This window comes from Vombatus ursinus, unplaced genomic scaffold (assembly GCF_900497805.2).
Source record: "Vombatus ursinus unplaced genomic scaffold, bare-nosed wombat genome assembly UNPS02014821.1, whole genome shotgun sequence".
Lineage (NCBI taxonomy): Eukaryota > Metazoa > Chordata > Mammalia > Diprotodontia > Vombatidae > Vombatus > Vombatus ursinus.
Genome location: NW_020954599.1, coordinates 14,712,338 through 14,784,426, shown reverse-complemented (window position 1 = coordinate 14,784,426; position 72,089 = coordinate 14,712,338). Strand labels below are relative to the sequence as shown.

The window sequence follows — 72,089 nt, the reverse complement described above, 5'->3', positions numbered from 1 at the left end:
TTCTGCTTTTTACTAGCTGTGTGATCATAAGCAAAGGCTTAACTTCTTTGGGGTTTATTTTCCTCATCTGTTAAGTGCAGATAATCCGACACGTATAGCTGTTCTAACATGCAAAGGAGATCAAGAAGCTGGAGATGGATATCCCTTGTTTTCTGGAGAAAGTCTCACATTGCTGGGACGTCACCCATCCTATATTGCTCCCCCCCCCCAGAGCGAGAAAGGTGTTTCCTGTTAATCTCCCAAGTTTCCTAGGGTACAAGACTGCTGAGCCCTGTCTTTTTGCTGGCTCAGGGTTTTTCCTGGATTGATATTTTCTGGGCTTTCAGAGGTCAATGAGGGAGGGTGAGATAACAACTTACTTCTTATTCTGCCATCTTGGCTCCTAGAAGTGACAATCAGCATACCAGGGGGAGATCCTGAGACCCAGGTTGATGGAAGAGGCAAGTGCCAACACCAAGACCCCAAGAGCCTCAATACAGGAAGGGGAACTGATAGAAACCAGCTCAAAAAACAACCACAGGCAATGGCATTCTCCAGCAGTGAAATCACAGGGTGCCTCAACACAACTCTGGGAAACACAACTTCAGAAGGAATTCTCCAGGCTGACAGACATCCACCAGCAGCAAAACATCCCTGTGCAAGGCCCAGGTGACCAGGAGCCAAACATTCAAGTGCAAGGCCCCAGCGAGCAGCAAAAGAAGCTTGGGGAAGTGCCCCCCTCACTCCAGCAGGAGAACTCAACAGTTTTCTTTGGTAAAAAGTCAGGAAATAGGCAAATACCATGAACAAAAAGCAGAAACAGAAAACGACCATAGATTCTAATTTTGGGGAAAGGGAAGATCAAAGCACAAATTCAGAAAATGACAACATTGCTAATATACTCACATCCAAAACCTCAAAGGGCATTATGAATTGGTCTCAAGCCCAAAAAGCCTTCTTGGAAGAGCTTAAGAAAAATTTTAAAAGTCAAATAAGAGAGGTAGAAGAAAAATTGGGAAAAGAAATGAGAGGTATGCAAGAGAGAGTCAATAGCTTGGAAAAGGAAGGACAAAAATTACCTGTAGAAAACAAGTCCTTAAAAAGTAGAATTGGCCAAATAGAAAAGGAGGCACAAAAACTCACTGAAGAGAAGAACTCCTTGAAAAGTAAAATGGGTCAAATGGAAAAGGAGGTACAAAATCTAATAGAAGAAAACAACTCCTCAAAAATAAGAATGGGGCAAGTGGAAGCTAATGACTCTAGGAGGGAGCAAGAATCAGTCAAAAAGAAACAAAAGAATGAAAAAAAATAGAGGAAAACATAAAATACCTCATTGCTAAAACAACTGACCTGGAAAATAGATCCAGGAGTGACAATTTAAAAATTATTGGTCTATCTGAAAACCATGATGAAAAAAAACAACAGCCTGGACAACATCTTTCAGGAAATCATCCAAGAAAACTGCCCTGAGGTCCTAGGACTAGAGGGTAAATTAGTCATCAAAAGAATCCACTGATCACCTCCTGAAAGAGATCCCAAATTGAAAACACCAGGGAATATAGCAGCTAAATACCAAAACTACCAGATCAAAGAGAAAATACTGCATGTAGCCAGAAAGAAACAATTTAAATATCATGGAACCAGTCAGGATTATGCAAGACCTTGAAACTTCTACATTAAAAGATCAAAGGGGATGGAATACAATATTCCATAAGGCAAAGGAGCTTGGATTACAACCAAGGATCAACTACCCAGCAAAACTGAGCATAATCTTTCAGGGGAAGAGATGGACATTTAACAGAATAGAGGGCTTCCAAACTTTCCTGATGAAAAGACCAGAGCTCAACAGAAAATTTGACCTTCAAATACAAGACTCAAGAGAAGCGTAAAAAGGTAAACAGGAAAGAAAAAAACCCAACATATTATTAATAAGGACAAACTGTTTACATCTTTACAAGGGAAGATGACACTTGTAACTCTTAAGAATTGGAATGTCATTATGACATTTAAAAGGGGGTATACTTTGACAGAGGGTGTGGGTTTAAGTTGACTTTGATGTGATGGCAAAAAATCTAATTAAGTGGTGAAAAGGGATCATACTGGGAGAAAAAGAAAGGAGGAGGCAGACGAGGATAAATTACATCACATGAAAAGGCACAAAAAACAAAAGCAGTAGAGGGAAAGAAGGGAAGGAGATGAGCATTGTTTGAACCTTACTCTCATCAGATTTGGTTCAAAGAGGGAATAACATAATCAGTTAGGTATAAAAATCTAACTTACTCTACAGGAAGTAGAAAGGGTAAATGAAAAAGGAAAAGGAAGGGACTAATAGAAGGGAGGGCAGACTGAGGGAGGCAGTGGTGGAAAGCAAAACTCTGCTGAGGAGGGAAAGGGAAAAAAGGAGAGAAAAAAGCATAAATGAGGGGGGAGGGGAATAAAATGGAGAGTAAGACACAGATAGTAATCATAACTGTGAATGTGAATGGGATAGATTCTCCCATTAAATGGAAATGGATAACAGAGTGGATTAAGAACTATAAACCTGCAATATACTATCTACAGGAAACACATTTGATGCAGAGGGATACACACAGAGTAAAGGTAAAAGGCTGGAGCAGAATATATTATGCTTCAGCTGAAGTGAAAAAAGCAGGGGTAGCAATACTGATCTCAGACAAAGCAAAAGCAAAAGCAAAAACAGATCTAATTAAAGAGATAAGGAAGAGAACTACATCCAGCTAAAAGGAACCATAGATAATGAAGTAATATCATTACTACTAAACATATATGCACCAACTGGTACAGTATTCAAATTCTTAGAGGAGAAGCTAAGGGAGATACAGGAAGAAACAGACAGCAAAACTGTACTCAACCTCTCCCTCTCTGAACTAGATAAATCTAACAACAAAATAAACAAGAAAAAAGTTAAGGAGATCAATAGAATCTTAGAAAAGTTAAATATGGTTGACCTCTGGAGAAAACCGAATGGGAACAGAAAGGAATATACCTCTTTCTTAGTGGTACATGGCACCTATACAAAAATTGACCATGTATTAGGTCATAAAAACCTCACAATCCAATGAAGAAAGGCAGAAATATTAAATGCATCCTTTTCAGATCATGATGCAATACAAATTACATGTAATAAAGGGCTGTGGAAAGATAGACTAAAAATTAATTGGAAACTCAATTATCTAATCCTAAAGAATGAGTGGGTCAAACAACAAATCACAGAAACAATCAATATCTTCATCCAAGAGAATGACAATAATGAGACAACATACCAAAACTTATGAGATACAGCAAAAGTGGTCCTTGGGGTAGTTTTATATCTCTAAATGTTTATGTGAATAAAATAGAGAAAGAAGAGATCAATGAATTGGTCAAGCAAAAAAAGCTACAAAAGAACAAATTGAAAGTCCCCAATTAAATATCAAATTAGAAATTCTGAAAACCAAAGAAGAGATTAATAAAATTTAGATTAAGAAAACTATTGAACTAATAAATAAAACTAAGAGCTGGTTTTATTAAAAAAAATCAATAAAATAGATAAACCTTTGGTTAATTTGATTTAAAAAAAGAATGAAGAAAACCAAATTACCAGTATCAAAAATGAAAAAGGCGAATTCACCACCAATGAAGAAGAAATCAAAACAATAATTAGGAGCTATTTTGCCCAACTGTATGCCAATAAATTTGACAATCTTAATGAAATGGATGAATATTTACAAAAATATAAATTGCCCAGATTAACGGAAGAAAAAATAAAATACTTAAACAACCCCATTTCAGAAAATTAAATTGAACAAGGCATCAATGAACTCCCTAAGAAAAAATCTCCAGGGTCAGATGTATTTACAAGTGAATTCTATCAAACATTTAAAGAACAACTAATCCCAATATTATATAAACTATTTGGAAAAATAGGTGAAGAAAGAGTCCTACCAAATTCTTTTTATGATACAAATATGGTGCTGATATCTAAACCAGGAAGAGCCAAAGCAGAGAAAGAAAATTATAAACCAATTTCCCTAATGAATATAGATGCAAAAATTTTAAATAAAATATTAGCAAAGAGATTACAACAACTTATCTTGAGGATAATATACTATGACCAGGTAGGATTTATACTGAGAATGCAGGGCTGGTTCAATATTAGGAAAACTATAAGCATAGTTGACCATATCAACAACAAAACTAACAGAAATCATATGATTATCTCAATAGATGCAGAAAAAGCATTTGACAAAATACAACACCCATTCCTATTAAAAACTCTAGAGAGCATAGGAATAAATGGAGTCTTCCTTAAAATGATAGATACCATCTATCAAAAACCATCATCAAGCATTATACGCAATGGGGACAAACTAGAAGCACTTCCAATAAGATCAGGGGTGAAACGAGGATGTGCATTATCACCACTGTTATTCAATATTGTGCTACAAATGTTAGCTGTAGCAATTAGAAAAAGAAATTGAAGGAATTAGAATAGGCAAAGAAGAAAGAAAGCTATCACTCTTTGCAGATGATATGATGGTATTCTTAGAGAATCAAGTGAAAAATTACTTGAAATAATAAACAAATTTAGCAAAGTTACAGAATATAAAATAAACTTACACAAATCATATATTACTAACAAAGCCCAACAGCAAGAGATAGAAAGAGAAATTCCATTTGAAGTTACTGTAGACATTGTTAAATATTTGAGAGTCTACCCACCAAAACAAACTCAGGGACTATATGAACACAATTGCAAAACACTTCACACAAATAAAGTCAGATCTAAATAATTGGAAAAATATCAGTTGTTCATGGGTAGGCCAAGCTAATATAATAAAAATGACAATCCTACCTAAGTTAATTTACTTATTCAGTGTCATACTAATCAAAATACCAAAACTTATTTTATAGAGCTAGAAAAAAATGATAAAATTCATCTGGAAGAACAAAAGGTCCAGAATATCAAGGGAACTAATGAAAAGAAATGCAAGGGAAGGGGGCCGAGCTGTACCAGATCTTAAATTGTATTATAAAGCAGCAATCATCAAAACTATCTGGTACTGGCTAAGAAATAGAGTGGTGGATCAGTGGAATAGGTTAGGGATGCAAGATACAACAGTCAATGACTAGGCTAATCTACTATTTGATAAATTCAAAGACTCCGGCTTCTGGGGTAAGAACTCACTATTTAACAAAAACTGCTGGGAAAACTGGCAGGGGGGGAAGAAGTAGGAGGGGGGGGAAGAAGTAGGAGGGGCAGAAAATTTAAAACTCAAAATCTTATGGAAGTGAATGTTGAAAACTAAAAATAAATAAATTAAATTTAAAAAAAAAAAGAAAGTCTCACATTGTTCTTACCCACTCCTCAGCTCCTCCAGGGAATCTGCCCAGATCTTAAGACTACAGGAGGGCCTGACTTTTTATTTTCTAATAAATTTTTTGTGTCTTTTGCTTTTATATCACCTAAATTTCACCCCTTTTTCCTGTATCCCTCCCTCCTCCTCCTCTTAGAGAATCATCTTTTATAACAATATTTTTAAAAGAAAAAGAGAGAACATCAGCAAAATTGATCAACATATTTTTTAAAGATTAAAATAAAATGTATCCTAAAAGTCTTAGTGCAGTTTAAGCAGCTTACAATTGCACTAAGGCTTTTGGGAAACCCTCTATCAGTAATGCTATACACCTGTGGACCTCCCACCTCTGCAAAGGAATGGGGGAAGGTGTCTTCTCACATCTCTTCTTGGAAATTTTGGCTTTTGACAGGCTTGACTCACCCCATCTTAGGACTTTGGGGAAAAAACCAGAAGAACAAAAATAGAGAGGGCAGCAAAAGACGCAGCAGAAAGTGGGGTGGGAGTCAAGGAAAAAACCTTGGAGGGAGGTGCGCACAAGCAGTGGGATCAAATCATATCTAAGACACAATACAGGTATTAATTAGCTGAAACCAATGGGGACTCCTGAGACCGTAGCCATTAAAACTTTATTCTATTTCCTTTTTCCCTTTCTCTTCAGAGAGGGTAAGATCCTGATGCTTTCCATTTCTGGATTAAAAGTTGACTCATCTTTTTAAAATTTGTTAACCTAAATGCTATTTACCTCCAGAGAGAGAACTGATGAACTCTGAGTGTAGACTGAAGCATACTTTTTTCACTTTCTTTATTTTTCTTATTTGTGTGTGTGTGTTTTTCTTTTCCAATATGGATAATATGGAAATATGTTTTGCATGGCTTCACATGTATAATTAATATTATATTGTTTGCCTTAATGGGTGAGGAGAGGTAGGAAGGAGAGAATTTGGAACTCAATTTTTTTTTTAAATGAATGTTAAAAATAAATTTTAAAAATTTAAAAATCAATCACAATCTATTAGCTTTTCTCTTCTCATACATTTATTTTGTTTCTGAAGCCTGAAATTGGAGGGGGGGGAAGGATTGTGACCAATGCATTGCTAATGTGAGTTACTTAGTAGAAATATAGTTTAGAGGAGGAGATTGAGAGAACTTGTGATCCAAGAGAAAGAAATATTTTGAGTCTACTGTATTTTTGTAAGAAATTTGTTGTCTAGGAGCTCAGAGATGATAAATGGAATTATTAGTTAGTTTTTACAACTTTCCAGGGAATAAAAAGAGAAAACTTATATCAGAATCCCTCGAGGCCAGGGCTTCTCAACCAGGGGTCAAACAACTGCCAAGGGTGGCCTATGGATTTGGATGGGGGTTATTTTCACTAACTTCTAACTAAAATTTAGCATTTCTTTTAATTATTAATATAAAAAAATTATTCTGAGAAGAGATTCATAGGTTTCGTCAGACTGCCAAGGGGGTCCAAGATACAACAAAAGGTTAAGATCCTCTTCCCTAGGCAAAGAAGGAGTCAACGGTGAACTAGAAGCAGCTCCCTGTCCTCTTTCCCCTGGTCTTGATTTGGAAGAAAAGTTCTACCCAGAAGAGAGGGGCTGAAGGAATGGCTGGTGAGACAGTAGTATTCCTAAGCAGAGAAGTAACCTGATCCACAAAAAAAAAGTATAGGGTTAGCCGTTAAGAGACAACTTTGTTGCCCAACACAACACTATACATCACGCCGGAAGATATGCAGAAGGGTTGTGAGGATAAAATAATGGATATGAAAACAATTCAAAAATAACTAAAGAGGACAAAAATGTACAGTATGTGAAGTAAAGTAAGGAAGAAAAATAACATTTGATGGTTATATATATTCCCTAAAACTCTAAATAAGTATGGACATATCTAGTCCATATCTAGTGCATGACCCTAGTCTAACTTGGCTTTTTTTAAGGGCAAACTACTTATTATTAAGTACTGGTCATCAAGCTTCACTGCCTCTAAGTCATTCTTGATTCTCACCTCTCCCTCATGTCCCATGCCTAATCAATTGTCAATTCCATATCCAATCAATACTCTTCTCTCCACCCCTACAGCCACCAACCTCATTCACCTCCTTCCCACATCTCATCAAGACTACTGCAATAACTTCCTAACTGGTTTCCCTGCTTCTAGTCTCTCCCTTCTATCCACTCATGCATAGCTGCCAAAATAACCTTCCTAAAGCAAAATTCTAATCACATCACTCCCCTGCTCAAAATTCTTCAGCTGTTCTGTTGTTTCTAGACTAAAATCCAAATTTCTCAGCTCATTATTTAAAGCCTTCTAACTTTCCAGTCTTGCTTCCTATAACTTGAATCAGACTTTATTTGAGCTTCAGTTTTCTTTTCTATAAAATGGACGTTACTACACACCCTCTCTACCTGCAAGGATTGTTGTAAAGAATAAATGGAATAGTAAATGTGAAAGTATTTCATAAACTGTAACATAACATGCACATATAAAATTATCTGTTATATAATGATGAGACTAAGTTGGGAATAATAACAAAAGACTCTTTCTCTGATATGGAATGGCTAAAGAACATGTGCAAGTGTTCAATTAGGCACTAGATGTCTGAAAAAAAAATGTGCATTTTCATTTTTTTTTTGTCTAGGTAATAGGGTTAAGTGACTTGTCCAGAGCTAGTAAGTGTCAAATGTCTGAGGCCAGATTTGAACTTAGATCCTCCTGACTCCAGGGCCACTGATCTATTGACTGGGCCACCTAACTACCACCCCCCTTTTTTCTTTCTTTTGGTGAGACAGTGACTTCATGACACATGAAGTGACTTGTCTTGGGTCACACAGCTGGTAAGTATCAAATGTCTGAGGCCAAATTTGAACTCAGGTCTTCCTTAATCCAGGGCTGGTGCTCTATGCACTGCACCATCTAGCTGTCCCTATTTTCATGTTTAAAAGGAAGATGACATCAATTATAAGAGTTAAAAGAAGCAGATATTCGACTTTCATTTGCAGGATTAGGCTGGTAGAAGCACAACCTTGCAGTAAAAATCATTAGAAAATAAAAAAACCTTTAAAAATCTGACACGAAACAGACATCTAATGCTTTAATCACATGTGTGCACATGCATTCATATCCACATGTCCATCACTCCTATTTACAGGGGATGAGTTGCAACAACCAATAAAGTAAAGCTAAGAATGGTAAGAATAATAGCATTGTGATGATTTATAAAGTGCTTTACATACACGTGAACAAATTTAGACCTTTCAGGACACTTTAGACTTTCAGGACAATATATTATCAAAGGACAAGATGCTGCCGCCACCACCACCACCTACGTTTATGTTGCATTTCAGTGTTTACAAAGTGCTTTCCTCACAACAACACAGAGGAAGTTATCCCTATTCTTCAGCTGGGGAAGCCAAGGATCACAGACCTTGGCTTGCCCAAGCAGAATGACTTGCCCAAGGTTACACAACTATAAAAGATGTGTGTCATAACACCAACTTTAACATATATCCCAATATGTCAATGGAACCATAATAGCATTGGTATAGATACTTCCTCTCGGGGCAGATAGAAAGCTCTCCATACCTTTCCACACATTAGACTGTAAGCTCCTTGAAGTCTGAGACTGTCTTTTGCTTCTTTGTATCCCCAGTGCTTAGCATAGTGCCTGGCACATGGTAGGTATTTAATAAATGTTTTATGGATTGAGGAAATTCTAATCTGCCTCCCTCCAAGAATCTTCCACTGAAGATCTACCCCACATATCAGAGGTCTTACCCATGAGTCTGTTAATATTTTGTAGATACTGGTACTGTACTTGGGTTGCTCCTCTGTTACCCTTTTATCTCACTATATTACTACTCCACCTCCTTTTCTGTTGATACACAACTTCTAGAAAGTCTCAGTACCAGAAGACTGACTGCTGGATGAGTAATTCTTTGGCACTGATGACCCATGAAATAAATGAAAATCTAAAATGGCTCTCAATGTGTGAAAGGTGTAGCACCTGTATAGCAAGGTACAGCAGAGGTAAAGAGAGTAAGGATCAGTCATTAGATAGACTACAAGAGTTCATTTAAATGTGGTTGCTCTACAAACATGAGATCCTTGTCCAACAACTGAATTAATCTTCTTCTAGAGAAAGTGAACAGCTTCAACACCAACAGCCTCGCCATAAATGAATTTGAAGACAGAAGCTGTAGCTAAATGGAAGGACGGCTCACATGTTCTCCTGAAGAGATGGGAGAGTCGGTTTAACTGTGCATCAAGGAACAAGAAACATCATTTTATGGTGCTTTGGTCATCTTACCTTGAAGTGTTCATGGTAAGTACATCAAAGGGACCCACTATGAGGACTGTTGATGACTACATGCCAGTATTGGTTGTAAAGAATGAAGAAGTAGGGAAATACTACAAAGAACTTCACAAGCTTATCCTCACCAAGAGCTAGATGACTTCAGTGTGAAGACAGGCACAGGATAGGTTGGAAAAAAAACTTGGAAAAGTTGATTTGGGATTAAGAAGTGAACGAGGCAAGTCTTGTTGGTAATTCAGCAGCCTCACACTTGCACATGATATAGTATAACGTAATATATACTTTCTTATGGCTTTTAACACAATATATAAGAAACACCTTCAAATAGAAAAAGATTATATTCTGGTCTAGAAAAAGGTCTGAAGTATTCTCCAGAATATTGAATATGGTGTATAAGTAAATTACTATTAACTTAGAGGAAGTAAATTAAATTAGTTCATCGGTGATGCCTAAATAGGATCAAAGTAGAAGAGAAACAGAGAATAGAGAGACTAGAAAGATAATTACCTAGAAATAGTGGTTTGCACCAGGGAAATTCAAAGCAAAACATGAAGGCTAAAAAATTGGAGCATTTGGATTGAAATCATTTGCATCTATGGACTTAATGCCCAAACCTCTCCTCCTGGATCTTCAGTTTCAGTGTTCTTTTGGCAAGTTTATAATAGCAACTGCTAGGAAACACTGAACAAAAAAAAAAATGAATACTTTTCTATCAAGAAGCAAGGGCTCCTTAGTTTTCCTTACTTTCATTTTCTGTCCTCTTGGTCCTATCACTTGATGTGTTTGTCTACACATCCTTTTGGGTCCATGTTTACTGTCTACAGATGTACATAGCACTACTAACCGCCAGGAGGGAGCTGGTAAATGTGTGGATGTACTTTGCGAAAATAGGGCTGCCAAGACAACGGCTGCTTTCCTCTCATCCCTTTGAAAGTTGGGAACACTGAACCTGCCCCTTGGGTCCTGCGACTCTCAGTGAAAAGCCTTGTTCTTGCTCTATCCAAAAGTGTTTTAGGGGAATGTAGATGTTATTTAGCCTCATCTGTACAAGTTCTAGAAACTGGAAAGATGACTTCTCTCTCAGGGGGCAATGTTTTATTTCACTCGAGCAATTTCTTCATATCTCTCAGCTATCTGCAGTAGATGACTATACTGTGAATTAACTGCTTGTTTTGATTTTATTATAAAAGGATACTTTGTGCATTTTAGATTGACTATATAAACTGGCATTCTTTTGAAAAGTCCTTCATGAATTTACAGAATATGTCCTAAAAGAATGAGGCGTAATGAACTTTACTTTAGCATCCAATAATATTTGCTCTTTTTTTTTTTTTTGGCAATTGGGGTTAAGTGACTTGCCCAGGGTCACACAGCTAGTAAGTGTCAAGTGTTTGGTCTGAGGCCAGATCTGAACTCAGGTCTTCCTGACTTCAGGGCTGGTGCTCTATCCACTGCACCACCTAGCTGCCCCAATATTTTCTTTTAAGCATTGTAAATTTAGCATCATTTACTGGGTAAAGGATTTGGAGAGAACATGTCTCAAATACAAGCAAAATTTTCCATGTCTGCAGTGTTACTTTCTTCTCAAACATATCTACTTGAAGCACGCTTCCTCATCTGTAAAATCAGAGGGCTGAACTAGATAACCACTAAAGATCCTTCCAACATTAAAATCCTAAGCTATGCTACAGGCAATATTGTATAGAAGAAATCCCACTTAATTGGAAGTCAGAAGACCTGGGTTTGAATTCCAGCCCTGTCACTTACTAAGTGACATTGCTAAGTGTGGTAGAACCAATATGTGCCTTGCAGTCTTCCTAGTTTTTCCTTAAAAAGTATTTAAATGATTCTCATTTGGCTCAGGCCATTGATCTAATTTTCTGGAGGCCTACGTACAAGAGACAGTCCACGAGAAGGTAGACTTGGCTTTCCCTGAGGCTTGACTGACCTTTCAACATGGCCCACACAGAGATAGGGAAACTGTATGCAAATGAACCAATGCTATATCCTTCTGTGTATCCTTTGCATGCTATACCTAAATAAATGTTTTGTTTGTAGATGGTCTACAAGTATCTTGTTTCATTCCATTTCCAAACCTGAAGTTCCAGAGTTATGGGCTGGTTTCTGAAAGATGGTCCTCTAACAAATGGATAGAGCATAGGAAGCCTCTACTGTTAATGGCACATTCACGATACTTTGGATGTCAGTGCCCTTCAATATCAGGTTGATACTATGCCAGAGGTTGAGACCTTCAGTCCCAGTGCCAACACACCACCTCAACTGCCTGGCCAAACGTGTCAAACAGCAGCCTGGCATCCTCTGATGTGGCCAAACCAGATTAAAATGATGTAGATGGGAAATTTTTAACAAAATAAATACATAGATAATGTTAACATATGGTTTTCTAAGTCAATTAGTGGGCCTCATTTCCATCTGAGTTTAATACCACTATGCTAGCCCTCTGCCTATGAGCCCTGGCTCCTGAGGAATATTGCTTTTCTTGTTTACCCACAATGAGAAGCATATATAACTGGAATTTGGCAGGTATTAATTCAGTAACAGGGAGGGAATGGGGTCTTGGCAAATCCTCCCAGTAGAATATGGCTGTTGTATAAGAGAACCTTGAGGGATGCGTTGGATAAGATTTCTGGGTGGTGGCTATGGTTCTGGCAGGGTGGTCTCAATCACAGGGTAGAGATCCAGTTTTAGGGTCTGTCAAGAACAGAAGTGGATGATCAATGGCTTTCCCTTTCGGAATCAGGATGATTAGAGGAATTTTGCCAATATCTCCCACCCCATACAGCCAGAGGTTCTTAACTTTTTTTGTGTCATGGACCCCTTTGGCATTTTAGTGAATCTTATGGACTTGACAGAATAATATCTATAATGCATAAAACAAAATATATAGAATTATAAAGAAAACCAATTATATTAAAATAGCTATAAAAATATTTTAAAAGCAACTTTCATAGGCCCCAGGTTAAGAATCTCTGCTTACCTTCAAACAGTTTTTGGACATGGTTCCAGTTGACTTTCCAATCCTTCCTTATTCAGAACACAGTTCCAGGTGACCTTTCTTATCCTTCTTTATTCAGTCCCTGCTGAAGTCATTCAGGCTTTGAGCTCTCTGCACCCTCAGGGACCCCTCAGTGAACTCCATAGCCCCAGGGAAAACGGCACAAGTCCTCTGCAATTAGCAAGTCTTCTTTAGACAAATTTCCCAGCAAGTACTTGGAGGACTGAGGGGTGGTACTGTTGGGAGAAGCCTCACTTTATTATGACATGAGGAAGGCAAAATTGCCTCTACATAACTATGGTGAATGTGTATGTACCTGGGGAAAAAAAGAGGGAATTCTTAGACTTGGTGGCAATCTTGAGTTCCTTATTGAAGTTGAAAGAAGAGTTCTTTCTTATCTAGGCCTCTAGGGACAGGGATTTACTAATACTTTCCACTCATGGAGTTCTCAGGGAGAGGGATGGGCTAGTTGATTGACTGGGGAAAACTGAGGAAGAAGAGCTAAAAGGTGGTTCCTTGTATCAGCACTGGCACCAGGACAAGCTGCGTGTAAAATGCGACGACCTCTTAGCTACCTGACTACAGATGACTCTTGATGACTTGTGGTGAAGATCAGTGACTATGCTGGAAGAATCATCCTTTGCACTGCGGCTGGTGCTATCTGTCCTCATCGCTGCTTTACATTAGGAGACCCACTGTGAACTGAAAAGATTTGGCATCACCCAACACACAGACCAGAATCTCAGAGGTGGGAAACCTGTGGCCTTGAGGGCCTTGAAATATGTGGCCCTCTAGGTCCTCAACTGCGGCTCTTTGACTGAATTCAAACTCCACATCCCACAGAATGTTCGGTGAAGTTTGGATTTGGTCAAAGGGCCTCGCTTGAGGACCTAGAGGGCCATATGAGGCCTTGAGGCGGCAGGTTCATCACCCCTGGACCAGATTGTTGAAATCCAGGATTTTGTCCTTCCAAAGTGAGGAAGCAATGCCTTGGAATTTAGTTATCATTATTCTCCATATTCACTTTGCTTCCTTGGGAGGTTATTACTTTGCCCATAACACCAATCGACTTCAGCTGCTCTGAGCCTGTTTCTTCTCCTATAAACTGAAGATACTTACTTTCCTCACAGGATGTTGTGAGAAAATCAATTTGTAAACTACAAAGTGCTATATAGTTGTTTCTATTCCATTAAGGGGCAGCTGGTAGTGCAATGGGTAGAGCACTGGGCCTAGTGTCTAGAAGATCTTACTAGCTGTGTGACCCTGGGCATGTCACTTAACCCTATTTGCCTCAGTTCCTCAACTGTGAAATGGGAACACACCTGAGAATAAAATGGCAAACCACTCCAAGGAGAGGAGCCAAGAAAACCCCACGAACAAAGTCCATGGGGTCAGGTCAAGTTGGACACAACTAAACAACAACAACTGTCCCATTTAATGTTCCAGTGGGGGATACTGCTGACCCTCTACAACAATCCTCCTCCAAAGCTTCATCATGGTGTAATAGGGACCCTGGGTTCTAAAAACTCCGCTAGCTTAGCACAAGCTTTGGCACTCACCCACACTGGAAAGGGTTTGAGAGCGGTCCTAAAGATAAGACGGCCTCTCAAGGACCAGCCGAGCTAAGCAGGCTAAGGCTCATCACCAGTAGAACGGCTAGTAGGTGGTGAATTCTTCGGCCTTAGCAACACACATGCAAATACTTTACTAGATCTGGCTTCTAAACTAAAGTGAGAGCCAATTTTCCATTGCTAAATGATAGATTGCAATTATATAGCACCTTAAGGTACATATATTATCTCATTTGAGCCTCACAACACCCCGATAAGATAGGTGCTGTGTTATCCCCATTTGACAGATGAGGAAACTGAGGAAGACAGTGGCTAAACACGGTCACAGGGCTAATAAGTGCCTAAGGCAGAACTCAAACTCAGATCTTTGGCACCGCAAGTCCACCCTAAATGACTATGCCTAATTCTATTCCTGGAAACTTCGAAGGAAATTTTTGGGAGAGAGTATCCACATGTACTTTTGATGGATGTTATACAACACCTTGGTAGCAATATAAAAAGTGATTTTTAACCAGGAAGGAGATATGGTAGACAGGAGATATTGTCTGAGCCTGTCCCCTTTTATAAAAAACGTAAAACCCTCCACCTTCCTTGGACTCCTCCTCTGAAATTACTCAGTGCTTCCTTCTACTTACTTTCTGTTTATTCACTGGCCGGCTAGAAGATTATTTGGACTCTGACACTGGCTGAGGAAACTCCCTTTCATTTCTCATCTTCTGTAGGTTTTTTTTTTCTTTCCTCTTCTGACAGGCTACTGACTACAAAAGAGAGAATCAAAGGAAAATGAGAATAAAGCCAAGTTTGAATAAAGAACATGGAAAGAACAGAAATAACACAGGATGGTCTTCTTCTTCCTCCTCCCTTTCTCCCCCCCTCCCCATCCCCTCACTTCACTCCCAGTTTTTAGAGCAGGCTGGAGAAGACTAATACAAAAAAGGCAAGTGTTTCTTTTGAAACCTAAAAGCTGTTTCTCTCAAGTTGTTGGGGTTAATCTATTTTAAGCATATCAAATCAAATCGTTAAGATAATAAGATTCTTTAATTTTATCTTGTGTCCTTCATGGGTAGTAGAGCATATAACACTGGATTTAGAGTAAGATTTGGATTCAAATCCCAGCCCTGACGCTAACCGCTTTGGACAAATAATTTTACCTAAAAGCATCAGAAAAATCTGTAATTCCAGGGGGGTAAGGCTAGTACTCTTTCCAGGTCTTAAAATCTCATTAATTCCTATGACTATTGATAAGATTTCATGGAAAAGAACATTGGATTTAGGAGGAAGGCAATCTGTGATTTAGTCCTCAGTCCGCTGCTAACTGGCAAATTTTGACCTTGAATTTATCATTTAAACACTTTGGAGTTGTTTCTCACAAAATAAATGGGTTAGATTAGATTATCATCTCTCTACTGCCTTACAGGTTTAACCTTCATTTATCAAACACTAATTAACTATCTGCTGTGTGCAATGCCTTGTGCAAGACATGAAGTTTTGGCCTTCCTTTCTCCTCCTTCTCCTTCTCCTTCTCCTCCTCCTCCTTCTTTTCCTCTCTCTCTCTCTCTCTTTTCCTTCTCTCTGCCCACATATCACATCCTTACCTGTGGGCGCTCTGCCCAAAGGGAATGTAAATTTTAACCTCTGAAACCTTATTTAAAAAAAAAAAAAAACAGCCTTAACCCCAAATCACTCTTGCTCTCATTGATTGGGCAACACTAGGTCTCAAACCTTACTTGGTCATTGTGTGGGCCCAGATTAGCTCAGAATGAATGTAAACAGCAACTGTTGCTGTTTTTGGCCAGAAACCCTAAGAGTCTTCCCCTCCCAGATCAATTTTTAAAATTTTTATTTTTATTTACTTATTTAAAATTTTGACTAGGTAAAGAAGCCATTCTCTGCCTTAATTCTTATTAAGCCTTAATCACTCAATGAGCATTGCCTCAGTCAAACTAAGACCTGTTAAAGACCTTAGCTTGAAAATGCCAAGGTCCCCCACCCCTGGCCAGTTGTCCTGATCTATATCTCGCCACTGGACCCAGATGGCTCCAGAGGAAAGTGAGGCTGGTGACTTTGCATGGTGAGGCATGGCACATCGTGGCATCACTTCTCTGATGTCATGGTCCCCTTCGAGAATGAAGGACAAACAACAACAGTGACATCCTCAAAAGGGATAGGGATAGGTATCCTGCCTTTTATTTCATTGGTATAGGAAACTTGAGAGGCTGGTTTGGAACTCAGATTTTGCTTTCTCTTGCATCTTGAATTCTATCCACCGCAGCAAACTGCCTCTTTAATCCTCAGAAAAGTTCAAAGAAGCAATCAAGTCAATTATTCCCCTTCCTAAAGTGAATTTATACCAAGTTATTTACCAAGTCATGATTGCACTTCCCCCATACTTATGCCTCATCTGGCTATCACATTTAGATTATGACTCCACTGTCTTAAGTCTCTGACTAATGTGAATTTAATTCCAGTCATTAGAATATTCTAGAAGACAAATTATTTGCTCTTATCCCAAGAAAATGGGATTGTTTGCTCTATCTACTATGCCACCTAGCTACCCTCAATTAATTGTTAAAAAAATAATTCATGGGGGCAGCTAGGTGGTGCAATGGATAGAGCACTGGCCCTGCAGTCAGGAGGACCTCAGTTCAAATCTGGCCTCAGACACATGATACTCACTAGCTGTGTGACCCTGGACAAGTCACTTAACCCCAATTCCCTCACCAAAGGAAAAAAAAAATTCACGTGGCCCATACCTATATGGATTTCCAATCAGTATGTGTAGATACTGTGGTAGGCAGTGGGGACACAATGACAAAAATTAAATTATATGACCCATGACCATAAAAACCTGGGATGCTCCACTTCGTCTCTTTCATCAGTGCAACAAATTTGGCAGAGATACACAGATACAAATAAAGGTTGACACAAAGCCACTTATATTACCATCAAATAGCACGTACTAAGCTCTGTATTAAGCAGCATTGGGATACTGGAAGTCAGAAGACTTCTGTTCCAGCCTGGGCCCCGCACGTCTGAGAAGTACATTAAACCACTCTGAGCCTGCTTCCTCAACTATGAAATGAGGAATAAGGTTTAAACTATCCACCTCACAGAACCATTGTGGGCTTCCAACGAGATAAAAAACAAGAGAGCACTTTGGAACTCTATTAACATTAAACACTATATACACAAATCAGCAAGCAAACTCTGTTCTGTGGACGTTTCCAAAAAAGAGAAGATGAGTTTTGGTACTGATAGCCAGCAACCCAATCACCCAAGTCTTCCTTACCTATCCTTCTTCTGTTGGATTCTCTTCCTAAAGTGCAAGAAAGTAAAAAAAAAAAAAAAAAAAAAAAAGCATCAAATAAGAAAAGACCCACTTGCCATCATGGCCCTGGCAGTAGTTTTTAGAATAAGACACATAACTCTTAACAACAATGGAAAATGTTTGACTAGTCATCTAGCCACCATCTCTTGGTTCCCACTCTCACCATATTTCTACACCATAAGTTCGGCTAATTCAATGAGTTGAGTAAATCCCCAGATTTTAGTTTCCTCCTTTATAACATGAAAAGTTTAAACTAGAAACTAGATCCATCTTAGAGCAACTAGGTAGCACAGTGGTTAGAGCACTGGCTCTAGAGTCAGGAGGACCTGAGTTCAAATCCAGTCTCAGACACATAACACTTACTAGCTGTGTGACTCAGGGCAAGTCACTTAACCCAATTGCCTCACCAAAAAGACTCATTCTACCAGGTCAGGATGACTCTATAGCTGAATTGATGGACCTTTAATGTTGCTTGGATTAAATTAGTAGGTATATGATTCATACTCTTAATATTTAAAAGAACTACTGTGACAAATTCAGACAAAAATTCACAAAAAAAATAATTACTATACTTCAAAGTATTCCAGGTCATACAATAATTGGTAATTTTCAGTTATCTTTATCCAGCTCATTATTCACTTTAATGTGAAAAATCTAACAAAAATTTGGCGTAATGAACCTAATCAAAATTTTCCTTATTCCCAACTCCAATCAAGAATCCCACATTTACTAAATTCTTTAAACAAATTCCCTTGAAGTTGGAACAGGGATAAGTATTTATTTTGATATATAAAACCCTAAGTGTTTTGAATTGGAAACCTTTAACATGTAAATTGCACCACCTGCTGGTACTTCCTATGACATGATCATTACTTATTTTCAAGAGCAAGGTTATGGGAGAGGATTCTGGGAAGGTGGAAGAGTAGGTCAGAAAATTCCAGGCTCTTCAAATTTCCCCCACAAAAAAGACAGAACATCACCTCAAAGTGAATGCAGAACAGCAGAAATAAATCAACGTCAGAGTAAAGCAGTTGTCCTCTTAAGACAACTTGAGAGGACCTCCAGGGTTGGAGGCTCTTCCCAAGGACAAACATCTCAGACGCAAATGAATTAATACTGAGTGTAGCTGGGTCTCAGGAACTTTCACCTAATGGATAGTGTAGAGGTTGGACAGCTAAGCAGGGGAGGATTAAAGGACCCTCCACTGTCTAGGGACTCCAGGTCAAGGTGCATTGACCAGATGTGGTCCTTGCCTACAGCTGTGGGTAAGGAGCAGGCACATGTCCAGTGAGTGCAGTAACAGAGGGATGGGGACCCCGTTTGCTGTGGGCACTTGCAGGAGAGCAGAGTGCCTGGTTTCAGTTCCAGGGCAGAGGAGAGAGCTAAAGTTTACAAACTACAAGAACTGCAGGGAGCAAGAGTGTTTGTGGGATACCATGGCCAGGGCCCTATCCGTGGCATGGGGATGGAGAGAGTGCCCTATCCGTGGCATGGGAATGGAGAGAGTACCCAAGGTTGAGCCCCAGACAAAACTCAGAAAATAATACTAAAAAAGATTGAGGCCCAGGGCACCATTCCCTACAATCCAAGGCCAGAGGCAATTACAATAATAAGCTGTTAAAAACAAAATAAAACAAAAATAAAAATGAGTAAGCAAAGGAGAAAGAACATAGACAGCTACTATGGGGATAGAGAAGATCTTGGTTCACCTTGAAAGGAAGATAATGAAGTTAAAAAAGCCACTCCTGACTCAAAGAGAAACATCAAATGGTCACAAGCCCAAAAAGAGTTCTTGGAAGAACTTTAAAAGGATTTCAAAAATCAGAGAGATTGAAGAAAAATTAGGGAAAAAAATAAAAGTAATCCAATAAAATCAAGAAAATTATGAGAATAAAGTAAACCAATTGGAAAAAGAGATCCAAAAACTTAAGAAAGAAAATCCTTGAAAACTAGAATTGGGCAATGGGAAGCTATTGCCACTGTAAGACATCAAGAAATATTTTTTAAAAAATCAAAAGAATGAAAAAATAAAAGAGAATGTGAAACATCTTATTAGAAAAACAGCTGATCTGGAGAACAGATCAAAGAGAGACAATATAAGAATGTTGGACTATCTGAAAGTTATGAGCAAAAAGAATCTTGCTACAATATTACAAGAAATTATTAAGGAAAACTGCCCTGAAGTTTTATACTGAAAGGGTAAAGTAGAAATAGAAAACAAAAATCCACAAATCACCACCTGAAAGAGATCCCAGGATGAAAACTTACGGGAATACTATAGCCAAGTTTCAAAGCTCCCGGGTTAAGGAGAAAATACTGCAAGCAACAAGAAAAAAAAAACCAATTTAAAAGTGGACTACAATCAGGATCACACAAGACTTAGCAGCTTCTATGTTAAAATACTGTAGGTCTTGGAACATAGTATTTTGAAGAGCAACCAAAAATAACTTACCCTGCAACTTGAATATAATCTTAAATGAAAAAATAAAGGCCATTCAATGAACTAAAAGACTTTCAGGTATTTGTGACAAAAAGATCAGAACTCAATGGAAAATTCGACATATAAGATTCAGGAGAAACATAAGGTAAAGAGTAAAGACCAATTACAAGGGACTTCATAGGGTCAAACTGTTTACTTCTTTTGTGAAAATATTATCTTAAGGCTGTCATCATTTCTTGGGTAGTTTGAAAGAAAGGCTTGGGCTGAGTTGAGTAAGATGGGTTGATTCTAAAACAAAAGTGATCGGGAGAGGTAAAAAGGAGAAATAATTTTGTACAAATGAGGAGTGAAAGGAAGAATTAATACAGAACAAAGTGAGGGTGGGAACTGGATTAAAGAAGGAACATCTAGCAGGGTAAAAAAAGTCTTCTAAATTTACAAAGAAATAAGAAGGTTGAGGAGATAGGAAAAGGGACTTTTAGAAGGGTATGTAGATTAAGAATTAGGAGGGTGGAAGAGAAAATAAGGGAGGGATTGTTAGAGAGGTGGGCAGACTAAGATAGAAGGTGGGGGGAGAGGCTAAGGATAAGACTCTTAGAAGGGTAGGTAGATTAAGGAATGGAAGGGTAGGGTAGTGGTCAAAAGTAAATTAGATGTATAAGGAAGAATAGAGTAAACAGGGCAAGAAGGATAAGGAAAAATAGGATAGAAGGAAACACACAACTAGAAAACTGTAACTTTGAATGTGAATCGGATAAATTTACCTAACTTAAAAGTGAGAAATACAGAGTTAAATAAAGGGCTGGTGTAAAATTTATTATGCTTCAGCTGATGTAAAAATAAGCAGCGGTAGCAATCATGATCTCAAAGTTAAAGCTAAAATAGATTTAATAAAAGAGATAAAGGAAACTATACTATGTCACCAATATCTTTTTTTTTAGGCAGTTGGGGTTAAGTGATGTCACCAATATTATTCACCAATATTATTCAATATTGTTTTAGAAATGTTACCAATAGCAACAAAAGAAGAAAAAGAACTTGAAGAATCAGAATGGGAAATGAAGTAATAAACTTATCTTTTTGAAGACAATGGGATGATATATTTGAAAAAATCCTAAATATTCAACTAAAAATTAATTGAAACAGTAATTTTAGGAAGTAGTAGGATGTAAAATAAACATAAACCATCAGCATTTTTATGTATCACCAACAAAACCCTGCAAGAAGAGATAGCAAGATATGCCCCATTTAAAATAACTATAGACAGTATTAAATACCTGAGAGTATACCTGCCAAAACAGACCCTGCAACTACATAAACACAATCATAAAACACTCTTTAGACAAATAAAGTCAGATTTAAATAACTGGAAAAATATTAATTGTTCATGGGTAGGCAAAGACAATATAATAAAAATGACAAATTTACCTAACTAATCTATTTATTCAATGCCATTCCAATTATATTACTAAAAAAATTATTTTACTGAGTTAGAAAAAAATAACAAAATTCATTTGGAAGAACAAAAGGTCAAAAATTTCAAAGAAACTAATGAAAAAAATGTAAAGGAAGGAGGTTTGGCAGTACCAGACTTCACACTATATTATGAGGCAGTAAATATCGAAACTATCTGGGACTGGCTAAAAAATGGAAAGGCAGATCAGTGGAAAAGAATAGACATAAATACACAGTAGTAAAGGATTATAGTAACCTTCTGTCTGACAAATGTAAAGATGTAAGTTTTAGGGATAAGAACTCATTATTGGTAAAAATTGTTAAGAAAGCTGGAAAGCAGTTTAGCAGAAATTGGGCATAGACCAATATCTTAAACCATGTACCAAGAGAAGGTCAATATGGATACATGACCTAGATATAAATGGCGTTATCTCAAGAAAATTAGAACATGGAACATACTACCTATTAGACTCGTAGATAGGAGAACAATTCATGAATACACAAGAGACAGAGAGTATTGTGAGGTGTAAAATGGATAATTTCAATTATATTAAATTTAAAAGTTATTGTACAAATAAAAGTAATATAGCCAAGATTAGAAGAAAAGCAGAAAATTGGGGAAAAAAAAATTTCAGGTCCCATTTCCCAAATATATAAAGAACTTTGTCAAATTTATGAGAATGAGTCATTCCCCAATTGATAAATGGTCGAAGGATATGAACAGGTAGCTTTTCAATGAAAAAATCAGAACTATATGTAGTCATATGAAAAAATGTTCTAATCATTATTGATGAAACGCAAACTAATACAACTTTGAAATATAATCTTACACCTATCAAACTGGTTAAAATGACAGATGCTCTTCAAGTGGGGAATGGCTAAACAAGTTTTGTTATATGATTGTGATGGAATGCTTCTGCACTATAAGAAATGATGAGCTGCTTGATTTTAGAAAAACATGGAAGGCCTTGGACCTATGAAGGAAGATGATGCTACTCACATCCAGACTCCTAACCCTAATTACATGTACAATATTGTTTCACATATGTGTATATTATGTATTTACCTTTATGTATATATTTGTGCATATATGCATATAGGGATATATGTATATATATATTCATGTTTAATTATAGCCTTCTCTAAGGCAGGGCGAGAAGGGAGAAAAAAATAAAAAGTGTTCAGCAGAGAACAAAAGAAAACTTAGAAGAACAGAAAAACTGGGTAGCTTTGAAAACAATGTGTAGTATTTATTACAGTTTTAAAAAGAAAGTCTGAAATGGAATTTCATGTTTTTATATCGAATACTCTATGTTCTGATATATACATGGAAATGTTTCTTTTCCTTTTTCTCATTTTATGTTTAAGTTTAAAAGAATAATTTAAAAAAGAGTAAGGTCGCTTAAAGAAAAAACAACTTTGAAATTTTTATTTCAAATTTAAATTTTCAAAATTCAATTTAAATTCCAAATTAAAAAAAAATTCTGATCAATGCAATGACCAAACACATTTCCAGAGGAATGATGGAAAATGATAATCCACTTCCTGACACAAAGTGATATATTATCAGACATGACCAAAGTATTAATTTGTTCTGCTCGACTATGCAGTTGTTACAAGAGATTTTTCTCTTTTTTTCTTCCCGCTGGGGTTGCAAGGGAAAGGAGAGTTTGTGACTGGATTAGAAGGGTAGAACAGGTCAGAAGGAAACAGAGACAAAGACAGCTCTGAAAGTTCTTGAATTTATATATTTAAAAGGAAAGCAAACCATATATATTAGAATTTGCAGTTTCATGTACAATCCTTTTTCTGTACTATATCATGGAAATAATAATCTATCTAGTTAAGTTCAAAATGAATTTTTAAAAGACTAGATGATACTCAGACTAACATTTGAAAATAAATGCTCATTATCTTTCAAAGATTATAGCCTAATAGCCTTAGATTTTGGGTTTTTTTTAAGGTATTAGAATACTTTTCTATATATGGCAAACTTTATTTAATAACTGTTGTTCTGTCATTTTTTAGCCATATCTGACTTTTTGTGACCCCATTTGGGGTTTTCTTGGCAAAGACAATGAAGTGGTTTGCCATTTCCTTCCCCAGCTCATTTTACAGGTAAGGAAACTGAGGCAAACAGGGTTAAGTGACTTGCCCAGAGTCACGCAGCTAGTGTCTGAAGGTGGATTTGAACTCAGGGAGATGAGCTTTCCTGACTCTAGGGCTGGCGCTCTATGCACTATGGTGCCACCTTGCTGCCCCTAATAAAAGTAAGTCAACATTTATATAGTGTGTACCATATGCTAGGCACTGCATTAAGCACTTTACAATTATTTAGTTTTGGAATTGTGATGTGGAATTGTGCAACATCACATTGGCTTTTTTAGGGATCGGCTGAATTCTTTTCAATCTATAGTATCCTACATTTTATATAGGTTTCCAAGTGTGCACAGCATAGTGGAGAAAGGCTTGGATTTGCAGAGAACCTAGGGTTCAAATCATCACAGGACCATAGATCCAAAGCAAGAAGGGAGATTAGACATCAACTCTTATTCTATTGATTAGGAAATTGGCCTTAGAGAGAAGCCTAACCTTACAAAGATTCAAACACAGGTCTTCTGAGTTCAAATGCAGAGCTCTCTCCACTGTACCTGCTATATATTAGCTGGACCTTAGGCAAGTCAAGCTTCAGAAGTCTTGTTTCCTCTTCTAAATGAGGGGCTTGGTTCTCAGCTCGCGGGCCACATGAGAGCAGGTAGGAGTCCCATCTGGCCCACAGGTCACACAGTTTGCCAGCCTCTAATCTTCTAGCTCCTGTGACTAAACAGTCTAGTAGAAGCCTACTACCCATTTAAAAGACCCTAGGCTAAACAATAAAGGCAGGAAAGAAAAACCCATGACTGGGCAAGAGGAACCAACAGGCCTGGACAGGAAGTAGATTTGAGGGACACCCGGTGGGAGGAGTAGAGAAGTGTTTTGTCCATGTCCAGAATGTGACAACAGTTGAAAATGAATGGACAGGGAGGCTGGTGGTATAATCCTACGCCATATATGTTACATAATAACAACTACGGGGAGAGTCTGAAGGTGGTGGACTGCTTGAGTTCAGAAATACAGGAGGGCTAAATTTGGGTAGTTAGCCCCTGGGAATGGAGGGTCACCACGCTGCCTAAGAAGGGGTGAACCAGTCCAGACTGGAAAAACAGCAAGTCAAAATGTCCTAACGGGGCAGCTAGGTGTCGCAGTGGATGAAACTCCGGCCTTGGAGTCAGGAAGACCTGAGTTCAAATCCGACCTCAGACACTTGACACTTACTAGGTGTGTGACCTTGGGCAAGTCAAGACTGCCTCACCAAAAAAAAAGAGTCCTAACAATCGGCAGTGGAAGAGGAGCCCAAGAATATTTACTGTCTGGGCAAGATAGGAAGACTCAGTCTCCCCCCAACCCCCCAAAGGAAAGAAACAAAGAAAGAAAAGAAAAAGACAAATCCTATGATGCTGTAGCTATAAGGTTATGCATTCATTCAACCAGCTAAAATATTAGTTTCAGATACCACACACACAAGCAGGTCAGTAGAAAAATGATTTATTTAGGCTCCTTTCATACATCTTACTGTTTAGGGAACACAGTCTCACACAAAATCACAGCCTTTGAGAGCTACACTTAAAACAATGAAGGGTCAAGGCAAAGCTGAGCCCTGGACAGAGTCATCAGCCTGGAGGCTCCAGCTCCCTGAATGGACTTGTGCACATCTTCACCAAAAGTGTCTTTTCCTGAAAAGGTGAAATTTACAAAGAGGCTTGTAGGAAATAAGGAAATACTTTATTCAATACTTTCATTATACAAAGGAAAATAGTTTCTCTCAAAAATGGGGGGAAAAAACAAAGAGGACAGATGTGATTACTTGACATGAATGGTGGGTCAATATAGAAAAACAATGGTGTTATTACTATTATTATTATAAGATGATCACATCAAGGGGACCAAGAGGGTTTTTTCCAAAAATTGGACTAAAACCTTTTGCATTTTTACACCAGGCCTTTCCTTATGTCATTCTGAGACACAGTAAATCCATGTTCCAAGCTTTGTCCTGGCGGGCAGAACGGCCTTTGAAACGCCATTAAAAGGAGCAAATCCAGTTACGGTTGTGTCTTCACAAAAGGAACTCTAACCCAGCAGATAGCCCCTGTAGAAATGTAAGAGTGAAAAGCAAGAATTAAGTCATTTCATTCAAAATCTTTCCAACTGTCTCTGGTTTATTTTGTAAAGCCCTTTTCATACATGTCCTTTGATCTTAACAGCAATCCTGCGAGGGAGGTGCTACTACTATGGTGCTTCCATAGTGACATTTTTAATGACCCATTTTTAATCTTACTAATGACTAGAAAAAAACGCTAATAAATCAGAGTCCAAAAAGACAAAGATAAAAGCAGAGGAAAGAGAAAATTTCATATACCCAAAGAGATGAAAGAGGAAAAGACTAGTAGCTCTGTTTGCAGTAGCAAAAAACTGGAAATTGAGGGACTACTCATCAATTGGGGAATGGCTGAACAAGTCATTGCATATGTATGTGACGAAAGACCATTATGCTGTAATGTGTATGAAAGAGATGGTTTCAGAGGAGCCTGGGAAGATCTGTATGAACCAACACAGAGTAAAGTGAGCAGAACCAGGAGAGCGATTTATAACGAGAGCAATATAATATCAACAATATTGTAAAGACAATGCATTCTGAAAATCCTAGGAACTTAACACTATGACTAACCACAATTCCCAAGGACTCATGATGAAACAGGCTACCCAACTCCTGATAGAGGTGATAGACTGTAAATGCAAATTGAGATGTAATTTTCTGGGACGTGGCCAATACAGGAGCTTGTTTTGCTTGGTTATACTATTTACAGGGAATTTGGTTTCCCTTGCTTTCTCAATGAGGGACAGGGAAATGTGGTAGGGAAAGAAGGCAGATCTTCACTTGAAAAAAATTCATTTTAAAAAAAAGAGAAAAAAAAGAAAATTCCTTATAAATTTAAAAGCCAGAATGCAGTCCCCTGTTGAAGACACAAACTACTCCTACAAGTAGAACTGGGGGTTCTAGGACTTAAATGATCAGTCGATTCAGCTCTTCAGATAATGTGGAAAAGATGTGGTGATGTAAAAAAAATGACAGTGAATGGCCTGTGAGGGAGAAAAAGACATGCCTCTGTGAAGGGGATGGAGGATATCCACGTGAGATACCCTTGAGGGAGGGAGAAGATGACTGGCAGCAGCTTGCCTTGCCATTCACGGTCTCTAAGTCAGGCACTGTGACACATCGGCTTGAGGCCCTCACATTCATGCAAACAGGGGCCATGAAAGCCCTTTGATATGATAGTTTAGTTAAATCCAAGTTTTGACATTTTTCTTTAAACATTAAAATATTTTTAAAATTTAAATTATGACCAAAAAATGAATAAACTGTTTTAGAAAAAGTGATCATATATTGACAGGTGGCCACAGTTTCCCCAAAATGACTGTGCAACAGTAATATACAACAATATTTATCTTTTTAATTATTACACCAAATCATTAAAAATCCTGAACACTAAGTATAAGTAGTTCAATACAACTCTCAAATACAAGATAAAGTTTGCTTCTGAAGGGCAAACCCATTTTCACGATGGGAGGATTCAGTGCTTTCTTTGTGGGCTCTCTAGATGGCTTTTTGATCTGGGATTAGTGAATACAAACAATTCTGTCCTCCTGGCTAGACCTCAAAAATAAATTTTTTTTTTTAAGGCAACTGGGGTTAAGTGACTTGCCCAGGGTCACACAGCTAGTAAGCGTCAAGTGTTTGGTCTGAGGCTGGATTTTGAACTCAGGTCCTCCTGACTTCAGAGCCAGTGCTCTATCCACTCAAAAATAAACTAATTTGAAATAAGTAATTTTTTCTACTGAACTATAAATGTGGACTCCCTGAGTAGGTGGGGTATCTGAAAGTGGTATTTTAGCTGACTGTGAATAAGGTCTAGAAGTGTATTCCTTATGAAGATTAAAAATTAAAAAAAGAAAAGCAAGTCTAGAAGTCAGAATCTGTTCCTGTAACCTTAAGAATAACAAAAGACGTGAATACTATTGAAAGAACGTATCTAAATTCAGAATACTAAACTACATACTAGTTATGTCTGCATAAAATAACCAGTGTAAATAATAATTCCTAGTAATTCAATGTTGCAGAAAACCACCTGCCCCATCTTGGTGAGGTGAAGCCTGAAGGAATAAAAATTTGTTTTCATTTAACTGATAGGACATGATCATATTTGTACATCCTGTGGTTTTGTGTTTATATGAAAATGAGCTATGGTGATATGTTTTCCTCTCCATTTCAGCAAAACATTAGTCATTTTCTTTCATCTTGAAGTATTTCCATACCACAAATGGGGGAGTGGAGTGGGGTGGGGAATGTAAGGCAAGGGATTGGAAAACAGGAGAAACCCCAAATAAATAGAGAGTAGACACTGCAAAATTTTTCAGTTATAAAACATTAAGCCTTACCAAATTCAAGGAGTCTTACAGCCAATATTTTATAATCTGCATATACTTTACAATGCCTACTCTATTTTCAATGTTCCCACAAAAAATAGGAACCAAGGCTAGATGTGGAAAGGAGAGAAGAGGAAAGGAAGGGAGGGTAAGGGAGGGAAGAGGAGCTGATGAGATCACCAGGAAAGAGCTGGAAGAGGAGCTGCATGGTACAGGGGAAGGAAAGCGGACTGCAGTCAGAGGACACCCATCGAAAGCTCATCTCTAATGCTTACTACCAGGGTGATCTTGCTGACTGGGCCTCAGTTTTCTTATCTGTAAAATGAGAAAGCTGAACTAAATGGCCTCTGCTACCCCACTCAGCTTGAGGTCCATGAGTCTATCCTAAGAGGGCCAGGCAGGGAATGCTGTTCAGATGATCAGGAAGGAAGACAACTGGGAAAAGGCCATCCAACTTGGCATTTAAAAGGTCACTGGTGACCTTAAAAACAAAAGTTTGTGGCATATGAATGTGAAGGAATACTATTGTGCTATGAGAAATGGTGAGCAGGCAGAGTTCAGAAAAACCTGGAAAGACTTGTATGGTCTGATACTGAGTGAAGTGAGCAGAGCCAGGAGAATGTTGTACACAGTAACAGCCACACTGTGTGATGACTGACTTTGACAGACTCGGCCCTTCTCAGCAATGCAAGGATCAAAGACTTGACCCAAAAGTCTCATGATGGAAAATGCTATCCACATCCAGAGAACAAACTGTGGAGTTGGAATGCAGATCGAAGTGTGCTATTTGCTCTTTTTTTTCCTTCTGTTTTGTTTTGTTTCCTCCTATTGGTTCTAATTCTTCTTTACAACATGACTAATGTGAAAATATATTTAATAGGAATATGTATATGTAGAGCCTCTATCAGATTGCATGCAATCATGGAGAGGGAGGCGGGGAGGAGGGGGAGAAAAATTTAAAACTCAAAAGGTTATGGAAGTGATTATTGAAAACCAAAAATAAATTAATAATAAAAAAAAAAAGAAAGAGAAAAGTATTCGTCCAGTGGTGGGACTGTGGGTGGGGAAATGTTGCATACATTGTCTAAAGAAAAAAACAAGTTTTAGTAGCATGCTAGGTTTAGAAGCTAAATCTACAAAAGGTTTAGGAAATGTAGAAAAAATATATGACCGATTTCCACGTGAGGTCCATGGAATCCGTGTCAAAATTATATAGGCAACTCTTTCAAAACACCTCCAAAATTCATGAGAAATGCTATCAACCTCCAAATAGACTAATGGACAGAATACAGAATGAATCATCATTTTTTCCCCCTCTTTTTCCTTTTTTTTTTGAGTGGTAGTGGTAGTGGAAGGGGAGACACGACTTGAATAATGCAGAAATATGTTTTGCATGACTTCCTATGTATAACAGATATTGTAATTCTTGCCTTGATGAGGAAAGGGTAGAGAGAGGGAGAGAATTTGGAACTGAAAATAAAAATAAAACTGAACAAAAAAGAAAACCTCCAAAGCTACAGAAAAATTTGGAAATAAAACACAATAATGTCAACGACCTTACTAATACTTCTTAAGAAATAAAATCTTACATCAGCACGACAGAAATGAATGGCCAATTGGGCTAATTACGCACATCTAAAATAGGTCTCTTTCAGAATATATTACACTTTTGGGCACATTTTTGGACACACAAATTTTTAACATCAGGATCCATCTCTGGAATTCTCCATTCTGCCTAGATGTAACGGGCTAAATGAAGAGGTCCAGGTTCTAGGACAAGCCTATTCACGGACTAGCTATGTAACAAGTCATCTCTCTCACCTCCCTGGCTTCAATTTCCTCAAATACAAAAGGAGTTTGATAATAATGAGCATTAAGGTCCTTTCAAGCTCAAAATATTTCTTATGCTATGTTTTGTACATTATTCAACTTTACAACTAATAATCCTATGTACCATGAACCAAAATGCTTAATGACTTACGGCAGCTTCATTCTCATGAACACTCTCGCCATGAAGAAACTCAAGAGGACACTGACGAAACCAATGAATAAAAGAAGAAACCTATTGAGCTTGGGAATATTTGGTGCATTGGATCGGTCTAGGATTATGAAACCTAAACCTCCCATTGTAAACAGGAAACTGGATGCAAGTCCTTCCATAATATATTGTCCGTTTACTCTGCAAAAGAAAGAATAATTTTCTGCAAAAACTATAAACATGAAAACTTCCTGTATTCAAGACTAGTTTTCCCTTTAGTTTGAAACTAAGATTCTTAAATGCAGCCCTAACCCCCACCTTCTTTGCAGAAGTGGGAGATCGCAGACAAGGTTGCTGTGTTGGCTGGATTTGTCAAACGGCTCTTTCTACTCTCTGAAACCAAACTCTAGTTTGTGTTGTTTTTGTTGTTGTTCTTGTTTTTTGTCAACCATTCATTCTGAATTTTACAACCAGTCTACTATCTAGAATAAGTTAATTCTAATCCTTTATTTCATTTCCTTATGATACTATCTATAGAAAAAAATTGACATTTTAGCTGCATTGCACTCAAAACTGACTTTCCTATGGAATGCCATTCTGCCCTCTTAGCTCAGGTGTAAAACATTTACACAAATTCAAATATGTATTATCAATGGCAAATGAATTTTAACTTAACAGATATTTTCTTGTGTGATAGGTAAAAAAAATTTTCATTTTTAGAGGGGAAATTTTTTAAGGGAATATTACATATTTAGAGAGCAATACTCATTACTTCAACATAATTCATCACACTGAGAACATTTCAAGGCTGATCTTAAATCCCACAAGCTTAAAGAAAGCATTTTTATTAATTACATATGCTATAATGTATTCATTTTAAATAGCTACCTTTCCTTAAAGAAGGCGGATTTTTCTTAAACAAGTGACTATAGAAAGCATAATTCCTGTAAGACAAGGGTTCTTAACCTTTTGTGTGTCACAGACGCCTTCTTGGAAAATTGTTTTTAAATGTGTAAAATCAAATACAAAGGAAATTACAAATGAAACCAATTATACTAAAATACAATCACTAAAATTAAAAAAAAATTCACAGACTCCACATAAAGGATCACTGCTATAAGAAATCAAATCAGGGTCACAGGCCCAACAAGATGGCAGAGTGGACATTTTCTCTAATCCTCACAACCTCTCAAAAACAGAAATTATGCACTAATAAATAATTTCAGCAGTCTCCATGGTCAAGGACACGTGGAATCCCAAAGATAAAAACTCCATGAACTAATGCCTAACTCAACACTCACCATTCCACTGCCAACCACACTAACTAGCCACTTAATCATGGGCTTGCGACAAAATGCAACCCCCTTACTTTCCCCTTCTAGTGCCGTGGAGATCCAAGCGCCAAACTGCAGAAATATGCTAAGGCCTCAATAGCCAGCACCGGGGTACTGTTCTGTGCTGCAAAGATCTCTGCAGGAGAGCTGAGGAACAAAGGGAAAAGGGGAGCACATGTGTTTGGACTTAAAAGAGTTCAAAACCTCCTAAATTTCTGCTCTCTCTCTTCAGAGATTCAAGCTCCAAATGACAGAAATCTGCCTAGGTTACAATGGCACCAGCATAGCAATGCATAGTACCATCAGGCCAGAGAACTTGGGAACAGAAAGAATGAGATGTGACACCAGGGACTGGAGGGATGGAGACATTCCACTAAGCCTAAGAGAAAGAGTCCAGTCCTCCCAAAGTCTTATGGCAGCAACCTCGGCTGATGAATTGTCCACTACAGGATGATACTGAGATGCTTCTGAGATACTACCCCTAGAGAAAAAATAAACTCAGTCACTCTAAAATCCAGTATTGAAGGCAATTTAATAATTAAATAATGGTGCCTTCCATAAGGAAATTTGGTTGCATTTTAAAATAAGCATACATTGTTCTCTTTCCCTCCTACTCCCCCCCGCTCCACTGCCCAGTTACTTTAACAAAATAACTTCTACCTGTATGCCAAGAAAGCAACTGGTCTCTGATGTCCATGTTCATCTGTCATAGATCCAACACTAGGAGGTTCCACAATGACATCATAAATTATTCCTATGTGGAAAATAAGTGAAAATTAGACTAGATTAATAAGGCTATAGCTTTCCTTTATCTCTAAAGGTATAAAATACTTTATTAAAATAAAAAATGCTTAAGATTTGCTTTTCTCCAACTACAAAGATCAAACAAGACCTAGTCTACTTAAAATATGGCCCCTTTAACTTTGTGTTCAGAATTTTAGAAAATTATTTCAAAATAAGAATGAGGTCATCTTAATTTTTAGTATTGCTGCAAAGTAATCAATATTGGAGAAGGCCTCCAATTTTTGTTTAAAGGGAAATATAAATTTATGGCCTGAATTCAGCAAAAAAACAAAAAAAATGTACTCTATAACTATTTCAAAAAATTGTTTCCCTTAAAATGTGAGTTATTTCTTGAGACATCCTATACATGTTAAACTTAAAATCAAATGAAATATTTTAATGTCTTTAATTTTAAGACCAAGCATTTTCAAAAATCTAGAAACCAATTATGTGTCCAATGACTGGGAAATAGTTCCACTATTTGTGTTATATGAACATTATGTGAACATGTTATATGACTCCTAACATTTTATTACACCATGAAGAATATTCTTCACAATATACAGAAAAACAAAGGAAGACCTGATTGAACCAACATATAAGGTGGTAGAGCTGAAATAAAAATATACAATGACCACAATAATGTTAATTAAGACAACACCAAGATGCAGCTGAATCAAATTAATTCAGGCCAAATTCAAGTCAAATTAAATGGCTATATCAGAGTACTAAAGTTAAAACATTTGTTTTATTTATTTATTTGTTTGTTTAGAAATGGTTAACTAAGAGTTGCTCAACAGGCACCTACTATGTGCCAGGAACCACACTAAGTGCTGGGAATACAGAAAGTCAAGAGACAGTCCTTGCTCTCCAGGAGCTCACAATTCAATGGGGAGACAATATACAAACAATGCAAACAGGACAAACTGGGTGATAATCTCAACAGTAATAGAGACATGGAAAATCTATGATGTCTGGGACATCACAGGGACATCCAATTCAAGATGTCTGGAGATTGTGGCTAGATAAGTAGATCAGAATCATTAGCAGACAGGTAACACTTGAATCTATTGGAGCTAATGAGATCATCAAGAGAAACAGTATTTAGAAAGAACCCAGAACAGACCCCCTCTACCAGTAGACGTTACCTGGACAAAGATGCATCAAAGTAGAGAAGAAAACAGACAGGTGGAAAACAAAACAGAGTAGTGTCAGGGAAACAGGGAGAAGAGGGTGAGTGACTGGGAAAAGGTTATTAGATTTGGCAATTAAAAACAAGATCACTGCAAAGTAGAAAGTTACATCTGCCAATCACTGTATTATACATCTTTCTGCCTAACCTTTTGTGAGTAGGGACAGTTTCATTCCTCGTACTCATATTCCCAGCACCTAACACAGTACCAGGCAAATAGCAGACTCGATGGCCAACTGAAGATACTGTAGGAAGGGAATTTTGGGGAGTGATTGATATATCCAAACAATTATTATAACCTTATCTGAAAGTCTTGCTTGAAAAAAAAAAAAAAACCGGTTTGAAACACTGACAGATAATCTTGATTATTTTCTCATTATGACTTTAAAATCAGTATGAAGGTATTATTATTAACCTTCCAGTTAATATTCAATAGGATAATGTTGGCAGTAACAGCAAACTTCGAACAGTAACACTGATGACTAAAACACAATACCCCATAAGGATACCTGGAAACAACAGTGTTTTAGCCTCAATGTTCCCAATACGTCCAGTTACAGAGCCCTGAACTCTCGTGATCCTCACATGATATATATTATTTTCCTTTTTCTAATAAACTTATGTGCTTTTCTCCACTTACTTAACTTTAAATCTAGCTTTGGGCTCCCCTCAAGAATGGCAATTTGTAGCCTCTAACCCGAGTGGCCATACCTGTATCTTCTTGCTGTCAAGCTGTATTATTTATTTGCTCCATTCCTGTGTCCAGATTCCTTCTCTTCATGACTACGGTCATAAAGAACTTTTCCCCAGTACAAACTAACTCTCTGTGCCTTCTTTTGGCCTTTAATGACACGATACCCTCAAATCTCAGTTTTTAGGAGAGGAGGAGAGAATTTTCCTCCTTCCAGCAAATCTGGAAACTGAAATGGACCAAATTAAACAACAGTAATTTATTACAAACTTACTTTGCAAATTGTTTTGTCTAGTTAAGTATAAAGGCCATCGGGAATTTAAGAAAATGTTTTATTACACTTGTTTGATTTAGGTTCTACACAACTTAAACAATCTGAAAAAAAATTATACTTTGCTTCCAATCAATTAAATAATGAAAATAATGTATTAAATAACACCCAAGAATAACTCTAACATTTAAATTGAACATTAATCAAACTCATTCATTTGACAAATATTCAGTTACAGATAGGGATCCTGGCCCTCAAAGGGGAAGCTCATTATCTTTCCCAAGTTAGTTGTACCTCTTAACTTGTCTGTCTCTGGCAAAGGCTCTAACATTCTCCCATTCATCCAGTCATATTCAATAAATATGTAATAAGCACCTACTATGTGCAAGTTACCAGAGATAATAGTCTAATAGGGGAAGGTAAGTTGGTGGCGGCGGTGGCAGTGAAGACACGTGCTTTGATGAATCTGTAGTCTTAACCTCAAATATCAAATTTGATACCAACGGAAAGAGCAGTGGATTTTTTCAGTCATGTCCAATCCTTTGTGACTGCATTTGGGGTTTTCTTGGCAAAGAAACTACTGGAGTGGTTTGCCATTTCCTTCTCTGGCTCATTTTACAGATGAGGAATCGGAGGTAAACAGGGTTAAGTAACTTGCCCAGGGTCACACAGCTAGTATCTGAGACCAGATTTGAACTCAGGAAGATGAGTCTTCCTTACTTCAGGCCTAGCATTTTAAAGTCAGAGACCAGCTTTTAAATATCTGCTCTTTTACTTACTACCTGTGAGATCCTGAGCAACAAACCCTTAGACTGGTCACGCTTATCTGCAAACTCAGGGATTAACGTCCTTTTCCAACTACAGACCCTATGAAATCTACAGGCATTTTCCTCCACTGATGAAGATCATAATTTACTCATAGCGAAAAATAACTATAACACAAATTACACTGTGGTAGTGGGCAGCTAGGTGGCTCAGTGGATAGAGCACTGGCCTGGCATCAGGAAGATCTGAGTTCAAATCCAGCCTCAGACACTTAGCTGTGTGACCCTGCACAAGCCACTTAATCCCTACTTGTCTCAGTTCCTCATCTATAAAATGGAAACCCACTGGAGAAAAAATGGCAGAATACTCCAACATCTTTGCCAAGAAAAAAAGTCCACAGGGTCTCAGGACAAGCCTGAATAACAACAATGTGGTAACGGTACAAAGGAGCCAAGGATTTCTTCTAGTTGGAAGAATTAGGAAAGGCTTAATGGAGGAGGTGGCACCTGAGCATTGCCTTGAGAAATGGGAATAACATAACTGAATATATAAATGAATCATAAAGGACTGAAATGCCTACTATGTTAAAGTATTATGCTAAGCACTGGGAATACAAACAGAAAAAAGAGTACTTGCTCTCAAGGGGGGAGACAACACATAGAGGAGGCTTCAGTTGCCAGACACATGGAAAGGTCTCATTGTCCTTCGAGTGCAGCGGCAAAGCAGATGGCAGTATCTCTTCTGTAACATCATTTCTACAGATAAAGCTATTATCAGTTTCTGATGCTGAGCCACTGGACAGTACCAAGGACTGGTGGTGAGCACTTTCTTGTCCTGGTCCTGCACAGTCGTGGTTGCTGAAGAGTTCTGTAGAAGCTGTAGCATGTGAAGCAGCTGCCAGGCCCCTCTGCACAGGGGTTGCTCCTCTAGATGATGGCTTCAGGGACTGGACAAGAAACAGGCCTTGTCTCGGGGACCGCTCCCAGGACTCCTAAGCTTACCCTCCTGTCACTGGAAGTTGGTCATTGGTTCGTACTGATGGTAATGAGGAAAGTAGGTCCCTTCTTCATACTGATGCTCCCCTCAGTGATGGCTGTCCTTTCAGAGTTGCAGACGATACATTTCCTTTGATCCTCACAACAGCCGTGTTAAGCAGATGCTAGATTACCCTTAACAAATGGAGACCCTGGTGTTTAAGCAGCTTAAGTTGAGTGCCTGTGGTCACACAGCTAATAAGTATCAGAAAGCAGAACAAGATTCAGGTATCTGCTGACCCCAAATCCAGTGCTCTATTCATGATACCATACTGTCTCATTTCAACAGGAGGCAATGGAAGGATAGGGAGGATATTCCAGGAATGAGCGACATCATGGAAGATGAGAAACAGCAAAATAAAATAGGAATGGGAGAAGGGAGAAGAAGAGGATGTGGGAGGCGAAAAATGAGGCAGGCTGAAGTCTGTCCATAGTGAGTTTTAACGGTATCTGGGGGACTTCAATATCTATGTTTATACTTCTTTCAAACACCCTAACTTCTCCTGACCTGCTCCTCTGTTCCACCCCAGCCCCACAGCGATGGTCTGAACTTGGCATTCCACACAAGTGTGTCACTTCTATGAATCCTGAAACTCCCCAATCTGATCACAATCTATTGTCCTTCCACCTCTCCCTCTACCCTGTTCTTCATCCACACCACAAGCTTCAAGCAATACTGTGACCCCTCAGTTCCCTCTCAGGCCATCTCCTCCTTTCACTATTTTGACCCTTGGTGAACCAGTTCAACTCTATACAGTCTCTTGAAACCTCTGCCCCCTTGTACCTCGATTGTGCCCTGCCAAGCCGATCATCCCCACCATCTGTTGCCTTTGCTCCTACATACATGCTACTGAACAAAGGTGGAGAAAATCACAAAATCATGCTGATGAGGTCCACTAAAAATTTATGTTGTGCAACCTCAACTGGGCCCTCAATGTTGCAAAGCATTCTACAGCTCCCTAATTAACTCAGTATCTCACCGCAACAGCTCTTCAGACCTTTTCAACCCTCTTTAATTCCTCAGCTCCTTCTTTCCCCACCCCCTCTCAACAGATAACCTTGCTCCATATTTTACTGAAAAAATTAAGGCCATTCACCAAGAACTCCCTTTTCTCCCCTGTCCCTCTCTTGTATCACCCAGATACCTTCTGCCACTATCTCTTCCTTCACCATTTCAAATGAAGAGGTGGCCCTTCTTGCCAAAGCTGATCCCATTTCCCCATTCCATCCCATCTTCTCCAACATATTGCCTTCTCTACCATCCCTACTCTCACTTATCTTTAACATCTCCCTTTCTACGGCTGCTCCCCTACTGCCTACAAATATGCCCATGTCTCCGCCATCCTCAAAACAAACTCTCACTTGATCCACCCAACCCTGCTAGCTCCTGTCCCATCTCTCTCCAGCCTTCTGTAGCTAAACTCCTGGCAAGGGCTCTCGAAAATAAGGGCCTCCACTTCCGCTCTCCCTCTCAACTCTCTACAGCCTGGCTTCTGACCTCATAATTCACGCAAAACCGCTCTCTCCAAACTACCAATGATCTCTTAATTAACTGCCAAATCAAATGACCTTTTTTCAATTCTCATCCTTTGAACTTTCTATAGCCTCTGACCCTGCCACTCCTCGCTCTTCAAAATTCTCCTCACTAGATTTCTATGATACTGCTCTCTCCTGGTTCTCCTTCTACCTGTGTGATTGCTCTTTCTCCATGTCCTCTGACGGAACTTCATCCAGGCTGTGTCCAAAAACCATGGATGTTCCACAGAATTCTGTCCTGGGTCATCTTTTCTTTCCCCTCTATACTATTTTACTTGGTAATCTCATCAATTTCTATGGATTCATAATTATCTCTATGCTGATTGATGATTCTTAAATCGACCTCCACTGACCTAGTGTCACATCCAACTATCTATTAGCCTTCTTGAATTACATGTCCTGCAGAAATGTCAAATTCAACACATTCAAAACTGAATTCATTTTCCCCCTGCAGACCCTCTCATCCTTCCAAACTTCCCTATTACTGCTAAGGGTACCACCATCCTCCCAGCCATCCAAGCTCAAAACCAAGGAGCCACTCTTGATTCTCCACTTCCTCTCACCCCCTGTATATCCAATCTGTTGCCAAAGCCAGTGGATTTCACCTTTGCAAAAATACCTCAAATACATCCCCTTCTCTCTTCTGATACTCCACCACGCTGGTGCAGATGCTCATCTCCCCACACGTGGACTACTGTAACAATCTGTTGGCTGGTCTGCCTGACACGACTCCAGTCTCTCCCTATTCCAGTCCATCTTCTACTCTGCTACCAAAGTGATTTGCCTAAGTGCAGGTCCTCTCTATTACCTCCAGGATCAAACATAAACTTCATGGGACACCCAAAGCCAAATAACCGACCCCTCCCACACATACCTTTCCATTCTTCTTAGACCTTATTCCCCACCATGTTGGTGTTTGTCCTTCATTTTCTTTTTTTTTGTTTTTTAGGCAATTGGGGTTAAGTGACTTGCCCAGGGTCACACAGCTAGTAAGTGTCAAGTGTTTGGTCTGAGGCTGGATTTGAACTCAGGTCCTCCTGACTTCAGGGCCGGTCCTCTATCCACTGCACCACCTAGCTGCTCCCTGTCCTTCATTTTCAAAGAGGACCAATGATATCACAAGGTGATGCCCTGACTTGCTTGTGAATTGGATTTAAATGAGGCAGAGCTGCACAAAGTTATCAGCCTCACTCTCTCTTCCAGAGTCACTGAAGTCCAGGGGCAGGACAAAAGTCAGGATGACCTTAAACAGCTATCTGACCAAGCTCTCCACAGCACCTGTTTCAGCCACCTTCATGGCCAATGGAACACACTGTTTTAATCCACCTGTTCTGCTGGGGGAAATCTTCACATGTTTGTGGCAGACATCCCCCAATTCACTGTCAGTTACCATCAACCTGGTTTAGCCCATCTGCCGAGACAGTTTTACCACAGGATGGTCACTGCTACAGCTTCTTGGAGCCACAGGTGAGAGCTGGGTGACAGGTAGACACCAAAGGTATATGAGCAGCCCTGAAAAGGGTTCAGCAAGCCCTTATATCAGAGGTGCTGGTCCTCCCTGCCCAACCCATACAGCCCTCCCTACCATGCACTCCTTGATCAGTGACAGTGGTCTCCTCGTTGTTCTTCAAACAAAACACTCCATCTCTCAGGTCTGGGCTGAGATTTTCTCTGGCTGTCCTGGAATGCTTTCCCTCCTTATCTCCACCTATTGACTTCCCTGGCTTCCTCTGAGTTCCAGCTAAAATCCCACTTTCTAAAGGAAATCTTTCCCAATTCCTTTTAATTTTAGTGCCTTTCCTCTGTCAATCATTTCATATTTATTTTGTCTAAAGCCTGTCTGTACATAGTTGTTTTCATGCTGTCTCCACCATCTGATTGTGATTAAAGGTAGGGCCCGTCTTCTGCCTTTCTTCAAGTGCTAAGCACAATGTGTGACACGTAGTGGGCACTTAATAAATGCTTACGGACTCTCTGACAAGTAATGGAGAGTTATTAAAGTTTTTGATTAGGTGAGTGACACTACCCAAACCATTTAACAGTACAATTTTCTAAATGTTATGCAGAGCACCAACTAGAGCAGTAGTTCTCAAATTTTTTTTTGCTTCTTTCACAGTATTGTTCTTTTTCCTGAAGAATCACAGGAGAGCTCTTTCTCTTCTCTCAAGATGGTGGACTAAAAAACCCCCAAAGGAAGCAAAGGAAAAGAAGGTCCAAAAGGAAAAAAAAAGGAGAAAAACAAGAAAGAAGATGTGGCTGAACAGGTGGTGAAAAAGCCCCGAAAGCACTGCAGTCGGAATCCAGTCCTGGCCCGAGGGATCGGTCGATACTCTAGGTCTGCAATGTATTCCAGGAGAGCCACGTACAAGCGGAAATAAGCTGCACCAAAAACCCAGATTGAAAGGAAAAAGAAAGAGAAGGTGCCTGCTACTATCTCAAAGCCAGTTGGTAGTGATAAGAATGGAGGAACCCGTGTGGTAAAGAGTCGAAAGATGCAGAGGTAGTGCCCTACTGAGGATGTGCCTAGAAAGCTGCTAAGTCATGGCAAAAAGCCTTTCAGTCAGCATGTGAGGAGACTTCAATCTAGCCATCACCCCGGGCATGGTTCTGATCATGCTCACCGGCCGCCACAGGGGCAAGACAGTGGTTTTCCCGAAGCAGCGGGCTAGTGGCTTGCTACTGGTGACTGGACCTCTGACCATGAACTGTGTTCCTCTGAAAAGGACCCATCAGAAATTTGTCATTGCCACCTCCACCAAGGTTAACCTTTCAGTTGTAAAAATTCCAAATCATCTTACTGATGCTTACTTCAAGAAGAGGCTCCATAGACCTAGACACCAAGAAGGAGATATTTTTGACATAGAAATAAGAACAAGATTACGGAGCAGCGCAAGGCTGATCAGAAAACAGTGAATTCAGATCCTGTCCCAAATCAAGAAAATCCCTCAGCTCTGTGGCTATCTGCATTCTGTATTCTCTCTCTCTAATGAGTTTATCCTCACAAACTGGTGTTTTAAATGCCGTGCACAGAACTCTGATTAAAATATTTGGAATAACAAAAAAAAATCACAGAAGAGCTGAGAGACTTACACAATTACACATGTAAGTTTATATAATTCACCCATCTAGCAAAAAATCAGGACTATTGTGTCACATGAAAACCACTGCCCTAGAGAAAGGAAAGTCTAAAGGCAGGGAGCACAGCTAAGAATCTGGACTGAAGGTTTTTACAAGAGACAATGAAACTCCTAAGCTAAGATGGTAAAGAGGGGACTGATGTTGGATACACTTCAAAGGAAGAGTTGACAGCACTAGGGACAGAAATAGAGAAAAGAATCAAAAACAACTCTCTTTGAAACTGGAGGACTTGAGAGAACAAAACAACATCTACCAGACATGTGGGAATGTAAGATTTAACTTGGACAGGGCTTTGCTGGGGGTAAGGTGAAATGAGCTTGGTTTGAGGCATGCTTGAAGTTCCATTTGAATATGCACATGGCATCCATGCGTTCAAGGGGCAGCTGGAAAGGTGGAACCAGTCTAGGAGCATCAATCAGGTCTGAAGATACAGATCTAAAAGTCATCTGCAGAGAGGTGATAACTAAATCCATATCCTACATAAAAATGATTGATGTGACAGTATAGAAAGAATAGTGATAAGGACAGATACTTGGGTGATACTCATGTTTAAAATAGGAAGATAATGATCCAAGGATCCGCAGCAGGAGTGGTCAGAGAATGAAGTCATAAAAGAACACAGATGCACCCTCTAAAGAAACCACTCGGGAGGTGTACTTTAAATTAAAAAGTCTTCATGTGCTTGTAGGGTCTATAAACTCTCCAACAGACTTCTGAGATCTAAAGCTTCCTGGGAGGGCAGAGGCCTAATCTAATGTAGGTACACAGTAATTTCAGGTAAAGTTAAAAGCTTCACTTTAAAAACTTCCATAATGGAAAGAAGCTGGTAGATGAGGATGCAGTTTATGGAAAGAAACCAGCAGATTGAGGATGCAGCTACAGAACTCTAGTCCCTGGTTTCCTCACAGTGAGAAGGTACTGAATGAAAAATAAGGTCCCCTCTGGACACTAATAATCTGTAATTCTGTAAACTATTATTTATAAAGACAAGAAAATTAATTTTTAAAATTTCATTTACTGAATGACACTTGTAATGTAACATGCTAAATACTTAAACAACTTCTGACTACTGCCAGTGTTGTAGAATTTTTCTCTCAATTCATTTATATAGGAACTAGTACATTATTTCCACTTCACTGTCATCAATATTTAGAACTTGTATAAATGCAGGCTCTCCAGATAAGAGTTGTGAACTACCGAAAAGAGTATTGGTGAACTGAGAATCAGGAGACCCAAATTCTAATCTCAGCTCTACTACTAACTAGCTGCTTGATCTCAGGGTAGTGAGAGAATCTCAAAGAGGGATGGAAAATAGGGAGCCATCTATTCTAAACCGCACCTGAAAAAGAATCCCTTTCTACAAAATACAGGACAAGTGGTCATCCAGTCTTTGCTTGAAAACCTCAAAAGAGTTCGAGGTGAGAACCCTAGGTACGAAATGCCTTCTTCCACTTTGGGAAAGTCACTGATCCTCATTCGGCACCAGGCCCTTCACAATCCCAGATGCCCTTTTAAAAACATTCTCCAGCCTATTCAAGAACTTTCTACTACACGAAGCCCCAAAATGAATACAATAAATACTCTAGAAGAGCTGGGGTCACCAGAACAGAGTGGGATAGTACTATCACCTTCCCAGTCTTGGCTACTATCCCTGTCTATACAACCTAAGACATTTCCTCATCAATAAAGGTTCAATGGAATTAGATGACTTCTAAAGCCCCTTCCAGCTATGACATTCTATAGAATTCCAATGAAGTCACATATCTCTTTTCTTAATCTACAATGCTTATTTATGATTCAAAGACTTTTCTAAGCAGAGTTTATCCAAAATAAAATCAGAAAGCAGCTGGTCAAGCTTTAAAGGGTTGAAGGGAAGAGGCAAGGCAAACGCGGTTTATCACTGGATTGCCAACTCATCACTCTCGTAAAGGACCCACCATTTTCAACTTCTCACTACAATGCTTCCAAGATTTCTGATTTCACTGGTGTTACTAAGGCGGAGGACAAACCTCCCACACAGTTTATTCTGTGAATTACAGTGCTGAAAAATATTTCCTTACCAGTATCCTTCTACTTTTTGGCAAAGAACTTCTCTAAATTAAACCAGGCTGGTTCTTTGCCAGCTTCTGATGTCCAAGCTTACATTACTTTGTCTACGAACAAAGGAAAGTCTCTAACTCTGGATCTGCTTCCAGGGTACTTCTAACCCAAAGTAACCAGAAAGGGTGTGAAGGGGAAAAGGAACGGAACCTTCACTTTAACATAATTGGTCTCCTCTGTAACCCCATATATTTTATGTTATGCATTTATAAACATTATGTGAGAAGGGGTTCACAACCTTCGCTGATCAGACTTACAAATGACACAGAAATAGCTAAGAACTCCTGGACTAGCCCCCTAGATTTGGATAATTCAATGTTTATTGAAGTGAATTATTATTTAACTTGCTTTATATAGAACGGTTTGCCCCATTAGATTTAAGGTCTTTAAGGGCAAGGACCGGCTTTTATCTCTTTTTGTATACTCAGCACTTAACACAGTGCCTGGCACGTAGTAGGCACTTCATAAATGTTGGCTGAATTAGATTACATTGCTTACTTTGTATGAATTTGTTTGCCTGTGGTCTCCCTCGTTAGACAGTATGCTCCCTGAGGGCAGGGGGCTGTCTTTCGCCTCCTTTGGTGTCCCTAGGGTTAGCACAGGGCCTGCCACGTAGTAGGCGCTTTAGTTTTATTGATAGATTAATGTGACAAGAGTCTGCGTGCACACACACACACACTACTCCTGTGTGAAGTGGGGACGAAGGGAATACTGTAAGGCGAGTGAACCCGGAGCAAGAGCCCGCTGGGATCCCCCGAGCCCGAACCCGAGCCCCGCCGACGTTACCTCCAGTGATGAGGAAGTAAGACACCACCACCAGGGCGTACACCGTCATAGCCGACGGCATGTGGGCCCATGGCGGCTTCTTCAGCTTCAGGTTGGGACACTCCAGGACCATGAAAGGCACCCGGTACAACGTCTCCATGTCGGCGGCGACGTGCAACAGCCCCCGAGCCCTTCGCTCCGCGGCGCTGGCACTGGCTCTGCCACCGCCGCCTCCGCCGCCGCCGCCGCCGCCGCGGCACCGGAAGGAGAACCCTTGGTGGGGAGCGTGCTCGGGGAGGGATCGCCGGGGTCCTGAAAGCTAAGAAAAAGTCTGAGGAAGAACAGACGAGAACCGCGGCAAGCAACCCTAGAAAAACTTAAAAATGAAATGCAATTATTTTAAGATGTCTTACGACGCTGGAGATGTTCAGGGATTTGGAGATTTTTAATATACAATTGAGTGACAAGGTTTAACCGGCCAGGACTCGCACGGCTCTCAACGCGGCGACGGCGGAGGAGCTGAATGACCCCCTCCCTCCTCGCCGCTCCCCACTGGCCGCCCGCAGACCTGGGCGGGCTCTGACGTCGTGGAGCTCCGGGATTGGATGAGCATGAGCGGCCACGTGGGCGGGCGCTTTGGGTTGCCTGGCAGCCCAGACCCAGACCAGAAGTTGCGTACTAGTCGCTGAGCTTTACCTCTCCTTGAGGAGAAAGACTTGGCGCTGGGGGGGACCCTTTTAGAGGAGATAGGAACCCTAGTTTTTTGTGCGTAAGAGCCCCACTCCAGTAATAAGTGGAGTCATAGTTCAAGCGCAGGTTTTCGGTCTCTAGATCCAGTGTTCTAATATAACATGCCTCTCGCCTTTGCCCTTGACTTTGACCCCTGTGAAATGGGGGTGGGGGAGGGGAGAGGGGCGCCTCCCCTAACCTGCTTTATTGGGACAAAGCGGACCCCTGGCCTAGTCCCAGCTGCTTGCAATCCTATTACCCCGGGATGTTGTAGCTCCATACAGAAAGCAGAACGCCTTTTCTTTTCTATTATGTCATCTCAGCATTGGAAGGGGCTTCAGAGTCATTTGGTCCAACGCATTCTTGAGCAGAAAAGTGCACCATCCCCTTGATAACATCCCAGACAAATGGCCATGAAGCCTCTGCTCTAAGAATCCCCGTGAAGCCGTGCCAGCAATATCGTATGGCGGTCTACTGTGCATGACTTAGCTATGCTCAGCAATACAACGATCCAAGGCTATTCTGAAGGACTTCAGATGAAAGGTGCCGTCCATCTCCAGAGAAAGAATGATGGAGCCTGAATGCAGATCAAAGAAACTTTTCCACTTTTCTTTTTTTTTTCTTTCACAGAATGACTTTTTGCATGACTACACATGTATAACGTGTGTCAGATTGCTTACCTTCTCAATGAGAGGGAGAAGGAAAGGAGGGAGAGAATTTGGAACTCAAAATTTGAAAAAATAATGTTAAAATCGTTTTTACGTGTAACTGGGGATACAATAAAAAATTTAAAAAAAGAATCCCAGGGATGGGGAACTTGAGATCTTTTGAAGTAACCCATTCCACTTTTGGACAGGCTCAGAAGGCTAGCAACGGTTTTGTTTTGTTTTGTTTTGTTTTTTATCCTGGAAATAGAAATGAAAATTAATCTGACCCCAAAGAAGAGTTAACTGTCGTGACCTCAAGAAAGTGTATTTCTCAGAGCCATTGATTTAATCTTTCCAATTTATATGAAGTCTATGCACTAAGATACATGTATTGTTTATGGTTTGTACTATTCTGTATTTTTTCATTTTTTTACTGAACTCAAGAGTTAGGGCATCTAGGTGGTGCAGTGGATAGAGCTTTGGGACTGGAGTCCAGGAAACCTGAGTCAAATCCAGCCTCAGATACTTCCTAGCTGTGTGATCTTGAACAAGTCACTTAACCCTGTTTGCCTCAGTTTCCTCATCTGTAAAATAAGCTGGAGAAAGACACGGCAAATCTCTCCAGTGTCTTTGCCAAGAAAACTCCAAATGGAGTCACCAGAGTTGGACACAACTCAAAAAGACTGAAAAACAAAATGAGAAACTTAATGAGGCAATTAATAGGAAATCAACTACTTGCTTTAAAATGTATCCTTAGTAATATTGATAGAGTTGATTTAGGGTCATAACATTCAGAACTTATCCTGCTGTTAATTACAATTGGAACTAGAGGTAATAGTTTTGTGCATTCAATAGAAGTCTACCTCCTTAAAAAGAACTTCATTGAGATATCATGGTATAATAGAAAGATCACTGGGTCAAGAGTTAGAGATCCTGGGTTTAAAGTCCATTTCTGATACTTATGTGATTTTGGGCAAGTGATCTTCATGCCTCTGAGCCCCACTTTCCTTATCTCTAAAAAGAGGGATTTGTACTAAGATCCCTTCTAGCTTGAAATCTATGATATGAAAATCTACCTTATTGCAACTTCTCCTAGAGCTGACTTGGGGATGAGCACAGCAAGTGTTAGGACTCTTTCAGTGAGAACCCTTCAAATGCTAGAACGCATTTAAATCTTCTAAATCTTCTCATTTCCAAATTAAGCACCTTGGTTTCTCAGCCAGTCCTTGTATGAGATTGTTTCTACTAGCCCTTGCCCAGTTCTGTAGTTCTAGGCCTGTGGACTCAGAATAACTTGGTAGTTACCAAATGCATGTGTAGGGACCACATATGACCAAGGTATCTCACACCTCATAGAGTGTAGGAACCTCTCTTTCTTAGGAAGGTCCTTAACAGAGTTCTTTATAGAGTGTGGTACTGGTGATGAGTGAGCCACTTCTCTGCTCAGCTGGGTTGGTTTCATGTTGGGCACAGTGCTTTAGCTAAGTGAGCCCATCTGCTGGTAAACTAGGTCAAGCAAATGACTAGGTTGTAGACCAGGCTCCTCACCAGATTCTGCTGTTGGGTTGGATTGAGCACGATGCTTAACCTCTGGCTAAGACTGCTATTGGGCAGGTAACTCAGCTACCTGGCAGCTGATGCTCAGCTAGGCCATACTTGGCCAATGGACTATTCCATTGGTCCGCTTGATGATACCTTAGGTTCTCTCTTTGATGGGTTGTTGCATTCTTCAGCCTCTCTGTAGCTCAGCTGGTTGTGATTGTGCTCCCTTCAGATAGTGTCACAGTACTCTTTTTTAGCTGGAATGCTACTGTACTCTTCCAACCAGGGCAACTTTAGCCTTGGATTGACAGAAACCTCTTTTCATGGAGGACCTTAGGGGCTGGGCTCTGAGGTTTGTTACTGCCAGGCAGGATGTGTGGGACAGGTCCAGCCTCTCCTGCTTGACAATCCATCATGGCTCAGTAGTGGTTTCCTTCCCAGACTACTATAGTGTCTGATGCAGGTGAATAGTTGGAGACAGAAGTGAACAAGCTTTTATTAAGCACCTACTGTGTGACAGGCATTTTGCAAATATTATTTCATTTGATTTTCAAAATAACCCTATGAGATAGGTGCTATTATTATCTTTATTTTACAGTTGAGGAACTGAGGCAGATAGAGGTCAATTTACTTTCCCAAGGTCACAGAGCTAGTCGGTGTCTGAGGCTGGATTTGAAATTAATGCTTCCTGACTCCTGGCTTAGCAGTTTATCCATCATACCACTTAGTACTAAAAGGATCCTGGGGCAAGTTCATTTTTTAAAATTGATTTTTGGTTTTGTATAGTAGAAAAGGAAAAAACAAAAGACTGTACATGAAACTGCAGGTCTTTATTACATACAACTTTTTTTTTAAGATTAACGCATAGCTTTCAGAACTATCCTGCTTGTGTAGGCTTCTGTTCTTTTCTATTTTTTTTTTTTTAATAAAGATGCCTGGGGAAAGTTCATTGAGCCTCAAACTTTTTCAAAGGTGTGAAATGTTTTCTTGGCATCTTCCTTTCCCCTTCCCATTTTAATGCCTATTTCTCTTATACCTTCAATCTTGGTGAAGTCTGAACTGGGCACATCTTTACATCTATAATTCTTTGGAGAGCTTCCAAAGAGATGTGGGACATTGTTGCATGTCTAACTCTCTAAGAAGGTCTTCCATGCTCTATATGATGGGATTGAAGAGAAGGGAAGCAGGATAGATAGTCGCTGATAATACCTCTAGCCACTTGTTCCAGCTCCATGGTCCCTTTATGGAAACTGGAGGCATTCTGGAGAGATGGCAACTTTTAAGGCTTCTTGAAACATAAAGTGGAGAACCAGTGGGACTGGCCAGCAAGGCAATTAACAGTCTAGACAGATGAAGAAAAGACAGAAAAAGAGTTTGTGAGAACAGAGAGGTTAGAGACCAGAGAAGCCAAAAAGTAGGGTGAAGTCCTAAGATAAGACCTTGAGATGATAAAGCCTGGGTTGACAAAAAGAAACAAATTCTGGGTGATTCCTCAGAGTGCTTTGGATAGGGAAGTGGAGATGGGGAATTCCAGGAATATTCCACTCTCATATAGTGAAAAGCAATCTGCTCCAATTTTCAGGCTTCACAACAGACCCTAGAGCTTGTCTCATTATTACATTTGAAAATTAATTTTCAACTATAATAAAATAAGGAATACTCAAATCCTTTTAGTTACAACAGAGCAATGAAGAATTGGTCATTGTTCCACTGACAGGTCTTGTTTGCTGCTGGTAATATATGGTCTTTGGGGTAAATTAAGGCTATTCTTTTTTCGCTCAAAAATATGGCCATGATAATGTAATTGTCTGTAATTATTCTTCAAAATGAATGAACTTAAATGTTATTAGCAGTTCTTCTTTAAAGGTGCATCCTTAAGGAAATCTTGAAGGGTCTTTCAAATTTCAAACAGAAACTGAAATATTCAGAGGCCCACCAGGGATTTTGGGCCCCTTCTGTGTTGAAGCAGGTGTTTTGTTTTGTTTTGAACTCCTTTAAAACCTTAGCGTAGCTTTTCTCTTAGCAAGATGATTCCCAAGAGAAACATCCTAGCTGTCTGACTCCAAACTTCTATAACCCAAATGGACAAAACACAAGAAAATATGTTATGGAAAAGTCTTCCTTTTGGATGTATTAAAGGAACTAAAATGTCTTTTCCATTTCAACCTATGAGATTTGGCAAATGTTAACTTCTACTTAAGAGAAATACGTCTAAGCAATTGATGTGCCAAAGCAGAGCAACTCTATGATGCACAATACTGTGCTGGGCACTTGAATTTAGTAACAATACAACTGAGGTTTTTAAAAAGATTATTACATTTATAAATTCATTGAAGTCAGAGATTATTTCATTTGTATCTTTATCTACCCTATGTCTGGCTGGCACAGTGCCTTGTGGGTATTTAAAAGGGTTCGAAAAACAATTTCTGGGTAATTTAATAATTTTATTAATAATGCCAGCATTTTAATAAAAGGATGGTAATTTGGCCCTCTGCCTTGGACCAAAGACAATCATGGCGGCAGGCTCATGGCTTATATGCCCTTTTGGAAGAGGAGTGGTCCCTGAGTGGCAATCAACTCTGATTGACTAACAATTAATGAGAAAATGAATATTATAATTGGGGGGCTGGACCTGAACTTTGATTATGTCATTTACTTCTAAATTACCTCCAACCTTGGGCAACCTATTAAAAAAATTTATTCCCACCCAAACCTGAGTAGAACACAATGGCTGCCCCACCTGGGTGGGGTCTGGATAGAGGATAAGGTTAGTTCAACCTTCAGAGACTGAGGTCTTGCAATGAGGAAAGGGGAAAATCTGAATCTCCCCAAATCATTGGATAGTATAGTAATAATCATTTCTCTCACTTGTAGGTAATAAGCACTTTAAAAATGTTTTGTTGCATTGAGTTTCATTGGCTTAGGTTCTCCTTCCACTGAAGCCAGTTGAAGCACTTTTGACTTTTAGTATGTTAAACTATAGCATCGGAGTTCTAGAGCTAGAAGAGACTTGATATGTTATCACAGAATCCCACCCTTCATTTTATAGATGAGAGACCTGAGGCCCAAGGCTAAGTGACGCCCACAGTCACACAGGTAAGTGCTAGAGACAGAATTTAAACTGAGGTGCCAGTGACTCCAAATTTAGTATTCTTCTCACTACAAGTTAATTTTTATGAATTCCTCCAACAAACAAAATATCAATTTTAAGTCAGTCAACTGATGTTGAAAGCCTTTTCAAACTTGAGTAGCCTAGTATTTATGAAATTGATATACTGGTTTATCTGAAATGGGGAATCCAGACTCCACACCCCCAACTCCCTCATTGTGCTAAAAAGTTCAGTTTCCTCATGAATAGAAGAGGTATAGCATAGTGAATGGAGGGTTGGACTTAGTCAGGAATACTTGGGAAAACACCAACTATGTGACTATGGGCAAGTTAGGGAACCTCTCTAAGCCTCAGGTTCCTCATCTGTGGAATGGAGATAATAGCCCTTACCTCAAAGAGTTGTGTGGATCTAATGAGATGTACATGTATACATATGTGTGTACCTATAGCTGTATCTATATCCATCTATATCTATATCCCTATCTCTATCTGTAGTGTTTCATAAACCCTAAATAACTATATAAATGTTAGCATTATTACTAAAATGAAGCTGGACCAGATGCTACCTCAGTTTCCTTCTAGGTCTAAGTCCCATGATTCCAAAATCCTTCACATGACTAGGCACCTTTCCCAGGAGTCCTGTTTTGACTTAGTTGGAATGCCCTTCTTCTTCATTTCTCCTGTCAAACTTTCCTCAAGGCTCAGTTCAGGGGCTGTGTCCAATGAGAGGCCTTTACTGATCCCTCTAGTTGTTAATGCTGTCTTCCTCCTAAAATTATCTTATATTTACTTGTCTTTTTACATGTTATATCTCCCCATAGAATTGTTGAGATTAGAGGTTTAGGTGTGCTGGGACCCCAAAATCACAACACGCAGGTCCTGCCTGAATGAATTTGACTCAAGCGTTCTTTCAGCCAAAGACATCATTTATTAAAGGTCCGCCATATTGGCCAGACTCTTAAGGAATCTGAACATTTGTGAGCTATTGGCTAGATTATAAGAATCTGAGTTTTGGTGAGACTTTAAGAATCTCAGCCTCTTCATGGAGGCAAGATAGACCTTATATACAGAAAGACTGTGGGAGGGATCTAGGAGTGGCCAAGTAGTTTGGGATGACTGGAGGAGGGGTCGAGGGAGGATCTTGATGGGAATGACTGGGAGGTCAAGAATGGGGTCTAGATAGGATCAAGGGTGGGAAGTAGTTGGGGGTGCCCCCCCCATCTGGAGGTAACAAAATAGGGAGATGGGCTAAATTAAGGATAACAAAGAACTGGGAGATTGGGTGTAGGCAATAAATAAATAAAGGCCAGTTGATAGGATTATAGCCTGAGGCAATTGCTAGAGACTTTACCTTCACCAAGAGAGTTGAAGGAAGGTTTAAGGAGGGGGTTTCTTAGGGCCCATCTTGAGCCTGTACCCCATCAGAATGTAACCCAATCCATTAAAGGCCCATGGGAGTCACTATCCTTTTTTACAGCCTGCTGTAGCTGAAGGAACCCCATACTTAGAACCAGGGTAGAAACTGGACCTGTAATTGCATTCTTTATGGAGAGCTCACAGATGGGGAAACTTTCTCTATCAACACAGGTCAGCACCTTCTCTGTAATGTTAATCTTAGAAAGTTTCCTAGAAAATTGAAAAGGTTAAGTGACCTGACCAGGATCACTGTGTTAGTAGTAGGACTTCTCAGGTCTTTCTGGCTTCAAAGATAGTTCCCTGTAGACTGCCCTGCTGCCTCTAAACTCTCTCTCTCTCTCTCTCTTTCCTTCCCCTCCCCTTTTCTCTCCCCCTCTTTCTTTTTCTCTCCAATTGTCGTATATTACATATATTACATATGTATACATATATAACATATATACACTTGCACACTTTAAATATATATATACAAATAAATATCATATTGCTTGCCTTCTCAGTGGGTGGGTGAGGGACTGGAAGGTGGAAGAGAATTTGGAACTCAAAAATTTTTTTTAAAAAGAATGTTAAAAAATAATTTTGGAAAACTAAGTAAATATACATATGCATATTGGATATACAAATACTATCTTAAAGTTTTTCCATTTTAGTTTATAACTTCCTGAAGTTCAGATATAAAATAATAGTTTCATGAATAAAGCACAGATATCTGATGTCATTTGTATCTAACCAACCATATCACTATAGGAACATTTTTTTTTTCCCATAAACATTTTTATTTTTATTTTTGAAGTAAGAGAGTGAGAAAAAAAAAACATTTATAACATGTTTAAGAGAAAGACTTTTGGATTTTGAGAGACCTTTGCAAGAAACTCCCTTTTCACCTCCTTTTTCTTTGGTTTTTTTTTCTCTTGTACAGTTTTTATTACAAATATTGTCAGGTGCTCATTCCATTTCATGTCTTATCATTGCATCAAATGCATTTTCTCCCCCCCCCCACTTAATAGTATTTTATTTTTTCCAATTATATGTAAAGATAATTTTCAACATTCCCTTTTATAAGATTTTGAGTTCCAAAATTTTTTTCTCCCTCTCTCCCTCCCCAAGATGGCAAGCAATCTGATACAGGCTATATGTGTACAATCATATTAAACATATTTCCACATTGGTTGTGTTGTAAAAGAAGAATGAGAACAGAAGGGAAAAACCATGAGAAAGAAAAAAAAAAGAGAAAATAGTATGGTTCAATCTATATTCAGACTCCTTAGTTCTTACTCTAGATGTGGACAGCATTTTCCATCATGAGTCTTTTGGAGTAGTCTTAGATCCTTGTATTGCTGAGAAGAGCTAAGTCTATCAAAGTTGGTCATCGCACAATGTTGCTATAACTGTGTACAGTGTTCTCCTGGTTCTGCTCACTTCACTCAGCATCAGTTCATGTAAGTCTTTCCAGGTTTTTCTGAAATCTATCTGCTCATCATTTCTTATAGCAAAATAGTATTCCATCATATTCATATACCACAACTTGTTCAGCCATTCCCTGCTTGATGGGCATCCCCTCAATGTTCAACACTTTGACACCACAAAAAGAGCTGTTATAAATATTTTTGTACATGTAGGTCATTTTCTCTTTTTTATGGTCTCTTTGGGATACAGACTTAGTAGTGGTATTGCTGAATCAAAGGGTTTTATAGCCCTTTGGGCATAGTTCCAAATTGCTCTCCAGAATGGTTGGATCAGTTCAGAACTCCACCAACAATAGTTGCAGGAACATTTTCTATTAAAAGAACAATATTGAACCATCTTGCTCTTAGAAAACAGAATATGCATCAAGTGCAAATAAACCTCTATGTAGCGTTGCATAAACATACAGAAAGGATTAATGTTGAAGAAACAAAAATTACAAATGTAGTGTATATTAAGGCCTATCAATCTTAACTTGAAACTCCCCAAAAGCAAAAATGAAGCCATGTGCATTTCTAACTACTGGCTAATAAACCCTTTAGGAAGAAAAGATGAGCTTTAAAATGTCCATTTTTTCTTCAGCTCAACAAAACATTATTGTCTGCCAGCTATGATCAAGGTACTATGCCAGGTTATGGAGAACCAAAGGCAAAAACTGAAATAATCCCTGTCCGCAAGGTGCTTAATTTCTACTTGGTAGACACAACATGTATACAAATAAGCACATATGAAAGTTAATACAAAGTCATTTCAAGTGGGACAGGGTGGTAAGAGGTATGTACTTGAGCCACACTGGGAGTAAGCCAGGGATTCTATGGGGCAGAGACCAGACAGGAGTGCTTTCAACACATGGGGACCACTATGCAAAGAAACAAAGGGTGGGACGTGGAATGTCATGTTAATGGAAGAGCTACCCTCTTTGCCATTCTTCCAATAGGACACCCTATCTCTTGACTTCTTGCCTTTTCATCGGTTGTCCTCCATGCTTGGAATTTTCATCCTCTTCATCTATGCCTCTGGACTGTCTCCAAAGTCCCACTTTCTACAAAAAGCACTCCTCAGTCTTTAATCTTAGTGCTGTTCCTCTGAGATTATCCTCAATTTATCTTGTATATAACTCATTTGTATGTAGTTGTTTGCATGTTTTCTCTTCCATTAGACTGTGAGTTTCTTGAGAGCAAGGACTGTCTTTTTTTTTTTTTCTCCTTTATATCCCCAGCATTTAGCACAGTGCCTGGCATATATTAGGCAGTTAATAAATACTTTTTGACTTAGACTAATTATAGAGCCATTTAGCCTGGAATGCAAAAGGTATGAAGAGAATAATAACATGAAGTATGGACTGGAAAAGAACTGTAGAAAATACTAATACAAAGTCTTTCAGACTTTATTAGGGGTAACAAGGGAGAAAGAAATTAAGGCAGCCCACCTGGCCTTGATTCACTTAAAGAGACATGCTGAAGAAATAGTTCTTTCTCTTCAATTTTGTTATAATCTTTTCTAAATTCACAATTGAAATCACCTGGCTATAGTTTAAAAAGAAATTCTGATTTTTGGATGATTATTTGTCTATATACATAACCCTTTTCATTACAATAGCCTCTCCTATTATAAGGAAATCAAGAATCTATGCATTTTTTCCCTTCCATAACTGGCGCCATGGTAATTTCTATCAAGTTATGAACCATGGAATTTGATTTTAGGATGAATATTTAACTATATCTAATTCTCAATGATATGCTGTGACTGCTTTGTCCTTGATCAAGTCATGTTTGTAAAGGTCATTGCAGAGGTCCACCTTGCCTAAAATTATTAACTCTTCTAGTTGGAAGGGACCTTACAGAATACGGAGGCTAAGCCTACCTGAAGTGTAAATCCTTCTTTTAAATAATGAAATAGTTTCTGTTTAATCACCTCCAGTTACAGGGAACTCCCTAACTAATGAGGCAAGCCATTCGATTTAGGGGTGGTTGTAATTGTTAGAAGTTCCTTTGCATTCTGAACTCTGTGATCCAGTGATTCCATAAGAAACAGGGTCAGGTCAATTTATTTATTTCAATACATTGAAGCTTGCCTTACTAACTTCATTCTTCTATCTTATAGTTTCTTTCCATTTTATGGTTATACTATGGAATATTTGTAGATGAACCCTGTGTATTTCTGATGTATTAGCGAAATAGAAGCACCACATATAAAGTATGATGCTACAGGAAGAACAATGGTCTTAACTACTTTGGGTCTCAATTTGCCCATTTTAAAATAGGGTTAATACTATTTGTACCATTTACCTCCCAAGATTACTGCCATGCGGTCAACAAGCATTTATAAATAATTAAGCTCCACATAAATGTTAGCTACTATTTAGTGTCAAAAATAAACTTTGTTTTATCTATGTATTTTATCTATTTTATCATTTATTTTATTTATTATCTATTATTTTATCTATATTTAGCTACTATTCAGTGCCAAAAATAAATATTCTCTATCTATATATTTTGTCTGTTTTTTATCATTCATTTTATCTAATATCTAGTATATTATCTCTATTTAGCTACTATTTAGTGTATAAAATGGGCAGCTAGGGGTTGCAGTGGGTAGGGTGCCAGGCCTGGAGTCTGGAAGACCTGAATTCAAATACGATCTCAGATACTTATAAGCTATGTGACCCTAGGCAAGTCACTTAACTGTTTTTGCCTCAGTTTCTTCATCTGGAGAAGGAAATGGCAAACCACTCCAGTGTCTTTGCCAAGAAAACCCCAAATGGGATCATGAAGAGTCGGACACAGCTAAACAACAAAGTAGTATCAAAAAAACATGATATTTTATCCATGCATGAGGACCAATAAAATTAAGCAGAAGTGGTGATTGGTTATGATTTGACTACTAAACTCATTTGCAAGTCTGTAGATTTCTGAGGCTATCATGAAAATAATTACAATTTTTTAGAACAAAAAGATAGGTGGCACAGTGGATAGTGAGCTGGGCCGGAAGTCAAAACGATTCATCTTCCTGAGTTCAAATCTGGTCTCAGACACTTACTAGCTGTGTGACCTTGGGCAAGTCACTTAACTTTATTTGCTTCAGTTTCCTCATTGTGAGCCAGAGAAGGAACCACTCCAGTATCTTTGCCAAGAAAACCCCAAATGGGGCCACAAAAATTAGGACACAACTGAAATGAGTAAACAACAATCCAGCCTTCCTGTTAGCTGCCAACATGTAGTTGCTTGTGGTAGCCACAGTGGGGCAGGAGTTTGCTTTCAAAAACAATCACAGTACTCCATAGCAGTATAATTTTAAAACCACTGAACTCTTGTTGACAGGGTGAAATCTACAAATCATATCTACAAATATAATGAATGGAAGTGTAAGCTTACTTAAAGGAATCCCACCTCCAGGTTGTGAAGGCCTCAGCAATCAAGCATCACCAAAGCTGAGGTCCTGCCACACAACATGTAAGCACATTATTTCTGTTCACAGAAACATCTTATAGGAACAGTGTTTTAGTTGAATAAAATAAAGTAGTTTGGATTTATGTCAGCTGATTATCTTGCAAATAAAAAAGACTTTTTTAAGTAAAAAAGGATAAAGGAGATTTGGAATTAGAGTAGTGGAATAAGGATCTTGGTTCAAATCCAGCCTTTGATGCTTATTACTTAGGTGACCTTAGGTAAGACAAATAAGCTCCTTTACTATTTGTCCTAAGACAAATAATATTTTATTATTTTATAATATTTTATTATTTGTCCTAAGACAAATAAGCATCCTTTGTAGATGAAGTTTCTTCATCTATAAAATGAGGAGCTGGCTATCTATCTAGATTGGTGAACCCTCGATCCTTCCCATGATTCTAAATCCTATTCTATTTCTAAATCCTATGATCTCTAAAAGCACCGAAAAAAAGAGATGGGTGTCCCAAAAGAGTAGAAATAACATGCAGGGACAATCTTGAAGACTCCAAAAGAATCTGTCCCAGAATACAAGTCATAATTTGGGGGCCTATGCAAAACATAGATTTCATCACAACTTACACTTTTTAGAAAGAGTAAAAAAAAAAAAAAAGAAATCTAAAGATTCCTTTGTTATACATCTATAGATGTCAAGACGTAAGGTCTTTTGGGTAGGAGCAATTGTTACTGTTTGCCATTCGACCAAATACAAGATCATGAGTGGTCAACATGGTTCTGTCATAAGAACTTACATAGATTTTTAAAATGAAAAGACTGTTTGGTTTAGAAATGACAATGGATCCTTTAAAGGACTGATTTATCCATATTTGCACACATTGAAAAGTGTGTTTTATATAAACCGAATAAAAATATCTAACTTTTTAAGAATGTTGTAAAATATTTCCATATGTATGTTATATCAAAGTACTTTTCTCGAGTTTGGTTGAAAGGAAATACCCAACGCATTAAAGCCCATCAGAATAGATGGTTCCAGTTGTGGTTTTCAAATGCCCAAACATGCCTCTGCCCAGAACTAATCAAATACAGCTTGGCATATTTGGCAACTTAAAAAAAATTTTTTTCCCCTTTATTTGAAGAGATGAAAAAAAATCATAGTGTGTAAAGAATAATATAGGAGGATAAAATTTCAGTTGCCTTTTTTGAGGGGCCATTTTCAGCATTATCACTTTTCTTTAATCATTCAAAATGGGATGCACCATCTTGATGCATTTTGCTTCTCTGTTTGGCCAGGAAGCCCCCAAACTGCTTTGAGGAAGCTACAAAGGGGCAACTTTCTTAGAGAATACCAAAGACTCAGATTCTCCAAGTGGGGGAAAAGGTTCATTTTACAAATGTTATATTTAGCATTTACATTTATATATGGTATGGTTGTCGTCCTTCATTCTTGAAGAGGACTGAAATGATACCACCATTTATATTTAAAACATGGGGACTGAAACCCACGCCCCAAGGGGAAACATTTTTTTTTTTTGCTTACCTATTGATTTCTGCTACTTTTATAAATACAACACTTTTTGCTACAGGTCATGGGACTGTAAATCCCTACTATCCAAAGGGATGATTTCTATCCTACTCAAAATTCCTTTTTAATAGGGGACAAATAAAGTTGCACATAGAATGATCAGGTTTAACATACAAATCCAGAGAAGTAAAAAGACTTAAAATCATACTGAGGCAGAAGTGAAAGAGACTGGATCTGTGATTTCCATGGGATGGAGAACCCTCAGGTAAGGAAACTTCCTCAACCGATTCGAGTCAGCACCTTCTTTGCAACTTAAAGAATTACAGAATGAATCAAACGTTTTTCAGTCATGTTAGACTTTTCGTGACTGTATTAGGGATTTCCTTGGCAAAGATACAGGAGTGGTTTGCCATTTCCTTCTCCAGCTCATGTTACCAGATTAGGAAACTGAGGCAAACAGGGTCAAGTGACTTGCCCAGGGTCACACAGCTAGTAGGTGTCTGAGGCCAGGTTTGAACTCAGGAAGATGAGTTTTCCTGATTTCAGGCCTAGCATTCTATCTACTACTTATAGAGAATTCAGAGGACACTAAAAAGTTAAGTGACTAGCCCAGGATCACACAACTGATATACAGTGTCAAAGGTGCAACTTGAACCAGACTGCCTCCCTATGCATCATGCCTCTTTATTGAGGTCTATATGAGTATTCAATTCAACAAAAATTCATTAAGGACCTATCATGTGCGCAGTACTATGCTAAGCAATGGAGATACAAAAAAAAAAAATTAAAACAGTTCCTGCCCTCAAGGAGCTTACATTCTGCTGGAAGTTACAACCTGAAAATAGACAAATAAATATCTAAATAATTTGACAAGAGAAAGACCACTAACAACAAGAGGGATTGAAAAAGGTTTCCTACAGGAGGTAGCATTTGAACTTAGCTTTGAAGGAAGCTAAAGGTTCCAAGAGGTAGAAAAGGGGAATAGTGCATTCGAGGCATGCGGAGGTAAAATACCGAGTTCTGGGAATGGTGGTTTGTCTCAAACATGGAGTGAGTGAAGGGGAGCACTGTGAAAAAAATAAAAGTTCAGAAAAGTAGACCTGAGGCAGATTGTAAACGGCTTTAATGTCAAATAGATGCATTTATATTTTAGTCTGGAAGCAATAGAGGGCTCTGGAGATGCTGGACTGGAGGAGCGACATCGTGAGAACCAAGCCTTAGAAGGTTAATTTTGCAGCTGTGGAGAAGACGTATTGAAGAAGGGAGAGGCTGGAACCAGGGAGCCCAGTTAAAAGGCTGTTCTAGTAGGCCAGGAAAGAGGTGATGAGGGTTTAAAACAGGGGGATGACTGTGATTGCAGAGAAGGTGATGTTAGAATGTGAGAGACACAGTGGAGGTGTAATCAACAAAACTAGCAACTAATTGGATGTGGGGCAGCTAGGTGGTGCCATAGTGCATAGAGCACTAGGCCTGGAGTCAGGAAGACTCATCTTCTTGAGTTCAAATCTGGCCTCAGACACTTACTAGCTGTGTGACCCTAGGCAAGTCACTTAACCCTGTTTGACTCAGTTTCCTCATCTGTAAAATGAGCTGGAGAAGGAAATGGCAAACCACTCCAGTATCTTTGCCAAGAAAACCCCAAGTGGGGTCACAAAGGGTTAGACACAACTGAAAACAACTACACAACAAAAAAATTGGATATGGGAAGCAAGAGAGAGAGAGGGAGGGAGAGACACACAGACAGAGAGAGAGGGAGAGAGAGAGAGACAGAGAGACAGAGACAGAGACAGAGACAGAGAGACAGAGAGAGAGGGGAAGAGAGATAGAGATAGAGAGAGAGAGAGAGAGAGAGAGAGAGAATAGGGTGGAAGATTTCCTTTTTGGCAAAATGATAGGGATTGGACTACATGACCGCCCAGGTCCCCTCCGGCTGTAAGACTATGATTCTACGATCCTGTGGTTACCATCACAAACCTTGAAGGATGAAACTAATAGAGTTAGAAAACTTTGGAGTAAGAGTGGGCTTAGAAGGGAAGATAATGGATTCCATTGTGGGAATCCTGCATCCACATGATGATTTCTAGCCCAGGACTGGCACTCAAGGGAAAAATTAGGGCTGGGTGTATAGATCTGAGAATAACCACCATAGAGATAATTATTGAATTGAACCAACAGAAATTAGAGAGGAGGTAAAGTGAGGGCAGGCCCAGGAACCAGCCTTGGGGAACGCTTTGGAACAGGGTGTAGCAAAGAAGAGCAGTCAGATATGTAGGGGGGAACATGAGATCAGGGTCACCAAAGTTGAGGGAGGACATCGAGTCCGGGTGAGGGTGTGGGGTACAGGGTCAGTGTCAAAAGCTGAAAGGGTGGAGAAGCATCAGGCCGTCTGATTTTTAGCAATTAAGGGATTGCTGGTAACCTTGGAGAGAGCACTTTGAGTCAAGAAGTCAAGTCTAAAGCCAGGTTTCAAGGGATTGAGAAGTAATTGGGAGGTGGGGATGTGGAAGCAGAGAATTGAGATGACTTTTTCTAAGTTTGGCTTTGAAAGCTTGGAGATCTTTTTCTGAGAGATTTTTAGAACAGAAAGTACTGAAAGCCAGAAGATGGACAAGGGCTCGGGGAAGTTAGGGACACAGAGTACTCCTGAAATTTATTCACGTGCAGATTACAAAAAATAGAATCGTATCATTTTAATGTTGTTGAAAGATCAATATTAAAATTGGTTCCCTGCCCTCATCTCCCTAAATAGGCTTAACCGTGTGGGTACTGTTGCACAGCCTCATTTGGTCTGGAGGAGAGGGGATTTGAGATTCTCAGCTCATCTTTTCATGGGGCAGTATGGTGTATGGGAGGGGGCCGTCTCCAGTCAGCCTGAGCTATATCTGGCCACTGGACCCAGATGGCTCCAGAGGAGAAAGTGAGGCTGGTGACTTTGCACAGCCCTGCCTCACTTAAATCCAATTCACTTGCAAGTCATGGCATCACCTCCTTGATGTCATGGCCCTCTTCAAGAACGAAGGGCAGGGAACAGCAAAGATCATGTAATCTAAATTATTACAGAGAAGTTAAAATAAGTAATTAATTGACTAGGATCACATAACTAGTTAGTCGATAAGCTTTTATTAAGTACCTACTTTGTGCCAGGAACTGTGCTAATCCCTGAGCATTCAAAGAAAAACAAAAGTCCATCGGCTCTCAAAGAACTCACAATGTAATGGAGAAGATGATGTGAAAAACAATTGTGTACAGACAAGATATGTACAATATACATGATAAGTTGGAGATAATAGCATTAAGGGAGCTCAAGAAAGAAGATGGGATTTTAGCTGGGACTTGAAGGAAACTAGGAGTCAGAGATGAGGAGGGGGAGTATTGCGGGTGTGGAAACAACCAATGAAAATGCCTGGAATGTAAAGATGGAGCGTGTTGTGTAAAGGAACAGCTAGGAGGCCAGCATCACCGGAACAAAGAATACATGTTGGGAAATAAGGTGTAAGAAGACTGGAAAAGTAGGAGGAGACTCGGTCATGAAGGGCTTTGAATGCCAATCTGAGGATTTTGCATTTTACCCTGAAGGTTATTGGGAGGCACTGGAGTTTATTGAACGGGGATAGGGGTATGGGGAAGAGTATGGATGTGATGTAGTCAGACCTACATTTTAGGAAGATTAATTTGACAAAACAAAAAAGTGTATTTTTAAGTTGGTTTTTAAATTAGCTCTAGGATTCTGATTCTGATAGGATTCAAAGCTACAAAGAGTCAAGTACAATTCTTATGTTTGTATGGAAATAAATTGAAGCCCTCAAAAGGCTAAGTGGTTTTCCTCGAGCTCATAGGTAATAAGTAAAGTTATGACTTGAACCCAGCTTTTCTGACCAAATCCAGCACTCTTCCTCTATACCAATGGTAGAGTTGCTGAAGAGGGAAGATTGCATGAGTTTGTAAGTAGCAGAGCAGGAGATGGAAATTATCTGTTTGCCCTACAGCATACCTACCTCCAAGATAAAATTAATTATAATTTATACTATATAATAACATAATTAATTCATGCATCCAAATTCCAACTCAACATTCAGGCACACCAGAAATATAGAATATAAATATTTTACATCACTGAGAGAAAACTATACACTAGAGTCAATGAGGAGTCTCCACAAATCACAAAATATTTTGAGAGAGGGGCTGTCTTCTCTTTGCATCTACATGTGATCAGTGTAAAAGGACTCCCACTTTACTCAGCTCTTTAGTGTAATCTAGGACAGATGTACAAAATTCTTGTCCCGCAAATCATGGACATTTGAGATTAAACAATTATCTAGGAGATTCAAGCTGCTAATTCCAGTAATGGGCCAAATGTGCTGTCCCTAAAGTAGGCTATCTATTAAAATGAGATCTGTTTAGAAAAAAAAATAGTTGTTTATTGAAAATTAATTACATGATTAATTATCATAGTATTGGGTAAGAGGGAGTTAAAATTTTCTTTTAATACACAAAATGTTTAATATTTTTATTGATCAAGCATTGATTAAGCTCTTTCCCTGTCTTGTCCTCAACCTGGAAACTAAATAAAAGTTGTTTTTGTTCTTTATTCTTGAAGAGGACCATGACATCAGGAAGATGTTATCTTGACTTGCAAGTGAATTGGATTTAAGTGAAGCAGGGCAAAGTCACCAGCTTCACTTTCTCCTCCAGAGCCATCTGGGTCCAGTGGCAAGATATAGATCAGGACGACTGGAGATGGCCCCAAATAAAGGTAAGAGCATTGTCATAAGCCTCCCTTGGGTTTTATATGGGCCAGATTTCAGGAAAAATTAGTGTGCATGGGGGTATGTTGAAATTACAGAGTGCCTATTTGTTACTCGTCGTTAAGTCATTTCAGACTTGTGCGACTCTTGGTGACCCCATTTGGGCTTTTCTTGGCAGATACTGGAGTGGCTGGCCATTTCCTTCTCCAGCTCATTTTACAGGTGAGGAACTGAGGCAGACAGTTAAGTGACTTGCCCAGGGTCACACGGCTAGTGTCTGGGGCTGGATTTGAACTCAGGAAGATGAGTCTTCCTGACTCCAGGCCCAGAGCTATCCCCTATGCCACCTCCCTGCCCTCGTAATAACTTGTAATATTGCTCATATTCCTCAGATAATTATTCAGCTTTGCCCTTGACTTTGCCTGGGCAGGCATAGTTTTTTGACTACTGGCTCCTATTTCTCCAGAGTGTTGTTGAATAAGAGTCAAATAAGGCATTCATGGGGCACATCAGAGAGAACTCTGGACCTGCAGTCACAAAGACCTGAATTCAAATTCTATCTCAGACACTAGCTATGTGACCCTAGGCAAATCACTTTATTTCTCTGGCCTCAGTTTCCTCATCTGTAAAATGGGAAAAATAGCACTACCTCATGGGGTTGTTGTGAAGATCAAGTAAGATAATAATTATAAGGCACTTAGCACAGTGCCTGGTACATAGGTAAATATTAGTTATTAATATTATGATTATGAGCACAGTGCCTGGTACATAGGTAAATAATAGTTATTAATATTATGATTATTACCTCTCAAGGTTGTTGTGAAGATCAAATGAGGTATTTGTAAAGCACTTAGCACAGTGGCTAGCATACAGTAGGTACTATATAAATGTTAGCTAGCAGTAGTAGTAGTAACAGTAGTAGCAGTAGTAGTAGTAGTATTCTCACTTTATAGATGAGGAAACTAAGGCTGAGAAGGAAAAGTTCAGGGTCACACAGCAAGTTAAGCATCTGAGTCAGGATTTGAATTCAGGTCTTTGTGATTCCAGTCCAGAGCCACCTAGCTGTCATGAGACTTGCACAAAGTCACAAAGCTAAGAAAGAGTAGAGCTGGCACTTGAACCAGGTTCTCTGGTTCCAAGTTTGGGGTTCCCTCTGTTACATCAGGCTGTAAAAATGGATAATGACTCCCAGAGGCCTTCAATGGATTGGCTTTAATTAAATAAAATGATGTATTAATATGACAAAGTCAATACAGTAACTACTCTGATAGCAGTAAATTCATATTTGTACTCAGTATTTTTTAAAATTAATGCTCCATAGACTCCAGAGAATATGCCACAAAAAGAGTGATGAATAAGACATAGAAACTAGGCCAGGTGTATGCCACATTGATCTTATCCATAGGGGCTTTTCAATGAGATTTTATTCAATATTCATGATTTAAATTTAAGCTGCCTGCACATTCCTGTAGGGCTTTCCCTCCTCCTTTTTGCTGATGGATGAGATGGGAAGGGAGTTGACATTTGTGATCCTACATCTTGGTTTCTGCATTGCCTCCAATTAGTTATGCCTAAATGAACCTTGTCACTTCCACAGTGATGGAATTTGTAGATCCTCTCTGGTTTCTACCCAGAGAACTAATTCTAGAGATTACAGGCGAATGAACAAAATCAGGGCATCTAAAATATTATAGCACATGAGAGCCATACCTACAGGGGAAAAATGAAAAATGGCATCCTCTGGCTAAGTGGGTTAATAAAAAGTTTACATACAATAGCATCAGCTCATAATGCTGGGACCTGGAATTTTCTAATTTAATTCAACAAGCATTTATCTTGCCCCTCCTATGTGCCAGGCTTGACACTGGGCATACAAGAACAAGTGATTTAAAAAAAAAACAACCCAAACAATTCTTCTTTAAGGAGCTTACATCCTGCTGGAAACAACTCGGGAACAGACAAGTAGATATAATAATGTGAGGGGGGAGGGACTCCTCAGCACTAGGAGATTAGGAAAAGCTTCCCTTAAAAGATGCTACCTGAGCTGAGCCCTGAAGGAAGAAAATAAGAATTGCTGGTGTAAAGTACTATGAGGTTTGCAAAGCACTTCACCTTCATTATCTCACCTGAACCTCACAACACCATTGTGAGGCAGGTACTGCATGCATTACCATCATCTTCATTTCACAGATGAGGAACTAAGATTGTCTTAGTCTTAGGTGACTTAACCAGGGCTGCACAGCTAGAAAGTATCAGAGGTGGGATTCAAAACCAGAACTTCCTCACTCCAAGTCTTTTGCCCTGGCCAGTAGGACACTGTTGATGAGTTCTGGGAACAGGTATACACCAGTGAGTGTGGTTGGAAATGCCAACCAAGCCCCACTCATAGGGGAAGTATAGCAGACTAGTACCCTGAGGGAGAGATAGGAGGCCTCCTGTGCCAGGAAGTCAAGCCACCATCTTGGCCACCATTTTCCCTCAGATCTTGGTGGAAACAGTTCAGGACTCTGAACCCAAGACCTTTGGGAATAATAGCACGCAGACTTGCCTTCACCCAACAGCCACAGCCATCATCAAGGGTAAAAATCCTTGTGGGGAAAGAATCCATCTTCCTCATCATCATCAGCAACAACTGTTGACCAGTTACCACCAACAAACAGATAGGAGCCCAGATAGACAATCCTACCCTCACATCTGGGGAAGCAACTCCTGTGGAGAAGGAGCCAGCCATCCCCACCAGATGCCAAATGACTGCCACACACAGGGCAGGCAAGCCAGTTTAGCTACAGCAGGAGGACACCATGAGGAAGAGAAAGGGGAAAGCATATGCAAAACAAGTCACACCACTACCACCACCACCACCACCACCACCTCCCCTCAGACCTTTATGGGGACAGTCCAGAACCCCGAGCCCAAGAGCCTTGGGAATAGCCATGCTTTGAGCTTAGTGCCCCAGCCATCATCCTGAAAAGCAAAACTTGGGGAGATGTAGTCTGGTAACTGCTTCTGAAGGAGCTACAGTCCCAGAAAAGAACATTCTTGCCACGAATGTCCTTGGCACTGTCATAGTTCAACATCAGAGACTGATATGATTTGATCAATGGAGAGGACATTAAAGAGGTATTAACAAATGATCTGCTGTTGCACCCATAGGACCTTGCATGTAAGTGCCTAATAAAAGCTTCATTCATCCATTAATTCTAGGGAATAGTGTAAAGTAAATCTAGAAAAGTAAACAGGTGCCAGTTTGCACAGTTTAAATGACAAGGTGAAAACTGAGTATTTTATCCTGGTGGCAGTAAGAAGCCTCTGAAGAATCTTTTTTATTTTTTTTCCTAAAGAATCTTAAGCAAGAGAATGATGTGGTCAGATCTGTGCTTTAGGCCGTAATGTGGACAGATTGGCAAGGGGAGACTTGCAGGGGAGGGATGATGAAATCGTTTTAACTCTAAAATGGAACTGCATTGCTAATTTAAATTGCACTTATAATAATTTAGTACTTTAAGGTTTGCAAAGCACTTTTTTAAAAGTATTTTTTTCTATCTTCTTTCTAATGCAATCCTGATCCCAATAAAATGATAAAAAACAAAACTAGGTGGTACAATGGACAAACTCTGCACCTGGTGTTAGGAAGAGTCGAGTTCAAATATAACCTGACACTAGCTGTGTGACCCTGGGCAAGTCACTGAACCTGTTTGCCTCAGTTTCCTCATCTGTAAAATGGGGATAATAACACCTACTTCCCAGATTATTGTGAGGATGGAATGAGAATTTTTAAGTGCTTTGCAATAATCAGTAGGGAATTTGAGCTATCTCTTCTGGCTGAAGACAAATCAATATAGGTTTCATTAAACAGGGGGCAACATCTAGTATCTAAGGATGGGTAGGATTATCATGTGGTCCTGAGTACATTTTTCTTATTTTTATTGAAGTCTTGTTTTTACATTACATTTACAATTTATCCTCATTCCTTAAAACAAGTAAAATTAACAATATAAAAAGATCATTTAACACTCCACATCTGCAACACTCCCCATTATTTAAATTGCTTTAATAATTCTATTTTCTCTTTTACCTCCTACCCCATTGAAAAAGAGAAAAAACAAATTCCATGTATCCAATATGTATAATTAAGCAAATTCTCTCATTGGCTGTATAAAAAAAAAAAAATCTTAGTCATTTAACCCCTCACTGCTCCAAGTAGCTAAAACTGGGTTGCAGATGTCCAAGGTGCATAGGTAGTTTCCTCATTTACCAAGGTCCCAATCCTTAGGATTTTATCAATACAAGGAATGCCAGTCTGGACAAACATGTTCAAAGTTAATTAACAACATTCAGCTCTCAGGACTCTTGACTCCATTTATTGGACAATAACCAATTGATAGGAAACTAAAACCTATCTAGGTGCTATTGGCAATTGATGGTGAACTCTGCCGTTGACACTGACTTTTTTTAAATCAAGGAAGGTGGCCTGTGGCGATATGACAAACTGGGGATGGGAATACGTAAGGGATGATTTAAATTACAGAAGCCTGGCTTGGAGTGAAGCCCAATTCCTACAATTCCTAGCCCCACTAACTGACTAAAAAACATTCATGGCCAAAACCACGTTATCCCCTGCTTTTCTCTTCTGTGGTTCCTCAGGGAAAGAGAAAATATTAGTCTTAGGGAGGACTCACTGGAGGGGGTTGCCAAGTCTGTCTTCCTAATGATGGAAATCCATTTGCCTTTCTTTGCATCCCAATGCTAAGCAGAGGTTCTTAATAAATGCCTGCTGACTTCTCTCAGGGTTTTTAACCTCAGAAATCTTGGTGAGATATAGTCTAATGTGCCCATTAACTCCATCAACATCCCATCTATTTTAAATTTTGGGTACCAGAAGCTACTTTGATTTGAGACTCACCAACTTAGACATAACTGTGTTTTAGATTTACCTTTTAGAAATCATGTAACTTAAAGTTTCCATTGTTAAAATATAAACACATACGTCATACCTTAGACATCTAATTCAAGTCTCTCATTTTAACAAATGAGAAGCTGAAGCATTTAGGTAATTTCCCCAAAGGTCCCACAAATAAGAAATGGGAGAGCCACTGAGATTCCCATTTGGTTCTCCCCAGGTCCAAATCTAAAACTTTCCCCACTACAGAACTATAAGGAAGGACTACCAATAGCGATACAAAAGAGCCCAGAACACTCAAAACACATTTTAATTTTCTTTATTATTCAAAAAACAGATCCTTTTTATTTACTTTTTTGACTCTGCGCTTGTGCCTTCAACACCTTCACAACAATTTTCTGCTCCTCAATCAGGAAAGCACGCTTGATCCTAGATGAGAAAACATTTAATGTAAAAATATTTCTGAAATTAAATCTCACTTGATAAGCCTACCAAATTAAAGCAATCAAACTTTAAGCACTTACTATGTACCAGGCACTGTGCTAAGTGCTGGAACAAAGCACAGGGGGAAAAAAACCCCTAAAATAATTTTCACACTTTTAACCAGAGCCTTATTAAACTCAAGGTTGACATTTTCCCCGAGGGTAGAAGTTCTTAAACTGGGGTCCACAAACTTTAAGAAAAACCATTGCTGTGTGTACACAATGGTAAGAGAATTCAAAATATAAAGCAAACTTTCTACTTTTTCTTCCCCCAAGAAGGCTACATACAATTAAGTGCAGATACACACACACAGATGTCTATAATCTTACACATATACATTCACACGCATCTATGTAAGACCATACTATACTTACTTGTGCTATTTCTTTGAAGGTAGATAGCATCTTCCTTCATAAGTCCAAGTTTTTCCATATTTGTCTAAATCCACCACAGATTTATTCCAACCTTATGTCTAGTTATTTTAAACAGTCTACTTGATTTCTTTTGAAATCTTATGCCTTTAAAATCATCAGTGAGGGTCCCTAGGTTTCACCAGACTGCCTGAGGGATCCATGACAGAAAAGGTTAAGAAGCCCTACCCCAGCAGAAAGTCACTTCCCTGTCACCAAAGGCTTGCTAGGTAATTATCACAAGTAAAACGATGCTTTTAAAAGCTACTTCATATAGATGCCTCTGTAGTTCCTGGATGACCATACCACTTTCTACCTATACTCTATCATATAAAGGTATAAGATCATTTTAGTTTAATTTTCTCATTTTACAGATGAAAAACTGATGCCCAGAAAGGATAAGAATTTAAACTCAAATTGTCTGACTCCTAATCCAGTGCCTTTTCCATCACACCACACTGAGTCCACTGTTTTAATATTATATTTTGGGTTTTCAGGACTTCCAAAATTTATATAAGGCCTTGATCTAAAGGGAAGAATATTTGAGTCCCATAGCAAATCCAGTCATTTTCAAATAATCCAATATCCAAAAGAGCCTTAGGATGCCAACTCCAAGAAAAGTTTGCTACCAATAGAGTTGTAATAATCAAGTGGCAAGGAAAGACAGAGAGGGAAGCTAATCTCACCCCAGGGTTCAAAAAAAGAACAATCAATTACCAAGACCTAAACACTCAATTTCAATGTTATTTCCAAATGCTTTAAGGATGCTCTAAAGAGTCTGTTTTTTAAATATTTCAAACATGAATACAATTCTTTTAATCACTAAGGCTTCCAAGGAGTAACTGGCAAAATGAGGTAATTTCAAATTTGAAGAAACCTGGGCTAAGGTCAGATGTGCACGAAGCTGGTGAAGAAGCTGCTCCTTCTACAACAGCCTAGTGGCCCTAGTCTATGGGCACCTGCAATGTGTTTGTCCTCCAAAGAGTAGAAGCTGAGGTGGGTTATACTGACAACCTAGCATGGAGGCCACAGGCCCTTCCCCCACAGATCCATCCACTGTAAGTACTAGTTTGAGAGTAAAAGGAATTAGGTCTAAATCCTAACCTCCACTGAAGCTTAAGCCAGTCACCAAACCTCACTGGGTTTGTTGTTATTGCTTAGTTGTTTAGTTCTGCTGGACTTTGTCCATGAGTTTTCTTGACAAAGATCCTGGAGCTGTTCGCCATTTCCTTTTCCATTCTACATTAGAGGTACTGAGGCAAACGGGGTTAAGTGGCTTGTCCAGGGTCACAGAGCTAGTAAGTGTCTAAGGTCAGATTTGAACTCTTTCTAGGCCTAGTTCCATCCCATGGACCACTTAGCTGCCCTGGGCCTTAGCTTCATCCCCGTATAATGAGGCAGTTGGGACTCAGACTTCTCTTAAGCTAGGATAACCATGAACTCAATGAAAAGAGCCAAAGATTTTGGTGTGACTGCCACATGATAGCTTATGGAGAGAAGTCTTCTGAGTCAGAACTTAGAACTTAAGTATTATGCACAGGAGGAGGGACTTGAACACAGATCCCAAGACTCCATCTCCACCGTGTTACAGGACATAAACAAATAAGTACGTTTTATGAAGAGAAAGAATGAAAACTATGTGGATCAGAAGGAAATGGCACCTGAGCTTGAAAGAAGCTAATATGACATGGGGAACAGCTAAGATGCCACCTGCCGGGAATATCCGCTGCCCTACTACAGGAGAGCTAACATGAAATAAATCTGGAAAAGTAGGTTGAAGCCAGACTATGAAGGGATTTAAATGCCAAACTGTGAAGTTAGTTGTTTATCAAGGAGGGAAAAAGATTCTAGAGCAGGAGAATAGCAGGATCAGTCCCATGCTTCAGGAAAATTTGTGCAGTTGTGTGATAACTTGGAGGCAGAAAAACTCAAATTAAGAGGCTCCCTCTATAGAGGTTGGTCCCCATCCCTCCCCACATACTTTACAGCAGCTGGTGATGAAGGACCAGAGTTGAGGGATGGAAAAACCAATTCTGGCAATCACCTGCATAAAGAGCTGATAAGGTAACCAAGCGGACAGAAAAGGAAGAAGGCCCAGGAGAGAGCCCTGGGAGACATGCTCACACTCTGGGCAAGGCACAGATACTGGCAAGAGAATGCTGTCAGGGATGTGAACTTGAGGGCAGTTAACAGTGTCAAAAGTTGGAGAGATCAAGAAAGATGAGGATTTTTAAATGGCTGTCAGACTGAGCATTTAGCTGTTTGTGTATCACTGCTCACATCCATAAAATCAAGGAGTTAAATTTGATACTTTCTACAAGACATACAACTTCAAATTTAGTCTAATTTTAATCGGCCTAGCTACTAATGGGTAACATGGAAATAAATGACAAGATTTCTTATTTACCCCACCCCCAAAAGCTTATCATAAAGGTTGGCCTGCTTACCCTAAAATCCAGTAAAAATGCAAATAAACATGTGACCCCCATTTCAAATCAGTTTTGAGTACTATTAACATTCGACATAACCCCAGCTTGTCCCTTCTCTGCCCTACCCGAATTTTAAAAAAGATGGCTTTAAAAGTTATTTACCTGTCACGGACACATTTTGCACACATGGAGCCACCATAAGCCCTGCTGACATGCTTTTTTGTCTTTGACAGCCTCATAAGAACTTTAGGTCTCACTGCACGAACCTGCATAAAAAGTAGCACAAATTTTAGATTAAAATATGCCTTTAAAAAATATTAGCTGGCAGTGTTAACATTTTTATGATTATGCTACTACTTGAATTAGTGTTGATCTCACATTGCTCCCTTTTTAATAGAATTTCCTTTCTATTGCTTTACAACCCTTGGAAACCAAAAGTCACTGGAGAAATTCACTTTCAAATAAGAAAGTACCTATTAATCCTCCACCCCTACCCTGCTCCCCCCACGCCTATTACATAGCAGGTACTGTGCTAAAGGCTGGGGACGGGAAGGGAGAAAACAAGTCTCTACCCTCAAGGAGCTTACATTCTATTGGTGATATAGACTCTGATTAATTAGGAGTCCCCAGAATTACAAACAGCAATGTGACAAGCTGATTAAAGAAAAAAATAAACGAAGGAACTTACACCTCGAAGTCTTCCTGGGCACACACCGCAGGCTGATTTTGGTGCTTTCCCAACTTTCTTGGTATAAAGGTAAACAATTCTGTTACCTGGGGTTCGTGACCTGTGTCAAAAAGAGGAAAGAATTAGTAAAGAAATTTCAAGTTGTAATAATATTTTATAATAAATATAGCAACAAATACTTACAGCCTAGTTTTGTTGGAAGCTGTATTGTAGGACAGCCTACGGCGATATGTCAGACGCTGAACCATTTTTAATTTCTAAACAAGAAGGTAATAGTATCAGTCAAATTCTTACATTGTGACATCAATTACTTTTCCTTATTTAAAAAAATTGAGTTCCAAATTGTCTCCCTCCCTTCCCTCCCCTACCCATTGAGAATGTAAGCAATATACACTTTGGCTTTACCATATCATATGGCAAAATATACTTCCATTTTCTATTTATTTTCAACATTTCATTTTTTAAAAATCTGACATCAATTTTTTTTCAACTTTATTACTACATCACGTTATCCAACAAAATATCAATTTTACAACTGATAAGCCACACTAAAACTGTTTATTATATTAAGGAACTGTATTAGGTCTTCTGAGATCAGAGCTGAACTCAAGTCCTAAAATCTAAATCCCGCACTATTCTATTGGATAAACCAAAGATAAAATATGACAGTATTTTCTTTTTATGTTTTTGGTAGTTTAAATTTCTTCTCTCTATTTGAGGAAGAAAAAGCACACCCCTTTCATAAAACAGGAGCTGATATTTACGCCCCTGGCACTAACCAGATCTCCAAGCAGAAAGAGGGGAGAGAGGAGTCTAGAAAAGCCAACATCCCTTCCCAGACTTAAATGGCAAATTTTAAGTTTAAAATCTAAAACCTGAATAAGCTTATTAGAATCCAAATCGTGACTGTGACCAGGATTCTGGAAATGGGTTCTAATAGCTCCGGCTCCTTCCTTCTCCTAATTTCCAAATGCAAACCTTCGAGGCGCAGTGAAAACGGCCACAGCCTTGGGGGCCCTGCC

At 39.1% G+C, this 72,089-nt stretch overlaps 2 protein-coding genes across 2 annotated transcripts in view; both read right to left on the bottom strand.

The window, feature by feature from the left end:
* Positions 1-25,036: 25,036 nt before the first annotated feature.
* OSTC (oligosaccharyltransferase complex non-catalytic subunit) lies at positions 25,037-43,812 on the bottom strand. The gene is made up of 4 exons (XM_027837629.1): positions 43,598-43,812; positions 31,962-32,055; positions 29,971-30,168; positions 25,037-25,653 (listed from the first exon to the last, which is right to left on the bottom strand). The coding sequence occupies exons 1-4, from the start codon at positions 43,734-43,736 to the stop codon at positions 25,635-25,637; spliced, it is 450 nt and encodes a 149-aa protein (XP_027693430.1). The 5' UTR covers positions 43,737-43,812; the 3' UTR covers positions 25,037-25,634.
* Positions 43,813-67,360: 23,548 nt separating this feature from the next.
* RPL34 (ribosomal protein L34) overlaps positions 67,361-72,089 on the bottom strand; it is a 5,458-nt gene continuing 729 nt past the window's right edge. The window contains exons 2-5 of the mRNA XM_027837469.1: positions 71,251-71,324; positions 71,068-71,167; positions 70,542-70,645; positions 67,361-67,486 (exon numbers count right to left, since the gene is read on the bottom strand). Of these exons, the coding sequence (XP_027693270.1) occupies positions 67,402-67,486; positions 70,542-70,645; positions 71,068-71,167; positions 71,251-71,315 (354 nt within the window). The 5' untranslated portion in view covers positions 71,316-71,324 and the 3' untranslated portion in view covers positions 67,361-67,401. The remainder of the gene's footprint in view (positions 67,487-70,541; positions 70,646-71,067; positions 71,168-71,250; positions 71,325-72,089) is intronic.

Bases quoted from the DNA above. Each gene is read 5' to 3' on its own strand.
- OSTC (XM_027837629.1), bottom strand. From the start codon at position 43,736: ATGGAGACGTTGTACCGGGTGCCTTTCATGGTCCTGGAGTGTCCCAAC. The intron at 32,056-43,597 runs GTAACGTCGGCG...TTTTCCACATAG, and splicing joins TTACTTCCTCATCACTGGAG to GAATAATTTATGATGTCATT. The intron at 30,169-31,961 runs GTAGAAGTTATT...TTTCTTTTGCAG, and splicing joins GTTGCTTTCTTGGCATACAG to AGTAAACGGACAATATATTA.